Source organism: Solanum dulcamara, chromosome 2 (assembly GCF_947179165.1).
Source record: "Solanum dulcamara chromosome 2, daSolDulc1.2, whole genome shotgun sequence".
Taxonomy (NCBI): domain Eukaryota; kingdom Viridiplantae; phylum Streptophyta; class Magnoliopsida; order Solanales; family Solanaceae; genus Solanum; species Solanum dulcamara.
Genome location: NC_077238.1, coordinates 8,317,688 through 8,389,776, shown reverse-complemented (window position 1 = coordinate 8,389,776; position 72,089 = coordinate 8,317,688). Strand labels below are relative to the sequence as shown.

Here is a 72,089-nt window from a genome sequence, read left to right as displayed (position 1 = left end):
GGCTTATTGATTTTCAATTTTTTATATATACTAAATCAATAACAAAATCAATAAGATATTTTTTATTGATTTTTCGTTTATCAATTTTTGAAATTTAACGGTTCAATTTTCGGTTTAACTTATAAGAAAATGCTCATTAAATAATTGTATAACTTCTCTAATAATTTGGCGCGACTAGACAAAAATGTAAAAATGCTCATAAAATAGAAACATTAGTAACCAACATAAAAAGAACTATACAAGTGCAACTCAAATAAAAGAACTAGGATAATAATGTGACTTAAATAATAAAGGGCAAAGATAGTAATCATTAAGGTACTGATATTAATATTCAATATTTATATAGGGATAAATTAATAAATTACTATAATTTTTAATGGATTATCGATTTATCAAATAATTCAACATTAAAAAACCAATATTAAACAAATAACTCAATAATTTTTTTTATAAAATCACTAAAAATTCGTTAACCCAATAACCAATAATAATATTTTAATTTAATTTATTGATCGATTCAATTTTATCAACCTAAGCATTATTACATGATTGTATCAACTATCTTTGTCACAGTAAATTTATCAAAATTTGCGCACATAATTAATCAAAAGCAATAATCATATATCAAAAACTTTACATCTGTACTAAAACATAATTTGCTAGAATGAAGGAATTTTCCTTCTTATTGTTGAGTATTGAGGTCATGTACACGCCCTACCTTATTCTTTGTATTCTAAACAATTAACTCACCTAGGCAATTATACCAACAAAAAAACACAAACAAAAAAAAAAAATACACCAATCTTTTCTTTTTCCTCTTTGAGAAAAATTATGACCCTTTCTCAATTGTACTTAAATTCCTATTCCAATTTCCAACTACCTATAGTGAAATAGTAATGCACCTATTAAATTCTAAACTACCAATTCCAACACCAAAAATAAATAAAATAAAAATTTGGTTATCAAAATTATTGCATTTTTACCCAAATCGAGTGTCCAGAAACGCCTTTGTGAACCACAAACACCATATAATAACCGGGAGGTGCAATATTACACGATGGAGGCGCAAACACCGTAATTTTTTGGGCGAACGATGACAGTTGTTGAACTTCTACGATGTCCAAAATTAACAATCGTTGATTCATTGCGAACGAGTGTGTGGTAAATGATGGTGCGATCATGGTTACCATGAGCTCGTTCGTAGCCTGAGAAACCCCGAGGGTAAATGTGACGGAGAATTTCTGACCATACGATACGGATCCTTCAACGGTCATGATTGATGGACGGAGATGAGAGTGTTGTGGACTCAAATATGGTGGCATAAATGCTTCTAAGCTTAACTCTGTGGGGTACTTTACGCCTGTGAAGTTGTACCTTATATGTGGATTACTTCCACCCACTAATATCCTGCCATCTGGCAATAACGTCGCTGCTGAGTGGTACATTCTTGGAATACTAGTGGGGTTGAGTACACTGAATCTCTTATTCGGGTCGGATTGATTCGGATTGTATAAAACCGGATTCAATACCGGGTCAATCGCGTTTTCCCACCCGGCTGTCCCTTTTGATGCTCCATTCAATATAATCACATCTCCTGTAGGCAACAACAACATATCAGGCATGACCCGACCCAATGGCATATCCTCCATGACCCATTTAGGATCCGGATCCGTTATTTTAATCCGCCCACATGTTCTCGAAGCAGGCATAAATCCACCCAACTCCGCTTGTAAAAACGCGCCACCATTAGCGCCACCACAAACCATCACCTCCACCAAGGGAGAAAAATCACCAGTGACTAATTTCATTGGTAACATTACCGATGATCCAGTCGCCGGATAACTCCTTTTCTCACCAGGAATTAATGGAAACTCTCTAATAACTCTATTTTTTGCGTAATCCAATACTATCGACCGTTGGTTAGCAAAAATGTACACATTTCCATCGGGTAATAGGTATAAAAACGGATAAAGATTGTTTTCCTCTTTAGGATCAGTTGTTTCCTTCAAAAACGGGAGGTGAAAAACGTCGTTATTATTTGAATTTTGTGGGAAAAACTCGTAGCTATAAGCACTTCTTCCTCCTATGATTATAATACGTCCGTCAGGAAGTATATGATCGGTTGAATACCATCGTTTAACGATGAGATTCTGTGAAATTTCCGTCCAATCACAAATTTCTTCATCAGCACACGGTGAAAATAATCGTATTTTACGTTCACCAGCGTGATATCCACCCGTTTGTATAAGGGTGCCGTTGGAGTTAACGGCACCTGAGGAACACCAAACGTCTGTGTGTACCATGAGTGGACGGTACGTATTGGTGGCGACATTGTAAAGGATAGAATGAGCTGTGCAATCTACTTTGAGGGCTTCGTCATTGTACCTGTTGAAAATATAATTAAGTAAAAATAAATATATGTGTTATTTCTAATCCTTCGCCATTTAGATAAGAAATTCAGCTCAAACGCTATATTTGATTTAAATTTTTTAGTTAATTTGTATAAATAAGTGCTCAAAACTAATAAATTTAAAATTCCGAATTCACCTGTAATTAATTATGAAAGAGTGCTTGAAATGCTTTGAAACTTCAAATTCTTTATTTCACTTTGAAATTGAAATAGTAAACAAAATTGCAAAACAAGCATTGATTTCCAAATAATTACTCCAATTTGTATATATGTTCAAACGCCTTGTTAAGTTTTCAAATGATATGAGATGAGATGATCAGACAATTCAATCGTACCTGCATTTGCCTTGAGGAAGAGAAAGGTTAGAAGAACCGAAATCGGTCCGATCGAAGATGACAACTTTATTATTATGGAGAAGTTGCATGTGCATGGCAGAGACGCCAATGGATTTATGAAGAAGAATCCATTTACCATTTGTATGATCTGAGGTTTTTTGGTCCAATGATGATGATTGTTGTTGAATATTACTAGGAAGTGATGATGAACCATGTTGGTGGTTATGGCTCTTTTTGCTAGTGTCATGTTTTTGTGATGAATAAGATGAACATGAAAGAGGGAAAAGAAGGAAAAGAGAAAAAAGGAAGGGAAAACATACAATATTGAATGCCATAATAACAAGAGGGAGTACTACTTCTTGAAGTCTAAATTTATGTGTGTTTCTTGAGGGGATTTTAGAAAGAAACTAAAAATTGGGGAAGTGGAAAATTAATAAAAGGAATATTATATGCTAGTAGTTTCATAGGTTCTTAAAGGAATGAAATTAATTTAATTAGTGTGAAATCTAAAAGTTTAATTGTGTAAGAAAGTGGAAAGATATAGCATGTCTGGATTCACTTTTGATTTTTGAATTATAATCAAAAGTCACAAATTTTAAATTGGAAGTGAGGGGTGTTTACCATCCGGATTATTGTTAGGACAAAAATAATTAGGTGGCATACACAAGCTAGCAAAACAAACCTCGAAAGACCATGAGTAACAAGATAAACGAGAAATATATCACAAGAGACAAATATTTAGCGTGGTTCGGCAACCAACCTACATTCACAAAAGGAGATGAGCAATTCACTATATAAATTAGGGATGTCAAATGAGCGGGTTGGGTTGGAATTGAGAATATTAAAATGGGTTGAAATAAAAATCGGGTTGGATCATGACCCGCCCAAATTTACTTTGGGCTCAATTGGGCTAAAATTTGGACTGGGTCATGACCCGCCCAATTTGACCCGCTTAATCTCAACAATTTTAACATCTTATTATTTACCTTTTATAATCACAATTTGAATTTCAACTCAAGAAAATAAAAATAAAAATCCACAAATTGATAGATTAATCCTAAAAGATAGAAAATAGATAGTAATTCATATTTTTAATATGAGAATATACGTTACACCAATGCAAATAAAGAGTTTTAAAACGGGTTGAAATTGGAGATTAAGTTGGGCTCAATTGAAGATTTTTTTTTAAATGGTTAAGACTTGAATGGATTGAGATTGAACCAATACAAATTATCTTGAGCCCAACCTATAAAAGTTTGGACGGATTGGGCGGATTACTTATATTTGGGATCATTTTGACACCCTTAATATAAATATGAGAATAAAAATATTGAGAGAAATAACCTCAGACAATTTATTCAGAATAAAAAGAGATTCGCACAAGTATTAACGTAACACTTCTGTCTCACAACAACTCCTTCTTATCTATTATTTTTGATTAATTTTTATCATTTTAGCTTAAAATCAAATACTTATAAATATTTTTATATTTACTCAAATACTACAAAAATATTATAAAATTATTTTAATTTAAAAATACTTAAAATAAGTCGCCTATAAAGAAAGAGGGATCTAGATGGGGAGGGTGGGGGAAATGCATGCACAGATTAGGTGAAAGTAATCAATTAATACTAAATATATGGAGAGACAGAAAGGAAGTTCTTGTATTGGTTTATAATCATTTTGATTTCCACAAATAATTATTACTACTATTTCACTGTTATTTATTTAAAGAATATAAATCCTTTTATCTTTCCTTGAATAGACTTTAGTTAATTTACTTTTATCTACCTCTTTATTTTGCCTTCTTTCTATGTTGTTTTGGCTGAGGAGGACAATGAAACTTGATTCTTTTAACTTTTAGCGGGAGCTTAAGTGCACCGGGCTGTCCTTTTTTTTATAGAAGGTTTGATAACGTTTGTTCGAAAATTTCATGGCTGTATATATATTATTTTTTTGTTTAGATATTCGTATTTGAAATTTACAATATGCATGATGTTAATGATGATTATTATAAATATTTTAGTATTTTATTTTTATACATAATATATTTTTTATTGTAGTTATGCCTCTTTCTTCCCGTACCACTCTACCACGACTTTCCCTTTTGCTAATCCTGTTTTATCTTGTTTTCTATATGTTTGCCCTTATCTGACCTTTTATCTTGTCCTCTCTTAAAGTCGAGGGTCTTTCGGAAATAGCCGCCCTACCTTTCAAGGTGGGGGTTAGGTCTGCGTACACTCTACCCTCCCCAGACCCCACATTATGGGATTATACTGGGTTTGTTGTTGTTGTTGTTGTTGTTGTTGTTGTTGTTGTTGTAATATATTTGAATATGATTATTATAGAGGGGTAATTTTTTTCAAAGAGAGTGACACTATAATGAATGTCCCTGTTATTATAGATAAAATATTGTTATAGAAAAATAAAACATAACATAAAAAATTAGTTTTAAAAAAAATCAGGCCGTTATAATGAATTATTATAACGAAGTTTTAGTATAGTACTTATAAGTTATTACCATTTAATTACTCTAGTTGGTTGTCTCTAATTAATACTGTCAATTTCATTAGGTATTCTTAGATAGTACAATGCGTAGCTGTTTGATTTGGATGAAACAAAGAGAACTTATAGTAGTGGTTTGCTGATTTAACATTTCACCTTCCAAATTAAACTATATATGGGAGTGAGAATATTATGTTAAGATCGATTTGGTCTAATTCAATAATTTTAATTAATTCACACTCTGTAATTGTATTTATAAATTTATTAAATATATATATAAAAATTAAATATAAAATGTATTACTATTATTTGATATTTTATGATAGAAAATTCAAAATCCATAGAGTTTAATAAATCTTGGCTTTGACTCTATCAACAGGTCAACCAAATGTCTTTAGTTTGAGTTTTGGAATGTAGAAATTAATTCTAATAGTAAAAGTGTTTTTCTTAAATAAATCCTACATGATACAATTTGGATCTATCAATTTAGTGAGTTTCAAAAATTAAATGGTTACATAAAGACCGTCATACTTGTTTCTAAAGGTATTTACGATTTCAATAAAAATCGATTCAAATTGAAAAATCGAATCAAATCGATTAAATAAATTGATTTTATTTGTGTTTGGTTTAGTTTGGTCTTAGATTTTTATAAAAAATTGATAGTATTTTTTTTTGATTTGATTTTGTTCGAAAAAAACGAAGAAATAACCGAACCAACCAGCAAATTATATACATAGATTTTATTATTATACATACATAAAATTATTTTTATAAACAATTTTAAAGATCTTATATATGTTTTCATCAAAATTTATTTTTAATCTATTCATGAAAGCAAAATTCTATTTTATGGTTTCGTGTATATGAATTTCTAAGACAATTCTTAGTGGGATTAAAAATGTCATTGTCTCTCCCTTCTAGGCTAAAATGGTGAATTTTGAAGTTTTATTCATAGTAAATTTAGTGATCGAGAGTTATATAATATCAGTCATTCTAATTATTTTTCTTTTCGAATGGATTGTTGTCACTTTTTTCCCAGTTTGATCAAATCATTTTTTTAATAGTTGTTTATGATTAATAACTGTATAACCAAATAAAATCAAACCGAAATCGATAACAATCAAACCCATAAATATATATTATATTTGGTCTGATTTAATTTTTTAAAAACCGATTAAATTGATTTGATTTTAATTTTAACTAATAACCAACCCAAACCAACCGTGAATGCCGCTACTCGTTTCATATAATGACTTTAAGGCTTGCTCATGGTTGATTATATTAAATACTGTCAATATATAGTATATAATTACTGCCACAATTGCCCCATTGGTTTTGGTTTCCTATCGCAGTCTCTATTAACTCCATATATATTTTTGCCCATTAAGCAACATAAAATATCTTATTATAAAGGTAACCATGATGACATCTCTTGTCCATGCTCACACGAGCACGAAAGCTATTTTTAAATGATAATTTCCCCAAGAGTCATAAGTTAAAGTCCTAAAGTTGAGCACCTGTGAACTTTCACAATCAAAAAAGTTTAAAAAGTTTTCGACGAAGGCAAAGGTTCCAAGATTTGAAGTTGATATATTTTATAATGATATTTTTTTTAAAAAAAAAAACATCTTATGACATGACTAAATTCGAAATCATGCTAGAAAGTGACATGTTTTGGAGGTAAAGCTTTTCCTAAAAAAGGGGATTTTATATTAAGATTCAAATTCAAAATTTCTAGTTAAAGATGAAAAAGTAATTATCATTTTACCACAACCTATGTTGATACATCGACATCAAGTTAATATACACATACTAATTGAGTTTAAAATCAAATAATTATAAATATTTAGTAAGTTTCTTAATATGTATGTAAAATTTGAACAAAAACTAATAATTCTCATGAATCCGTAAATTATGATCTAGATCTGTCACTACATGTCATAAGATCAACTTTAATTTCATGAATTTTTTTGGGTTAAATTTCTGAATGCTCGCTTTATTTATATTAATCAATTACCAAGTCACTCAATTTTATTTTATTTTTTTTCAAAAGCATCCCAACTTTTCTTAGTTACTTTTCACCGTCATCCAACTTTGCCTAGATAACTTCCATATAATCATTAATAATGTATTGAAAATTGTAATTTCCGCTAAAATGATCATGAAAGTTAACTAGACAAAATGAATGACCATATAAACTATCCTTTTCATTTTATTTTATTCGGCTCCTAGATATTTCATTTCACTTGTCCATTTTAACAAATTAAGAGAGTTTTATTATTTTTTTCCTCTAAATTACTCTTAGTATTAATTAATTATGTAAAGTAGATGTAGTCAAATATATAATTTTAAAACATTACTAATAAGATTAGTTTAATAAAATACATCTATAATTAAAAAAAAAATACGATGTGTCGGTGTCAAGTGAACAAGCCATTCGACTCTTCTTTGATGACATAACTTTTTCTTCCAGTTTCCTATATGGTGGTACTGTTAGGTATTCATATTGGAGTTGGATTAAATTTGAATTTGCACTAGAAAATTTTAATTTGAGGGAGAAGGATAAAACGCTCTCTAACAAAAACGATTTTATATTTAAAAAAACTTGAACCTAAAACCTTTATTTTAAAATAAAGGAATACTTAACATTCCACGACAACTGATTGATCTTTGATGACATGACTTACCTATGATATTTTGTTACAGTTGTGGAGGTTTAAATAGTTCTAAAAAGTTCAGAAGGGCACGATTAATTAGGAGAGTCTATGTCAACTTGTTGTAATTAATAATTTGGTATAAGGGTCCATAGAAACTTTAATATTTTGTCGGTCAGCATGATTATTAAAATGCTTGAATTAAATGCAAGTATGTAGCTACCTGCAGCCAATTAAACCATCCTAATTTTATTTGTGATCTCAACAATGCATTTTACATATGCGGTTGGTTTTTTCTTCTTTAATTTATTACACAAATAATGTAAAAAAAAAAAAATTGGACATGTTTGGAAATCATAGTAAAATTGTTTAACCTAAAATTCATTTGTTAGGTTAGTTAAAATCGAAGTCACGAGCAAGCCGATTAAAATTGAAGTATTGAAAACACTCCTAAATTCGGCGCGAATTATTAATTTCATTTTTGAACTATAAACAGTCTTAAAAATGTTTTTAAATTTGACTAACTGAACTTAAATACACGCCTAAATTCTTGCAAGTTTAGAGATGTTTTCAACTTTTTTCTCGACTTTAAATTAAAAGTTTCATGCTCCTACAAGAGTTTGAAACCACTTGCTATGTCATGTGGCAGATCAGAGGTGTATCTAAGTTTAGTTAGTCAAATATAGATGTTTTTAAGGCTGTCAATAGTGTTGTATTTGTTTGAATAAAGAAGAAAAATGTCAAAATTGTAGGCATTTGGTTAGTGGAAGTCAACAAAGAAGGTTAATGATTTTCACACATTTTATCAAATATGATGGCATAAATGTGTTCATAAGCACCAACTATGGTTCTAAATTGCCTATAAATAGGCATCTCTACCATGAACACATAACAACAAAAATCTAGAGAAATACATGTGAGATTTAGAGAATTTTCTCTTGGAGATCTCTTGGGTGTAGTCTTTTAGGTATTTGGGTGAGTGAGAAAAATATTGTGTATCATATGGTTGTAACAATTTTCATATAGTGAATATTTTTATGGGTAGTCCGTTGTTTTTTCTCCAATTGGGGAGTTTTCCGCGTTAAATTTTTGTGTTGTTATTCTCTTTAAATTTTTCTGTTATTTTCTGCTTGAAGGCGGTCCGAAAAGGGTGGAAAAACAGTCGGTGCCTTTTTCCCAACAAATAGTTCAAAAATAAAACTAATAATTAAATTAGGGTACTTAATATATAGATAGATAGATAAATATGTGTGTTTATATTGATAAGCACATTTACTTGTCAGTTTTTGATTTAATTCGTGTGGTTTTCTTCTTTTGTGTTTTTTGCCTTCAATAAAATTTTATATTTTTGTGTTAAAGTAATACTATGTTCTAACAGAACTAAAAGAAATTATTAAAAAAATCTTAAGAGATTTAATATATGTATTACAGATGATTTAGATGAACCTCAGGTGCCCAAGGATGGATCTAACTTAAAAGTTATGGGTTCACTAATTATTGCCTAAGCTCTATATTACTATATAAGTGACATATTGTCACGTCCCGGAAGAGTACTTTAGGCGTGGCCGGCACTCAAAAGCCATCGTTGGGTTCCAAGCGAACCACTTGTCCTGATCACACAATTACTCATTCAGCGAAAGACTTAGTTTAAGAGAAAAACAATTCTTAGTGGGCTAACGCAATCAACAATTTCAATCATTCAAATCAGAAACATAGTTTGAAAGGAAACCAATCATGAGTTAAAGACATCAAAACAAATCCATCACTGTCTAGTCTATGAAGTCTCATCTCTACTCTCTAGATAGTGCCAATGACAAGTCCATGGCTATCCAAAAAGGAATATTCGAAAGAAAGATGACAAATCTAGAGTGTCTGCGGATGCAAGGAGGGCTAACCAAATCTGAGAGTAGAAGTGATATTCAACGATGCGCCTGTTGAGGATCTCTAGTACCTGTCTCTGCATCATGAAATGAAGCAGGCCAAATGGCGTTAGTACGTGGAATGTATGAGTACGTAAAATGGCAGAGTGAAACACGCATCAGGGTAGAATCAAAGCAACTCAGAATTCCAACTCAAAAGAAGAAACAATTCAATCAACATATCCTAAGTCTAAACAAGAATATGATTTAGACAAGACCAATCATGTACAATCCAATCCAATCCATTCCAATCCAACTCGGAGTAATATCAAGACATATATAAGAGTTTCTCTTATGCGACAACCATCACTTATGAGCCAGTAATAGTACAACAAGCCAACATTATTGCCAAGTCAGTTCATACCTTGCCAGGGTAGGAACGAATCAACAATCATGGATCCACAATTAATCAAGTCCTATCATGTCAGGACAGTAATTTGGAAAACATCCGACTTTAACGGTTCAATCCTCCCTTATGTTTGGCGACGTAGTTATTGGGTTCGAGTTATTACTTACTCTTACCCAATTCGGTGCTCGATACTCCTCCCAAGACTCAATGCTCATAAAACTCTATCCAATCAGTTCAATCTAGTCATATCGACAAGTCTCATGTGGCCCTTATCAATTTATCAATTTTATTACAATCAAACCTCTCAACCAATCATACTATCCAATCAGTCCCAATTACATCTTTCAAGAGTAGTTAGATATACTTTTATTACAACAATAAGTTATGTTCCTATTTTATGCCATTCACATTCATAGTTATCCCAATTTATGCTTTTCTTTCCAATCAATAGATATGCATAATCGTTTACAATTAATATATGTAGTTATAGTTCATGAAATAGAATATGAAAAGTAATTGTTCAAGAATTCAACTCATGAAGATCATCAATCAATGAATAGTATGTAAAAATATTCTAGGGTTTAGGAAAATTTTAATAAAACGTTCATAGAAGGTTCAAGTCTTTCACAATTCTATCAAACACGTCTATGGGGCACATGGAAGAACACAAATTCATGTTTTAGTTAGCCTTACATACCTGGAAGAATTCGATTCTTGAAAGACTTTGAAAAACTTGACGAATGCTCTAGGAACCATACCTTTCTCTCCTCTTGAATTAACTTAGAACTTGAACTCTAGCCCTCTTTCTCTTCTCTAATCCTTGCTCTCAATGTTCTTGGGCGTTTTTGAAGAGAAAAACTCCTTAGAAACTTATATGGGGCAGAATGGTGATCCCTAATGTAGTGGGTTAGATATAGGATGGGTGGGAAAGGTACAAAATGCCCTTTCCTCAAGCAAAATCTGAAAAACGAGTCCAGGACCCTGCAGGCGTGATTGTGGCGCACCGCTCCATCATCCAAACTACTACAACTAGTTTCGGGCGCACTGCTGGCACGCCGCTCCAAGCCCCAAACTATTGTAGTGATAGAATTTGATAAAATTGTCATAACTTTTTACTCCAAAATGGAAATGAGGCGACTCGGTGACGTTGGAAAGAGGATTCAAAGAAGTTTAATTTGATAGGTCAAGGGACACATAAATCTTAATATTCTAGAAGTTATGGTCGTTTGAAGTTGACCCTTATACAGAACTCATTCGGAAACTTAGTCGATAGAAATTATTTTGATTTGGCTTGGTTTTAGGGGTCCCTTATGACCCTAAGTCACATCTAATACCCTTCAATTACTTACGAATTAATCCTAACTCATGCATGCAATTTGAAGTCGTCAAGTACGATCCAATACATATATGAAGAATAGTCCGAATTTCAGCAAAAAAAATTGGGGTGTTACACATATATAGTATTAAGAAATTTACTAAAATAATTTAACATTTCTTTATATATAAAAATAATAATTTTACTTTGTTTATACAACGTAAATTTTTAATGAAGGGGATTCGATTGAACCTCTTTGGGCCCATGGGTCACTCTAGCTGAGATGATATAGGTTTATGTGAACCAAATAATTTTTGTCTTAATTAAGCATGCGTATAAGAAATTCACTAAATACATATATCATATCTGAATCTGAACTCAATTAATATATATATTAACTTAAGATTAATATAAAAATTTATAAACTTTAAATCTTGAATTCGCCCTCTACTTACGACACTAAAACTTCCCTTGGAATAGAATCGGTTTCCACGGGCTCAAACGATTCTATCATGATGAATACACCATGCAATCATTTGTTTGAAGGATTAACTATATATGAATCATAATGTAGAAATTATAATGAGATAAACTATAATATAAAAATTGATCAATTGTGTTTTATATTTGATCTCGTTTTCACCTTTTCAGTCATTCTCAAAATAATTTTTAAATATTAAATTTTCCATTATTTAGATTTTTTATCTTCGTCATTTATAGTTATTTAGCATTTATTGAATAACTAATAAAAGATTCGCTGATACTAATCTAATCCAATTAAAATGTACGATACTTTGTAGTTGTACATGAGCAAAGTGTTGTTAGTACATGTTTTATATTAAAATGGACAAATGTATCATTAGTTATGCAAATATTAAGTACACTCATGGAGAACTTCCTTTCAAGTACTTAGGTATTTCTTTATTAAAAAAAAAATGATCAAAAGAGTTTCATCATGGAATGCAAAGAAATTTTCATATATTGCAGTGATTTTGCTTCTTTTTTTTTAGATAGCTAGTTGTGAATGACTATGCTATGGAGTTATATTATCGGTGATTAATAACAATTATTAGTTACCGAAAAAATTTAGTAATATGAAGCTTTATATATATATTGCTGACCAAAGTTTGTATTAGGAATATGCAGAATTATGCCAACAAGGGTGTCCATTCCCTCTTAATTAAAGATGTCGTCCGAATCTTGAGTATACAAAAATATCGATGTTAGAAAGCATTTTTCTTTTAAATATGTTTTATACAGTGTGAATTTAAATTAATTGGAGCTTCAACACGAATACTGGACACCAAGGGTGTATTTGGTATTGTCTGATTTTCTCATTTTTTGTTGGTCAAAATATTTTTAACAAGTTTCATAAGTCATTTCCAAATCCATTGTCTCCTTCACGCTCACCCAACGTCTCCACCCCCACTCCCCACTCCATCCCACCCTCATAATAATTGCCATAGATGTATGGTGAACAAGTGTCGGAAGATTTGATTTTGTAACACTTTACAAACTTGTTTTTAGTTTTATGTTCTTTTTACGAGAGATGATCGGTTTTATACCTAAAAGATCTGAAAAGGTCATTTTCTCGAGTGTTGCACTGTCATCCGGATATATGACAAAGAAAAGATCAGATTTAGATTACCATAACATACTGTTTATGTTTTTTGTTTTTGTTTTCTTTCTGGTACCAATGAGCTATAAGAGTACTTTTTTAGCAAAGTCCAATGTGTTTATCAGAACAAAAAAGGAAAGACAAATTTCTTCAAGAACTAGGAGGTGCTTGCACCCATTGACCAGCCTCTAACAGCAACCTTTACAGCAGCGACAACGCTACGCTGCCTCATCTCCGGATTTAGCCCTTGTTTCTCCCGAGCATCGCTACTATCTTCGATCTGAATCCCAACGAAATATGCAACCTATGCAACCAAATGGACAGAACTACAAGAGGTTAGCACAAGTAGGACTAAATTTCTCAACAAGCAGCAGCAGGTAGAAGTAGCCTAAGTTGTGTTGTCACAGAAAAGTACAAACTATGCAGAAAATATCTAATCTGACTTGTCACTGAGCTCCAACAACAAACATCAACAACAACAACAGCAGCAGGACAACTATGCCTCAATCGCAAGCTAGTTGGGGTCGCCTGTGTGAATATCCTCATTGGCCATGTCGCTTCACTCAGAGACCTGTATCAATCCAATATTGAAAAGTGGATTGAGACCGAGCTTCGTTAGGTTGAATGTACTAATTGACTTTGTCCAACACAAACGACAGCTTGATTCCCAACCTAAACAAAGCAATTAACAACTGTTTTCGCTTTGTACTTCCATTTCTTCCCTGTTAGCTTCTTCTAACTACTTTGCCTCTTGCAATTATCTACAAGAGACTGGATAGACATCATAAAATCCTTTTTTCACTGAGTTCTTTGAACATTCTGGCTAGCACTAATCACCACAAACTAGACAAAGGGCACATAACGAAAACCACTTCAACTTTCCCATTTCTTCTTTAGAATATTACAGATTTATTTTTTTGTGTGTGAGCATCACTATTAGTTAAATCTATGGACAAAAACTCTAATCTTTTCGAGCATTGGTTATTCTGGAAGACATTGAACTAATCTCAGATCTACGTCTCCTAACATAAAGCAAAGAAGAATTTAGTCCATCCATCACTCTTGATACCTGAGAACCAACTCACATCTCGAATCTTGATTGAAGCATTAATGTATGCAAAGGTAACCAATAAGTTTCTAATTCATAACCCCATATTTTGTAAAACTGGAAAACTAACAGGCATGTCTAAGAAGATGTTTTCATTCTATTTGGACATGACATTAACCTAAAAGAACCTGTTGAGAAGTGGTTCACATTGAGAAAAATATGTGGATATGTTCTGTTAAAAGACTATATATCACCTTGATAGGTGGGGGGAAGTCATTAGAGCACTATAATCTTGACAAAGACTGCGGTGACGCCACTAATTTATGACACCAGTGAACCTACTATTGGCTTGGAACTCTCAACAAACTCTACTACTGCAACACAGTTTGTCTCCGCTCTTCGGCCAACTTACTCTTGGGACTAAAAGATACATCTGTTAAACATGTACCTACACCAACTATGACTCAATCTCAAACAAATTGGGGTCGCTTTTTTCTTATGATCGTGGTATTTGGGCCAAATTTTGAGCACCTACTAATTCCACGAGATACCTACCACCTCGCACCAGCAACATGTAATAAGTAACTTTGCCCACCAAGGCTAGAACATATGAGAAGAATCACCTAGGACTTGTTTGGAAAGACACCCTGGTAATTGGATTTGGTGTAATTGGATATAGTTACACTATATGGCATGTATGGTTGCCCATGTAATTATTTGGTCAGCTGTTAATTGGGTGTAATTGTCAGGGGTTAATTACACTCTCCAATTCACAGCGGAGCCTGTGAATTGTTGGTAATTACATGGTGTAATTACAAATAGGTTACTTTCTAATTTCTTCCTTTTATTTCTATTTTTATTTTTTCGTTTTAATTTATTCTTTAATTTTTACTATTTTAAATTCTTTTTTATTTTTATTATTCTAATGTTTTCTAAAAATATATATTTTATTTTATATTATTTATATTTCATTTCCTTTTCATTCTCAACCTTTACTTCATATTATTCCATGCAATTTTTCATATATTTTTTATGATTTTTTATCATTAGCATAATTTTGTTAGTATTCTAATTTTTAAATTATAGAATTCAGTGTCGAATAAGTTTATAGACTTACGTTATCCTTTTCTTTTAAATCAAATTTATGTACGTTATGTCGAAATTTGACATAAGAGTATTATGTTAAATTTTTTGTTTTGAATTTATGACTTATATTATATTTTCAGTTTCATTTATTTTAGGAGTATTGGCTCGATATTTTCCATTGCAAGTTATTTCTTTTTAGTTAAGACTTTATAGATTATCTTTTTGTCAAATTTTTTAATAATTTTATGACATTATATTTATAATGTTAATCTTTTTGTCAAACGTGCATTTCATGATGTTTATAGAAATTTTGTACTTTTAGTTTTTATGATTACGTGCATTTCTTGATGTTTATAGAAATTTGTACTTTTAGTTTTTATGATTAATTTAATTAAAATATACTAATTTGAAAAATATAAATCAATTATTTTTTTATAATATTAGTTAAGAACATATGTTTATTAATTAATATATTTTCAAAAGATAATATATATTTTAAATATTTAATTTAATATCATTTATAAAAGCCCTTATTTGTCTAATGTAAATTATGCAACCAAACAATACAATTGTAATTACACTGATTGTGGCAAACAAATAGGTCATCGTAATTATTAGGTTGTGTAATTACTAGGCTGATAATTACTATCCTAGTAATTACACCAATTCCAATTACCAGGTGACTTTCCAAACAGACTCCTAGTGTTTTTTGTCTCTGCTGGGATTTGAACCTAAGACCTCATGACTCTCAACCACTTCATTGATAGCTAGGCCACACCCTTGGGTGCCCATGTTCCCCTTTTAAATTCATCTTAGGCCAACATTATACAAAACAAAAATAAAGGATGGTAAATATGTACCTACAACAACAACAACAACATCATATCCAGATTAATGTCATAAATGGGGTCTAGGGAGGGTGAGATGTACACAGACTTTTTCCCTACCTTTGTTAGGTAGAGAGGTTGTTTCCAATAGACCCTCATCTTAAAAGGGAAGTTATTTATAGAAAGGTTGCAAGAAGAAAAAATGACAAGAAAATTTCAAGATACAAAACAAAATAAAGCAATAGATAGTAGAAATGCATAGAAGAATAAGAAACTACTTGATTACTAAATACTACTACTAATTAGGAGAAAAGGATATGTGGCAAGCACCCTGCCTCTCCCACCTAACGAGCAACCACATTCGACTACCTACTAACTTTCTACCCTAACCATCGATCTCCATACCTTCCTACCAAGGGTTACGTCCTTAGTAAGCTAAAGATATGTCATGTCATTTCTAATCACCTCCCCCCCCCCCCCAGTTTTTTTAAGCTTACATCTACCTCTCCTAAGTCCTGCTATAGTCAACCTCTCACCTCCTAACTAGCGCATCCATGTACCTCCTCTTCACATGCCCAAATCATCTCAGTCTCGCTTCCCTCATCTTGTCCACCATAGAGGCACTCCCACCTTGCTTAGTATAACTTCGTTCCTAATCATATCTCCTAGTATGCCCACACATACATTTGGGCATCCTCATCTTCGCTACATTCATTTTCTGGACGTGGGTAATCAAGAATGGACAACACACTGCCTCATACAACAATGCTGGTAAATATGTACCTATTAGTTAAAAATATTACCTTTCCTGAAGCACTCCGGACCGGTGAAATGTGAAGAAAATTCCAAAATGAGGTTCCATCTTTTCTGAAAGGAAACATGCAGCGACCAAGAGATTGAGCCTAAAGAACAAGGATACAATTCTTATCTGAATGTCAAGCAATGACCTGAACCTACCTGTAATTAAAGATATGTACAGTACACGGTTGTTCATTTTGGATGCATTGTTTTAGCTGCAAAGAGAGAGAAAAGGCAACAAGGATTGAGATCATCTGCTCAACCGCATATCTTCCCTTAGCACTTCCCCCACTTAAAAAAACTTAATCTTACGAAGGGCACCAAATCTCTTATCCCAAGATGGAGCAATTAGCAAATGCAACAAACAAAATTAAGCAAATGAGAGCAGATCTGCAAAAAAAAAACTACCTGAAATTGTGTGCCTTTGTCTGTGTCTTCCCCGCTTAAAAACCGACAATTATGACCCAATACTTCATGTCTCAAGTAGCCTATTGAAGAAAAAGAATGGTTCCTGTTAGCAATATTAGTTAGAGTAAGCCCTCATGCTCTTTCTATGAACACAAGAAATAAAATATGTACGCCCTCGCAAACCCATAAAAAATGAGAACATCCCATTGAATGAACAAAAGTTTTCACTAGTGTAAATTAGCTACAGCTTTAGCACCTGTTAATTTTAGGAAGGCATCACTTGCATAGACAATTGGCATGTCTGGTAAGTGTGCGTCAGTTCTGCACATTATAGGAAGATATTCCAAGAGAAAGTGTTAAGCCCATCCAGAAGCAGATCATATCGGTCATCAAAACAAGAAAATTAGGAATTTCAAAAAAAAACTCACAATACAAAGCTTTGTTTTATTCTACCAAAAGATATATTTAAGGATGCACCGAGCAGACTCGTTCCCGATTGACAGCACCTCCTGTCACTAACCAGTCTGCCATTCAACTCACTGTAGTTTGCCAACACGGACATTATGTTGTTGACAGCAACACTGGCTTTTGTCTTCTCTTGATCACTTGCTTCACAAGGTCCTTCAACATCTACTTCTGTGATAAATAAGCCTTATGAAAGGAATCCTAAGAAATGAACCTCAAGCAACAAGACTAGGAAACTCTACACTAGGATTTAAGAATTAAAATGAAACAGAGATAATCCAAACGCACAAAAATGGGAAACAAAGTCCTTGTGCAGTACAAGTTAGCTGGACAAATTTTTATGATTTAGACATACTGACTAGGATTGCTAATTTGCATGTTGAAACTTCAACACAAAGTGATGGGAAAGGTGTATGCACCCCAAAGCATAACCAAGTCCTAACTCAAGCAACTGACGAAATTGACTCAAAACATGAATTTAAGCTTAAGAGAAAAAAAGGACAGCCCGATGCACAAACCATCCCGCATTAGCAAGATCCAGGGAAGGACCGCAAATCAAGAGGAGTTATGTAGACGGCGGCCTAACCAAATTCAAGCATTAGTGGTTGCTTCCACGGCTTAAACCCGTGACCTATAGGTTACATGGAAACAACTTTACCATTGCTCCAAGGAGTGAAGGAAACCATTAAAAAGTGATGGAAAAGGTGTATGCACCCCAAAGCATAACCAAGTCCAAACTCAAGCAACTGACGAATTGACTCAAAACATGAATTTAAGCTTAAGAGAAAAAAAGAACAGCTCGATGCACAAAGCATCCTGAATTAGCAAGATCCAGGGAAGGGCCGCACATCAAGAGGAGTGATGTAGACGGTCTAACCTAATCCATGGTTTAAACCCGTGACCTATAGGTCACGCAGAAACAACTTTACCGTTGCTTCAAGGAGCGAAGGCAACCATTGGAAAGAAATAAGCACCATAAGTTGAGGACTACAATACTCAAAAGATTGGAGATTAGTGCAACAAATTTCAAAATCATGTAACAACTGTGACAGAAACGAAATCCCAAACATCTTAATGTGCATACTTACTATGAAAATCAAACAATAAGCCCACTACAATAAACAAACAAAAATTGAGAACTTTCAAGAAGCATAATGAATAAACACATACCTGTATGATCCAATCCTGCAACTGAATCAACTGAAAATGCTCTATCCACTTCCATAATCGAATTCGAGCAAACCTCCCTCCTACAACACTTAAAGACATACTCCCTGCAATTACCTCCATCATGACATACTCCTCCATTTCTCCCAATTCTATCACCTAATGAATTTCTCCTCCTCAAAATAGGCACTTGAATTCCCAAAAAATGAACCACCCTCCCATCCTTCTCACTATAAACAGGACACATATGAAACAACATCCAAAAGGGTGTCCCATCCTTCCTATAATTCAACAAACTAATTTGTATACCCCTCTCCTCACGAATCGCCTCTCTAATCGCCATAACTGATCTTCTATTAGTCTTAGGACCTTGAAATACCCTTCCATTCCTCCCTATAACTTCATTCTTGGAATAACCAAAAACTTTCAAGAAACCCCTTGAGGCATAAACAATAGGGTGACCAGAAATAGAGGGATCGGTAATTGTAAAACTATCAGGCAATTCATCAAGAGCTTCTCTAACCCCATCTGAGTATTTAACATTAAATGATTTCTCAATTAAACCCAGTTGTGATTCCATACTGATTCAACTTGTTTTGGCTCAAAGACTGTAACTTTATCCACAAAGATTAACCCCAATCCCATGTGTCAACTTTCAGCTAGTATAATTGAGAACTTCAGCTTCAACCCATGAACAAAACAAACAATAACAAAGAAATCATCAATAAACAAGAAAGACCATAGAAATAGCACATAGAATTGAATAAACCACATATAAAATAAGAAAAGATAGTCCGGTATATGCAGTGATCTAAAATAGACCAAACCACAAGACTGATTAATCGTGACATAATAGTCACGTCACAATAACTAAATCAATTACGCTAAAAATAATATTTTAGTGTAATGAGAAAGAAGAGCTTACATGGAGGAAAATATCTAAATGTATTGAATGAACAAGAAGAACTGGGGGTATGTCCATCAATCGTTTTTGGTGAATGAATTATTATAAGTACGAAGGAATTTAATGTGACTGAAAAAAGAGAATAGGAAACAAAGTCTTGAAATAGTCATTCATGTAGCAGATTTTTATTCAGAGTGTATGGTTACTATTGTGTATTTTTAATTGTGGTTTAGAAATATTAAAAGACTTATTTTTGGACATTAGCCAAATATATGTTCAGATTTACTATTTATTTTTTTTAATTGATATATATAACTTATAGTATATTGATTATATGTTGTAATATACATATTATAAAAGGCTTACGGGATAGGGACATACTCATATAAAAAAAATTCTAACAAAACCAATTGGGTGATAGACCCGCGAAGCAAAAGCTTTTTTCCTAGCATTGAACCATTATCGATTGATTACAGATTTTAAAAATTGCAATTTGAAAATTTGAGTTTTTGAAACTTGAAATTTTATGTAAGTGAAAGTGAAATTTCTCTCAATAATTTGTTCTACTTTAAAATATTTTGAAGTTAGATTTTTATTATCTGGTCGAATTTAATGATTAAAAAGATATTTGAAAATATTTTTTTAAAATTATATTAAAAATATATGATTGAATACTAAATTAAACAATTGAATGAATGGCTAATTAAGTCAAAATTTCTTATTTTGTATTGCCAATTATTGGAATAGCTAAGATAGCAAATACTTCTTATTTTTTATTGCTTCTTGCCTATTCCAATAATTTTCTTGTGTACTTCTGATAATTAATTTCTTATTGATGTTCTTGAAGGATTCTCTTAACATTTTGAGGAAATTTTCTTCTCCTTCTTTTTAACTTCAAAAGTAAATTTATGCTAATAAGTAAGTACACTATTATATTTAGTGATCAATAATATGAGTTGAGCTTTATAAGGTCTCAAATTCAATTCCCATATGTATACATGTTGCTGATGGAAGATAAATAATATCATGTAAAATTAATTAAAATACATAAAAAAAAAAAACTGACTCGAAAAAGTATCTATATTTGATGGTGGAGTTGTGATTGTCAATTTTTAACTTCAACAAATATAGTACAAAAAGAAAGGGACAATCTGTCAAACAATAGATCTGGTTATAGCCAAACCTTTAGTTACTAGCAAAGAGAATTAGTAGTACAAGTTTCATCATTATATATTATATATTTTATATCATATATGCAGCAAAAAGGCAATGACTTCTAACCCTACCAATTTGCATCATTTATGGCAAATTTTAGTAAAGAAATATTATAAAGTTTTAGTACCAATAATTGTTTAATGCCCACTGGCCCTATTCTTTTTTTAATTAATTGTTTTTATTTTGACAAGTTATTGCGAGACAGATGTAATGCATGGGAGGACTAGGAGTGTGATCAACCCAAGTACACATTCTTTCAATTCCTATTTACTTGTCAAATATTTTTTACTATCGGATACACTAAAAATTAAAAGAGATGTGAGGAAGAATAAGAAAGGGGCAAGCGAGATTTGTCTATGCATTTCAGATACATGTGAATCACATCAGATACATATAGCTGATGTGATTCACATGTATCTGAAATACCAGATACATAGAAGAGTGGCGAGCGAAATAGGAGAGAGGCAAGTGAGATTTGTCTATATATCCCAAATACTTGAAAATTTACCTGGATATAATGTATCTAGAGCAAACTACATCTAATTTTGACCTCATGTATCTGGACGCATCAAAATTTGATAAAATTTAATAATATTACAAACTAGCGTATATCTAAGTAATTAGTTCATAAACTAGTAAAAAAAATTATAAGTAATCCAAATATAAACCACAAATTTAATAATAATAATAATAATAATAATAAAGTAATAAATAAATAAAAAGCGGCAATAAGTTTTGAGCTAATATAACAGTCCAAACTTGTCTAGGTGTGGTAGAATAGAATTATCCACCCACCTGAACCACGCCCCACCCCCGGCCTTCTTGTTTTTTTAAAGAATCTGAAGCCGCTACTCCTTGGTGTATTTTAAATAGACAAAATACTTGCGAAGAATGACGTTTTAATAAGATAATAGTATTTTTTTTTTTTTTAGTTTTTTAGGTGTAGTTTTGGAGTATCCAATTTTTTAATTATTGTGACAGAATGTATTTTTGCGTCCATTCTTTTTATTCAATTTAATATTTTCTAAAAATATAAACAAATAGAATGTATTTAAATTGGAAAACAAAAAAAGCGTGGAAGAAAATAAATATATTAACTTGAATAGACATAGTTTATTTTATCGATAACGACATTTATTTATGAGGTTTGACAAAAGAAATATCACACAAAAATACAGAATTTATAATTTATAAGTTATAATTGAAGTGAAGCAATAAATTAAAAATCTAATCAATAAATTGGTTTAGTGACATGAAGGATTAAAAAAAAAGGAAATAATAAATAAAGAAAAATAAGGAAAGGTCATTTTGGGGATCAGTGACCCTTCGAAATAAATTTATTTGTAATTCGAAATATGCAAAATGAACGGTGGCTTATAGCCGCATTTACAAGTATACTTATTTTTGGAATATTCTCTTCTTTTTTTTTGTTTTTTTTTTTGTTTACCACAACAAGAGGTGGTCCAATAATCCTAGTGAATATTCATTTTTTTGTGACATATGAATAATATAAAAAAATATAAATATAAATCAATATGAATTATTCATCTTATATTTGCTACAACAAGATTCAGATATGTGGAATCTAGGCTACAACTTAAAACCTACTATCATTGATTTAACAAAATTTCCCTGATAGTCAAATTAAAATGAAAATTTTAATAATTCAATTGCTGGATTATTTAAACTTTTATTATATTGGTGTGTGTTCAATTTCCTATATTATAATCTTCTCCTCAAATTCTCTTCACCTATCTCATTTATATATATATATTCCAAAAGAAGTCTTTTATCCGATGATTCTTTGTTTGGATGATTATTATGTATCATTTCATTATATACGGTATTATGTTGTATTGCTTGTTTTGATGTTGTATCATTATCTAATAATTCTAGTTTAAAAATAAATAGTCACTTGATCACATCAAATTAATTATTGTATAAAATAAGATTTTGTGTTGTTACATAATTGTGAGAGTAATGATACGATAATATTTAAATAATAATGAAAACAAATAATGTATTTAAATTAAAAACAGACAACAGTACAATAGGTAACAACAATCCAAATAAGTTGTCGAGGGAAAGACTTTTTTTTATTTCTCACTCGGTGTTCGGAGTTTGTAGAGCCCCGATTAAATTCGAATCTCGCACTGCAGGGCCTATTCGGGGTGGCACTCCCAATAAGATTTTTTTCATACCCAGAACTCAAATTCGAAACCTCTAATTAAGGGTGAATCAGTCTCACTACTGCACCACAACTCATATTGGTAAGGAAAAGACTTATTATATTATATTAAATTATATTTTAAAAAATATTTTTCCACCCAATTAAATGTATAGCTGAATTTAGACTTTTTCAAAACTTCCAAAGGGTCGTTTTCCATTTTCAGAGGGATATTTTATTTAAAAGAGTAAATAATTATAAATGCGAAACATAGTTACGTTGTATATTTTAATTATTAAAAAGATTATATTTCCCAGAATATTTGGTAATATTAAGTTATTATGAGGACATTATTTATGTAGGGAACCCGTGTTACTTCTGTTGTATTGTCACGCCAAAAATGTCTATTTTGTGAGATCGTAATGACATTAGGTTCATACAAATTTGTATTTTAAATTTTAACTTAAAAATATTTTAATAGTTAATTCTAAATTTATTCTTATAAAATCTATGTTTTTCTTCTCCTGTTTTAATTTGGAATTTGCCTAAAGTATAATGAATACTTGTTCTTTGTCCTCGCCATGAGCTAGCGCCACACTATCTTATCTTAGTAAAAGATTTAAATTATATAAAAAAAAATCTTTACACTATCAATATAGCTTAAAGGTTATTTGTATATTAATTTTATATTATGAGGTCATTTTTTTTTGTTATATATAATTACATGTAAAGTAATTTAATTATTTAAATATATTTTTACACGGTGGTTTACAGAATACATGTGGGGTGAGACTTAAGTGTCAGTAAAATAGGTCAAAAATTATCATGTCCAAAATTTGGTACACATAATTAATCAGACACTATCATAAAAAATAAAAAAAATATCCTTTAAATAAAAAATAAATTTTAAAAGACAACTAAGTGTGTGACTTGGTGATGACTATTATAGATGTGACATACTTGGGTGGATAAGAATGTTAGCAGACAAATATTAGTATGAGTTGGGCAGCTAACCAAAATAGAATAATATAATTTTCTGGCCAAAATTTGTCAGTTTTGTATTAGTTGTATCTAGGGGAAAGTATAACCAGGGGAAATCATATACAACTTTTTTTCCAGTGAAAAAAATTCTTATTAAAAGCCCCGCTTTACATAAATAAATCATGTAATATGTGAATTTGGATCAAGTCTTAAATATATATAATAGCCACCTATTTTGTGACAACAATTTATTTGAATCAATTAAGGAGCACTACTACTTTGACAAAGAGAACACCATATTTTTACGACAAAATTCATGAACCCAATTTTTTTGGGTTAAATTTTATATTGTACTTAAAAAATTATTAATATGTGAATATAATTTAAAGTGATTTTTTCTATATTCATACCTAAAGGCCCACTTACTGCTCCTTTCGTCTCTTTTTAGTTGTAATGATAAGATTTTATACAATTTTTAAGAAAATATTAATTAAGTATATTATTTGACTAATATAACTCTTATTAATTTTTTAATTTTTATCTATTTAGGTGCCTCTTAATTCTAGAATAATTAATGCTAAGGGCAAAGTTGGAAAAAACTAATTGATTTTTTCTTGATTGTTTAAATTGACAATTATTGTGGAATAAGTATTTTTAATATACATGACAACTAATATTGGACGGAGGAAATATTAATTAGATACTTCATACCCAAAATAATTTCTTTTTACTCCCTCTATTCCATATTAATTAATTTTTTTGAATTTTTTTATAGTTGAAAATAAGTGAATTGTTCAAAATATAAGATAAATATTTGAACTTTTTTCTATTTTTGCCCTTCATTTACATTTTTTTACGTGATAAGTTCAAGAGAGTTAATTGCTCTTATTTATGATTTTACGTTGAATTATTTCTATTTTCAAGAATAGTTTGACAATAACCAAAAGGGTAAAAATGAAAAGTGATGTTTAATTTATGTCCTAAATTTTTTTTCATTTTATCTAGCAAATTCATTTAATATGGAATAAAAAGAGTAAAAAATAAATATTAAATGTGACTATGTGAGTATCCTTCTCACGCTCATATTTCTGATGATTGTTGGTTGTATATATGTTCAAATGCGATGGACCTAACCTTGTTTGGATGGCTGTTAATTATTGTATCATTAGTTTAATATAATATTTATTTTAATTATTATTTAAATTTTTTTATTATTATTGTTATTATATCGTTAAATTCATCGTTATGTAATAATGAAAAAAATAATTTTGTGTAATGACTGATTTGGTATGATCGATTGCCTCATTATCTTTTTTTTCTTCTCATTTTATTTTTACTTATTATTTAATACTTTTATTTCATCCTTTACTCTGCCTTTTTTAATAGTAGCTCTACTCCAGATTCTATTTTTTTTCTTGTAGGTTTATCCTTCAAATTATTGATGTGCGACATTATATAATAATGAAGAATGATATAATTTATCCAAACGTTGTAGTTATTAAAATAATATAGTACAATGCAATACAACACAATCAATATAATACATTATAAAACAACACGGATTGGTAAATATAGTTTTTTGAAAATAAAAAAAGTAACACTTAATGAGTTAAGTTTTTGTAAGTTATCGATTTATAGATGATTATTATTTTTTACATGAGTTAATGGCCAAAAATACATTTGTACTATCATTATTTTTTTGTGAGTTTCACACTTAAACTATTTTTTGTTTTCTTTTCTTACCTAACTATCACCATCTATATTAAAACACGCCTCAATTATCACTTATTAGTCGTCTTTTTCTACATGAATTATCATAATTGTTTATTAAGAGTCTGTCATCAACAATTATAAAAGTTTTATTCTTTGTATGCTGATTGTTTTTTCTTGCGCTGATTGCCTATCGAAAACAACTTCTCTACCTCAAAGGTAGAGGAATAAAGTCTACATACATTTTATCATTTCCAGATCTCATTTCGTGAAATTATATTGAATATATTGTTGTTGTTAAATATTTACTAATCTTCAAAAATATATTATTATTACTAAGAATGAAATGGAAGAAAATAATTAGTTTTGCCTTGATCTTCTAAATGACAAAAAAATGTAAAAACTAAAAATAGAAATCATCACGATAAATAATTAGAGACAAAGAAAGTATGTAACTAAATAAATGTAGGAAAAAATAGGTCAATTTACATAGATAGTGTATTATATAGTTCTATTTATGAGTTATAGCACATCTTTTACTCTTACACATATTAACCTTACTTTCTTACAAAAAAAATAAATTAAATACATATATATAATACATTTCTAAAACAATTTTAATATAGTAACACATAGATTAATTTGAATGATATTTGAATAGTTGAAATTAAGGTATAGTATATTATTTTTAATATCATTAATAAGAGAAAAAAAAATGTAATACATTTTGAACTGAATATATTATACATATTATACGCATGTTTCAATGCACGTAGCGAATATCTAACTAAAACATTTTTCATATAAGTCTATTATAAGTATTATATTTGAACTTCAAACATTTCAGTATTATTTAAATTAGCTTATGTTGTTATAAATGTATTATATTTGTTCTTGAATAACAAGTATCAAATTCATAATAATGTATAACATTAAATACAAATTGTATTACAATTATGTTTATATTTAATTTAATTTTAATACAACTTCTTAAATCTTCACCTCTTCTTCTTCTTCAGTGAAATCACTATCATCAAACCACTACCAGACTACCAGTAACTCCAACCAACCCCAAAACAAACCATTCCTTATCCCCTGATTCTCATTCAATGAGTTTCCTTCACTGCAAAATGAATCCAATGGTTGCTAAATCAAAAAATATGTTGTTCACTAAAGATGAACTAGTGTCGGAGAAAGTTTTTTGGGTCATATCTGAATATGGTATCAAGTAACAATTTTCTGATAATTAATAAGGGAAACTACTAGAAGTTAGTGGCGAAAGTCAATTTTTTCGATTAGATCTTTATTTATGAGAACCGATTCAGAAAAATTTACATGGCGATCACCCAGTCGGCAGATAACAGGTTACAACTAAAACATAAACATGGTTGGCGAGGTTACATGGATGGAGAATGAGAGAGATGAGGAAAGCAATGGGTGATTTTATCTATTAAAGATAAACAGAGACTATAAACTGTGATTAAAAAAAATACCAAAAAAAGAGTAATAATTAATCCAAAAGAAACCACTTACGTAAAAATTTCCGAAATAAAGTGCCACTACATACTTATTAGACTTGGGCCCGAGTTATGACAGATGTTTGTTACTTGCAATCTTGCCCAATAATCAAGAGCCCATCTTGAGCCTGTTATCTACAATCTGGCCTACCATGCCGAGCCCATTTTAGTCTGCTATCTACAATCTGGCCCAACATTGTAGTAAGGGACTTACGAGGGCCCTTGTTTTAAAGTATAGCATTGTCACTTTTTTTAAGTTTAGCCCAGTATCAACTTTATTTTATTTTTGGTTTTCATTTGGTGTTTGATATTTGCATTAGAGCCTTATTAAATTTGATTTTGCTCAGAAAATTTCCACATTGAGTGAGGTAAAACATTTCCTAACAAAGGCAATTTCATATCCAGGGAGATTCAAATCCGAGACCTCTAATTTAGGATGAAGGAGTACTGCAATGCAAAAATCCGCGTCTGAAGTTATGAATGTTGGTCGAGCATATTGGCTTATGCAAACAAACTCAAACACCTTTTTTTTTTTTTTTTACATAATTGGGAAACAAGCAAACTTTAAATATTTAAATTGGACAATAATTTATGCTTAATCCAGTTAAAAAGATGTTTCTAAAGAAAAAAAAAATACCTTTTTAAACCTTTAAAATACAACTTGCAACACTAATCTATACTATAGTAAAAGCATGAAGACCTTTAAAATGTTGATCGAATTTTTTGCCCTTCATTAAAATACTCCGCTTTAGATAAAATTATTTTTTCACCATCTTCCTTCAACTATTATACCATTATTTTAAGATATTAAATATTGTTCATAATAAACTTAATAAAAATTAAATGGAGAAGATTTTCTTATTATGATTAAATTCGTACATAGAGAATCTTTTTTCAACTAAAATACACTTGATCAACAAAGAAAAGTAAAAAAAAACTTTCAAAATAATTACCAAAAAAATTAAAAATACGTTCGAGAAATAGGCAAAAAGATTCCACAAAATAGGTCCAAAAATACAAAAAAAAGCGTCCAAAAATAAGCAAAAAAGTTCCCAAAAAATAGGCTGAAAGAAAGCTTTTTCAAAAAAGTCCAAAACTAGGCAAAAAAAAAAGTAAAAAAGAAAACGTCCAAAAATATATGTAGAAAAATAAGCAAAAAAGGTCCAAAAAAAAAGTATAGCCAAAAAAGTAAAAAAAAAGACAAAATTTCTACTAACACTTGAATTTTTAAATTTATGGGATACTTATGCAATTCCTACAATAATTTTAATGAACTTATAAATCCATTTAAATATTACCGTGTATAATTATTTATTTGAAAGATACAATTTCTATAATAATTTTAGCGAGTGAATTTATAAAATTAACTCATGTTCTATATCTATACTATATTAAAAGTATGAAAGTCTTTAGAAATATTGATTAATTTTTCTGTTCTTCATTGAAAGACTTTATAATAGACAAAATTGTTATTTATTATTCTTCTCAAATAATTATCATTTAGTTATTATCCTAATATTTAGGATTTTGAAATTAATTAAAGTTACAATTATTAAATTTTTACTTATTTGTAAGTATTATTTAGTAAAAAAATCAAAAAACAATTCTCATGGCTTAGGAACGCAAAAAAAAGGTCCAAAGAAGAAAAAATCTGCGCACTTAAAACTTCTTTTAGATTTAAGAGTTATTATTATTTTACCATAAAATTTAAGCATTAATTTTATTTTTTAAAAAATAATAAATCTTTTACTTAGTTGAATAATATTCTAACTCCATATATTTAGGAATCCACCAATGAAATTTTCAGATTTTGAAACAGGAAACAAATTTAGTAAAGAACACTATGTACTATTTCTTATTAGAGTATAAAGAGGACTCAACTTTTCTTTACGATTGTTTTTGGTAATTCTAATTATAATCTACGTATTAATTTTGACTAAATTTATTTATCTAAATTTAAAAAGGTATAGTAGTAATTACATAAATTTTTTATCATGTTTAACTTGGAAAATTATGTGATGTTGTAAAAAAAAAAAAGATACAATGTCACGACTTAACCCACCGGGCCGTGCGGGCACTTACTCTATGACCTAAGCAGGAGAATCCTTAACCTCTTATATAAAAATATTGCGAATTTAAATCAACAACCTGAGTAATTAAGCTAAAGGTTTATAAAAATCTGAAGTAATACACTTGTATAAGAATAATACATAAAAATCCCCATTGATACTAGTCTAAAATAGGTACAAAAGTTGTTAAGAGTAGAAATAAACTAAAAGACCAATGACCTAGCTTCCACCAAGAGGAAGGAAAAATAGAAGCTGTTGGAGAATCGTCTTCGTCTTCACCTAAGAGATATAACTGACCCTGCAATCAGACTATGACAAACAAGAGTAGTATCAGTACAAACAACACATACTGGTAGGCATCATCGTTCAATGTGATACCCTCCGCATAATATATGAATAGAAAAATAAGAGATATCATAATAATTAACTTTATCACTTTATCCACCCTAACCAAATAAGTACACTCCTTACTCCCACCTAAGATGTTCACCACTCAAAATTTCAGAGCTCCACTACCACCCTAGTTATAACTTAAGACCTATGAGTTATGATCCCTACCTTACTATTGCTCAATCAAGTAACAGTCTCCACCTAGCAACCTTAGCCACTCAATGGTTCTACCTATCCATCACTGGTCTTAGACCAACTGTCCCACGACACAGGGCCTAGCCCTCCCACACCCACACTTTTTACTCAACCCAGTTTTAGGTAACCATTACTACGTCCTCAGCTACTCGTTGAAGTCTAAATGATAAGACTCCCGATCAACAAGAACCTCAACCTCTAAGCCTATAAATATAGAATGCGTTTATAACATATATGTCACATCAAGACCCAGTACAACTCATACTCTTACCCATCAATAAGTTGTTCGAGCTCACAATTCTTTATAACCAACACCTCAACTCAAGAGTTCGTTTATAGGTTCTTAATCCATGGCGCACTTGGCACTAACCTTTTATTACATGGAATTACAGATATCATCAGGTCCTCTCATGGGACCATTCACACATACACATACTTGGCCCTCTCATGGGACCCAATTCAGTCATATTTGTGTCAGAACGTGACACCCGATACAAAAATTATGTCGGAACGTGACACCCAATTCATATGTGTGTCAAAATGTGACACCCGATCCAGTTATACAAACCAACCATAAAATACCAACAATATATCACATTACATCAACAGAATAGGTTCATCACAAATAAGCCAGCAAATAATCATTTATATAAGAACTAACTTGTTTTCCCTATCGGTACACATTTAGCCATGTCATAAGCAATACAATTACACACATTAAGACAACTCGGGAATCAAACCAGCACCCACACTACCAAACTCTTAGGGTCTATCATCAATCTCTACTTAGTTTTATATCCCTGTACACAATACTATGCTCATTATAAAATAACCGTCTGTATGCAATAATATCACACCCAACACACTTTCCAAATCATTACAACTCCTTTTTACCTAGTCACATTTAAATTAGACCCTAACACAACCGAAATTTCTACCCGTGACCCCAACTTAATTATACGATTTCTCATTACGTTTCCTTCTATACTACACATTAGGTATAGATTTACTACTCAGAAAAGAGAAGCCTAGCCTATCTAGTCGCCAAGCAACCGTGGGGAGATAATGCTGCTGAATTCATTGGTTTCAGCTGTTCTATGGGCAAGACCAATTGAATTCCACCGGTTGAAGCTTTCCAAATGCTAAGATTCCCTCCCCTATTCTCCGCAGATCAATATCAGCCTTTTTGGAGGGTTTTGCAGAAACCTTCGCCTCTAACTTCCACTTAGGAGAAGTGGGAGAAATAAGAAATTCGCGACTTAAGTTTTGTCCTACGACATTCCGCTCTGACGCCGCCGCTGAGGCGGGGCCATCCCGCTCTGACGGGATGGTGGGACACAATCAAGCCAAATTCTTGTAATTTCTTTTTAATTGTAATTAACGACTGTTCCGATCATTACATATAGTAACTGTGCAAATCATATTATTTATAATATTAATAAATAATTTATTTTCGTAAGACAATTAGTGGGAAGTATAAAATTTTATATTAAAATTGTAAATACGTTTGAATGTATTTAATTAAACGAGGATAATTTATCAAGTTATCAATTGCTTTGCTTTTGGTGACTTAAAATTGATTTGATTTCTCGATCGGCTTGATACTAAACACTATAAAAACAAATTAAAATTGATCATGTAATTTTTTATTTTACTGCAATTTGTGTGGTTTTCTAAGTTTGATGATATCTGTTGGTATTACTCAATATTTTGTTTGGTGGATATCATTCTTAATTTTTTTGCATTGTGTTTCTAACTCATATGTATTTTTTATTTCTTGATTTGGGAATATTAACTTGAAAATTTTGCATCTCTTAATTGTTGCTTTAAGTCTTTTATTTCTTGAAATAGTGCTTTTTTAAATTTGAAAAATGATAATATCCATCGCTAAATTAAATTACGTGATTTTGATCCAGTGGAATATGAATATTAGTTGTTTGAATATGTGAAATTTTTTTATAAGTTTTTGCATTTTTGTTTTTTGGCATAAGGCCTTTGATTCTGTCTTAATCGTTTGTTGCAAAGGACTCATATTTTACCGAACAAAAGAAAATAATTAGTGGAACTCATGGTGATAATTGAATAAAATCAATCTATACAAAATATTGATGGCAAGGTTGAGAATGTTTCATTTTATGTATTCGCGTCAGAAAGTTTCACATTGGGGTAAATCAGTTTCTATCAAAGACGACTCCGTACCCAAGGAGACTCGAACCCGAGACCTCTTGATTAAGGACGAAGGAGTACTTATCACTCCACCACAATTCTTGTTGGTACTTTAAAATTCTCCTCTTTATTTTACAATCCTTGTTGGTACTTTAAAATTCTCCTTTTTTTTAAATGATTTATAACCATACAAATATCTAAGGATTGTTTTAGACCGTAATTTTTAAAAGTCTTCCTTTTGTTTCTTAAATATCGTACCAAGTCAAATGATGTCACATTAAATGAGACGGAGGAAGTATTAGTTATTGTGACATTTTTCACATGATATCAATAAAAAAAATAACATGAAAAATATGAAAATAAAGCATGAGAGACATATGTATAACAGTAAGGAGAAGTGAAAAGATTGGATATAATGGATATGAGGAAAAATATGTAAATCGAATTAGTATTTGAAAGAGGTATTTAAATAGGACATGACACAACTTCAGGTTATCCCAAACATGATTTTAGATAGAAGGGTGTGGAGCTCGCGAATTAGGTTTAGATGGTTGAAATTTTACTCACTTTTTGGTGGGATTCGGCTTAGTGGGGTCCAAGAGCACCATATTTATTGTAGTATTAGTCTTATACATGATTTTTTTTTTTTGAATAATTTATTCTTTTTATTTGTATTAGTGCTAATTAATTGACACAACATATACGTATAATAATAATAAAAAAAAAACATATACGTATAATAACACATGTATACTAAAACTAGAAAAACATATATTTTTTTATTTAAATAAATATATTATTGCATATATTGTAATTTCATTTAAATAAATATATTATTGCATCTATAATAATCTATTTCTTATTATTTTTATATGCAATCTTTTATATTATCGTGACATACACGTGTATCACATGTACTTTATACTAATATTTTTCTTAAAAAGATTGACCAAACATTTTAATTTTTAAAATAAATATCTTTTATATATATATAAAAAAATCACTTTTATTTTCGAAGCTTGATCAAAACAGGCTATTAGACAAAAATCTTTAATCAAAGTGTATATTTGTGCTAAAATCGCAAGGGATCACTTATGAGTAAGAGCCCGTTTGGATGAAGCAACTTATAAGCCCCTTTTAACTTATTGTGGTGTATGACTATCAACTTAAAATGTTAAATTTAAGCCATAAAGTTTTTAAAGTCACCCAAAAATAAAAAGTTGGAAATTCTAACTTTTTTTTTGGAGGGCTTAAAGCCATTTTCGTTGACCATGAAAATTACTTTTATATCCCTTATATTTTATTTTAATTCTCAAAGTACCCTCTCAGCTAAAACTCTAAAATTCATATCTGTTCCTTATTTCTTCAGCAACAACGGAGCAGCAGAATGTGAATAATGGTGAAGATAGAACAATCCTTTTTCAAGAAATTAACACCAACAAATTTGAAGAACAGTACATGAAGGAGATTGAAATTAAGAAGACGACGAAGAAGAAAGAACCAGAGGTAGGAACTTTTCATTCTATTACGGCACGGACACCGACGCCGGCGTCTGTCCCACCACCTCCTCCGGTGGTTATAGAGAAAGGGTTGATTTTGCAAAGACTAGTGGATCTATGGCTAGCAATGTAATGCAAATACAAATGGATGGTGGTCCAAGACCTGAATTTGGGTTAGTGGAAACAAGACCACCTTTGAATGCAAAAATGGGGTATTGGGATAGAGATAAGACTGCTAGTACTTATGATTTAGTGGAGCACATGCATTTTTTGTATATTAATATTGTCAAAGTGAGGGATCTTCCCGTTATATACTCAAGTGCTTATTTATAAAATAACTTTAATTACTTAAAATTTCTAAAAACAAGTCATTTTTTAAAGCCAATCCGTTTGCTCTAAATCTAACATTTCAATAAAATTGAACTCAAAACTGAAGCTCTGACACAGATCCCAAAGCCTATCACCCAGCACCGATTTCTCCCGGTCCGACCCACCACCGGTCCACCGCCGTGTTCCCGATCGCCCAACCGTTCTGACTCTCTTCTACGGCGACTTCTCCGATCAGGTATTTTTCCGATTTCATTTCCTCCTTCTCTTTCTCCATTACCGATCCAATACCTCAAAAAGCCTGGATCCCTATCACTTCACAATTTTCCTATTTCTCTTGATTTTTGGAGTTATTATTTTCTCATTCTACAGTTTTTGCTGTCTTCGAATTCATCTGTATTACATTTACTAATGATTGTCGTATTTATTGAATGTAGTTGTTTCTTCGAAGCACTACTCCGTTTTTTTTTTTCTTTTCTTTCAAATTATTACAATTTAATGAGTTGATTACAAGCATATGGTCATAATTTAGTAGAAAATGCAATGCTTTGAGCGGAGGTAGATCCAGCATTCGTCCATCCAATGCCTTACTAAAACTCTATTTTGTGTGGATAGAAAATTAACACACAGTATATTTAGGTTTGTGTCTTCGGTTTTGAGGATTAAGTTTGGATAGTGAAAGTTATGATTTTATCGTATTAGGGAGTTACAGGGGAAATCATGAACTTCCTGATGCTGAGGTCTAATCAGACTGCAGCTTCCGAGCACTCACCTGCTCGGGGAGTTCAATCGGTGCCAAATCATGCTGCCAAACCAAGTACTACTTTAGAGGGCCTTATTGCTGAAGAACCTTATACAGAGAGTGAGAAACGCGACGGTGAGGGTGATGAATTTGGCAATGAGGATGAAGTTATTGCGGACACAAATGAGAAAACCAACTCTCAGTTTGTTGCCAACCACATTGATGTTAAAGAGGACGAAGGATGGATAACTATTCCAAAGGGTAACCTTTGCCTTTTCTTTTCTCCTTTGCTCTGAAAGTTGTATTTTTTTAATTTTTGTTTTCTGCCTTGTTCTTGATGTTTGATATCTGTATCTGTATGCTTATTACCGATAAGATGCGCTGCATCACATGTCTTGGTATGATACGCCATATGCATTAGTTGTCAGAAAGGGAGAGTAGCCTGAATTGGTTTCCTATGAAGTGGGAGTTTGTTCAGCATCTGTAGGAAATTTTTATTTCCTTAACTGTGTGGACTCCTATTACTCTCTGCCTGGATGAGTTGAGTCTCTCTGGAGTCATTCATCTATAACCAGAGAAATTTTATTGCCTAAAAATCTCCAGTACAGATTGGAATAGTAGATTTTTGCCTAATTTCATAATGTCATTCTACCTCAAGTTGTGTGAAAGAATTTTGTTAGGAGTTTAATCTACAATCCTGTTGTCTAAATCTTTCTTACACACATACTATTGGCTCAATATCTATTTTAAACTTTAGATTACCATAGATATTATGGAAAGATTATCCATTCTTTGAAGGAGAAAAAGGGAAACTTGTAAAGATATTCCTGTCTCGGTGGAAAATTGGTTAATACAACTCTTATCTTCACGGAAGATTGGGAGCTTTTCTAAGAAGGAGGCAGATGCTCATCATTTATACCTGATGATGGCCTGCCTTTGGGCTATTTGCTATAGGTTCCATTTAGTGAGTTACTTGTAGAAGTCTGATTCTAGTGCTTGGAAATGTTAGCATCTTTCGTCCTCCTTGTCTAAATTGATGACTATCATTTATAATTTTTTTTGTGGATAGTTCTGATAAGAATGCAGGGTAGGGTACCTTCTTTTATTCTGAAGTCCCAACAATATCATAATTTGTAGTTTCGGTTCATACTTGCTGTAAGTATTCTGGAATATTTTTACGGATCAAACTTTTTATTATACGGAAGTCTGTTTATTCCTAGCAGTGGTTTGCATTTGGCAATGATGTTTTAGCTGTGGATTAAAACATTGGTCGAGGATCTCAAATTTTTATTTTCCTTTTTCTTTAATATTCAGGAACAACGCTGAAAAGTTGCATCATGAAGAGTACTTCTGTTGTCTTCTATTTCATCTCTACTTTTTCTGTAAGCACTGATAATTTTCAAACTTGGGTGTGCAGAAGGAAAGAGTCTATATCTTTTTTCACATAATATCGTTATTCTCTTCATCTTCTGAATGCTAATATAGTTATGGAATACGTTGTTAAGTCTTGGATGAAATCTTAGTTGTGTGCTTGGTTTCTCTCTCAGCTGCTTTTTTGCTTCAAAGATAGTGTTTGATGTTCAACATGTTTGTCCAGTAATTCCAAACTCATATCTCAAGAACTAATTACCAAGTCTTGACATGCCTTTCCAGATAAACTTCCTGATAACTGGAGCGAGGCACCTGATATATCTTCCATATGCTCACTGGACCGCTTCTTTGTTATACCTGGTAGCTACTGTTGCTAATGTCTTTTCTTCTTGTCTGCTTCTCTTCCCCTCTTTTTCTATCATCTTCCACCTCTTTTCAGGTTTCGTCATTTCTTTCTTTCTAAATTTTTCATCAATTGTAGGTGAACAGGTCCATTTACTTGCATGTCTCTCAGCCTGTAAGCAGGATACAGAAATTATTACACCTTTTAAAGTTGCGGCCGTCATGAAACAAAATGGTAACACAGGGATTAATTCCGGGTCTGTTTCCCCTGGAGAAGCAGTGGATGATAGTAGTGTGAATGAGAATGGTAATGCAAATGTTGACCCCGAAAAGGAGGTTTCTGCTGGTGAAAATCTGTTGAGATTGGAAGATTACAAAAGACAAACTGAATCACTTGTACAAAGGTTTAACGGTTCTCACTTTTTCGCTCGAATTGCCGAGTCAGATGAGCCTCTATGGTCAAAAAGAAAAGCTATGGAGGAGGTATCTGATATGATTGGAGCAGATGGCTCAGAAACGGTGAAGACACGTAAAAAGAATCTATCTTTGAGTGCTTCCACTGATAAGGGAAACTTTGATGCTAGAACCTCTGGTGGAGTGGCAAGAAATGCTGTCAAGTGTTGCGCCCTTCCAAATGGAGATGTAGTGGTATGTTCCGCAAAATTTGTAGTGTCAGCAATTACACCCATTCTATAGTGAAAATGTATACAGACCAACGTACATGCCATCACCTTTTACTCAAATTGTACAAAGGCATTCTGTTTGTTTCATATTGTTGACTTTGGTATCTGCTGTTGTGTTTCTGTTTTTTTATGGAACTTATGCCTGCATGAACCTGTTTCCAGTTACTTAGCATATAGTTAGCAGATCCAAAAGAAACATAGTTTCTTGATTGTGCGAAATGTCCATTGTGACAGAGAATTGATGCGGTTGAAAGAAACATATTCAGTTCGAATTTTTAAATGTGGCAAAAATTTGTTGTTGGCCTGTCAAAACAATAGTTTAGATGTGGAGATGGTGTTCAGATGTCATACATCAGCTTCTCCGCAGGGATGGAGGTTGTTTGAAAGGGGTTCTTGAGTAATACTGGATCTGGAGTTTTTTTTCTTGAGAGAGCTGTATCAGGTCCAGGAGAAGGTTGTTGTGGTGCTGAATGGTATGGCTAGCAAAATTCAGGTTTTTCTCCAGGCAATAATGGGTTCTTTAGTGTTATTTCTAGAAGTATGATCTCACTGTATAATGTAGTGCAGGGTGACAAGTGGATTCTACAGATGTCTTCCCGTTTTATTTTCTCCTTATTCGATCTCTATGACTTCTATTGAAGGCAATGCGAACATGTAAATTAGAGTACGGTAGGGTTAAGGCTGCATACACACTACCTTCCACAGACCCCACTTGTGGGACTACATTGGGTATGTTGTTGTTGTTGAACATTTAAATTAGAGTATGAAATCATTACCTCTTTTCCTGCCCTTTCTGATGCTTATAGACTCTTAATTGTATTACTTATTAGTTGTATTTTAGTTTTTCCTGGAGAACAACTGATGTAGATACAATTTTCTTGTCTGGAAGGATGCAGGTACTTTTACAAGTAAATGTCGGTATTGAGTTTGTGAGAGATCCCGTCCTTGAAATTCTTCAATTTGAGAAGTATCAAGAAAGAAGTTTGTCATCTTTGAATGAGGAGAATATGACTTATGCAAAGCAGGATCCCTGTGGTGAACTTTTGAAATGGCTACTTCCTATAGATAATTCTATTCCTCCTTCCGCACGACCTTTATCCCCGCCTCAATTAAGTTCCAGTGCGAGCATTCGTAGCACATCCACAAAGCCCATCGTATCTGGATCTTCTGGATCACAACTCTTTTCTTTCGGTAACTTTAGAAGTTACTCCATGTCTTCACTTCCACCAAATAGTGCACCACCTCCATCTGTTACAATCTCCACTACTGGACCAAGTTTTAATCCAGAAGATTGGGAAGGCTTTTCATTTCAAAGGTCAGTGAAGAGTGAAAAGACCGGGAGTGAAGGACTTTTATCTTTTAGAGGTGTATCTCTTGAGCCAGAAAGATTTTCGGTTCGTTGTGGTTTAGAAGGTATTTTCATCCCTGGAAGGAGATGGAGGAGGAAAATTGAAATAATTCAACCAGTAGAAATTACTTCTTTTGCTGCTGACTGCAATACAGATGATCTCCTTTGTGTCCAGATCAAGGTGGGTTTTATTCATTAGCCTGAGTAACTTCATCAACTCCTTGTTATAGTTTATGGTATTGAAACCTGTTATTGGATATATGTATGTAGCTAGGAATTTAATGTACCTTATGGCTTGGGCATGTCTAGACGATTAACATGAAATCAGCATTCTTTTGCAGAATGTCTGTCCAACACATGCACCGGATATTGTTGTCTACATAGATGCTGTAACAATCATTTTTGAAGAAGCTTCAAACAGTGGGCAGCCTTTATCTTTACCAATTGCATGTATTGAAGCTGGTGAAGACTATAGTTTGCCGAATTTGGCCCTCAGGTTTAATTCAGTTTAGCTTCTTATCTTTATTTAATAAGTGGATTATCTTCTTTATCTAATCATTATGAATAGTGCTAGTGTGCTGACTCACAATAGACATCATTTTTGGGGCCTGGTGTATGTAAATTTGTATTTAATGATCTGCTTTTCTTTTAGTGTTTGTTCTTCTTTTAATCAAGAGAATGAAATATATATTGACCATCAGCAGAAACAGAATCATTCCCTCCATTGGGGCAGGACTTATTAATAAGATATCTGCAAGATTTCATTAGAAAGTAGAGTTTACTTGCTGTTATTGCGGCAAGTACCAGTGATCAAGCTAAATAATTTTGAGATTCTGAGGAAATTTTGAATATTTTACTACTTTTTTCCAAGTATGTTTTAAGGAAGGGCTACTGATCACCAGTTAGGTGCTCCTAAATTAATAGCCTGTTTGACCTAGCTTCTAGGCTAAGAACACTTCTTTGAGATTTGAGGTGCTTGACCAACAAAAGAAGGTGCTTTTACTTGGTCAACTAAAAAAAGTGCTTTTGAGCAACAACTTAACCAACTTTTCTACTGTTGGGATAGTTTTGTTTGTTGTTGGGAAGAAGCTACAAATTTCAGTTTTTTCCAAGAAGCTAAAGTAGTAAGCACCCAAGGGTGTGTCAATGAAGTGGGTTGATAACCATGAGGTCTCAGTTCAAATCTGAACAAAGACAAAAAACACTTAGTGATTTCTTCCCATTTGTCCTAGCCTTGATGGTCAGAGTAACCTGGTACCTGTTGCCGGTGGCAGGTAGCAGCTTAGTAAGTATCCCGTGGAATTAGTCGAGATGCGTGAAAGCTGGTCCGGACACCATGATTTATAAAAAAGAAGAAGGAAACTAAAGTAGAAAATAAATTATTTCAAAGAAAAAATATCATTAACTATGCTTCAATCCCAAACAAGTTGGTCGGCTATATGAATTTGCATATGTTCATTTAAGCTCAAATCATACTACATAGAATAAAAGTGAAAAAAGCTTACAATATATATAAATATTATTATTATTATCATCATCATCATTATTATTATTATTATTAGAAGTTTTCTAACAAATCTAATAAGTATCTTCAACTAGTAGCTCTATCACCAATATGGAGCTTTTTCTTACCTTGTGCCTTATCTTTAGCTAAGTTGGCATTGATACCAAACATTTATAGGTCTTTGGAGATAGCTTTCTTGCATGTAATTTTAGGTCTATCTTGTCCCCTTTTAACACCTTCACTTACCATAGTTTTACACCTTTGACTGGTGCATCTGTAGGTCAACGCAATATACCCAAATATCTCAAGCGACCTTCTCGCATTTTGTCCTTAATGTGTGCTACTTGCACCTTCTGGCAAATGTGGTCATTCTAGTCTTATCTAATCTGACATGGCCACGTATCCATCTTAGCATCTGTTTCTCTGCAACACTCATCTTGTGGATATGTTGGATTTTAGCCGCCCAACATTCACTACCATATAACATTGCTGGCCGGCTATATATTATGGGGATTCATCAAGAATTGGTTGACTGTCATCCTACCACAACCCTCGTCCTTTATTCGGGCTTGGGACCAACAATGTAGGCAAGCTCACACTGGACGTTTATCAAGGAAAAATATCCTTCTTATAAATTTGTATTTACCAAACTATCCCTCATTAATTTAACACATCTATCTTCCAAAAAAATACAAAAGCTTTTCTCCTTTTTTGGTTTCTTCCATGTCCTTTTTGTTTTCCTTATCTCTCCTCCTCTTCCTCTATGGAATAGTCTATCATCTATACATATGAGTTATTTCTCTCTTTATTAATTAAATAAAAATCTAAACTTAATTTAAGTCTTCCTTAATAAATAATTAAAATAATTTCTCTGTTTAAGTAATCCTAATTGTAAAATGAACCTTGCTACTCTTTTTTTTGACACTCAAAAACACTTAAAAAATATTGGCTAAACACAAAATGCTTAACAAATACTGGAAAAAAAAAACTTTTCAGACGAATTGGTCAAACACAAACAATTTTTTCCAAAAATAGTTCTTTGAAAAGCTATTTTGACAAAAGTGCTAAAAATAAGCAGTTTTCAGCAGCTTGGCCATACAGGCTTTAAGGCTATTATTTTTATTGCTAGTTTCAAAACCAGTGTAGGCTAACCTTTTGTTGTAATTGTTATAATTTCTGGATTGCAAGTGCGAAGTAATTAACTACAATATACCCTTTGCAGGAGAGGTGAAGAACATTCTTTCATTCTCAGACCAGTCAATCCCATCTTGAAGAGTTCCAACGGTCATAGTGGAAAAACTCTTCAATCTTCACGAGTACATTCTAGAAGTGCATCATCAACATGGAACCATCTTCCCAATATTGAGGAAAGAAATATTGGGTCACCTACTGATAAATATGCAGTTCTGGTATCATGTCGATGCAATTACACAGGTAGGTACTGTTTAAAACGGAATTCCTTCTAGGTACATGTATCTGAAAACTCTTTATGGGGTCTTACACTTTTTAAGTTCTCGGATCTTCTGTGGATGCTTGTAGAGTCAAAGTTATTCTTCAAGCAGCCAACAAGCTGGAGACCACGAATTTCTAGGGACCTTATGATCTCTGTTGCTTCTGAAATGACAAAACAAACCCTTGGATCTTTTGAAGGAGGTGCTCAGCTTCCAGTACAGGTTGTACATGATATGAGAATAATTTTTACTTATCAAGGTGAAGGTTTAAACATCTTGACTGCTTATCTTATGTTCAATCTGTCAGGTCTTAACTCTTCAGGCATCAAACCTGACTCCACAAGATCTGACAATGACAGTGCTTGCTCCTGCTTCCTTTACTTCCCCGCCTTCTGTGGTGTCATTGAGTACTTCACCGGTATCACCAATGAGTCCCTTCATTGGTTCTTCTGATTTTACGGAGAGAGTGAATATTGATAAGCAAATTAGTGCTGCTCAGAGCAATAGCTTGGTATCAGTAAATCAAGTACCGGAAGGGAAAAATCTTTCTCAATCAGTTCCATTTAGTGAGAGGGCCACTCCCATGCCTGATGTGCTTCCAAGTGGCGATTTAGGTTGTACACATCTATGGTTGCAGAGCAGAGTTCCCTTAGGGTAATCATGTATTTGTAACTTATCTTTATTTCACATTTCGGGTTTAATCTTACACCCCTTCTTGGTGGTTTCAGATGTGTGCCCGCTCAATCTACAGCAACCATCAAACTTGAAGTACTTCCCCTGACGGATGGTATAATCACACTTGATTCTTTACAGATTGATGTTAAGGAGAAAGGTATTAGCAGAGCTAAAATTGTTAAACTTGTTTCTGCCACTTTCATTATTTATATCTCCACATTGAGATGGCGGCAAGGATTTGACATCAACACCTGCCTATATTTGAGTATCCTTCAAAATAAATGCATCGAAGGGTGGAGAGGGTTTTTTAATGCCTAACCTCCTCAATACCTTGTGAATTATGAATTCACAGGTCCTTCCTGGTAATGCTGGTTTTTGCAAAAAGTTTGGTAATGGATTAGTTTTTTCTTAAGCATTTGAACTTGAATATTAGAAATACCAGAAAGTTTGATAAATATCATAGTATTAATCTTGGTGTTCTTTTCCCACTCGCGAATTATTATTCAAAAATTAGCGCTAGGTATGAATTACGCACCTTGACAAATGACAATTGTGTTGGGTTTATTTGGATTGAAAGAACAGACATGAGATCAGTTAAGAGGAAAATAAAGTAGGGAAAGAAAGGAGAAGAGTTCTTTCCATATATAGTTTTGTGATGGGCAAACAGAGGATTGGATGATATGTCGGTAAATCAAAATGGAAAAAGATCCTATTTGATAGGATTATAATTGTAACTTATCGAGCTACGGTTTTGCTCCAATTCCTGGTGGGGAAAAAATAATTAAATTTCTGTGGCTTCATTAATTATCTCAATCTTTCTCTTTCAATCTTCTTCTATTTACACCCTTTCTGTTGGGTAGACTGCAAAAACCAGAGTAAGCCCTTGATGTAATTAGAATTGATGCAGTTTGTGTTTATCTTTTATGAACTACGGTGCATTTGTGAACTAATTGAGTAATTTATGAGCAGAGTATGAGTGAACCTTTCCTATGGTGCACATGTCATCTATAGCTTTTCAAAACATACTGCGAAAATGTTCTTTTGTATGTGCTACTATCTGTTTGTTCATCTTGTAGATGATATTGCTTGTTGATTTTCTTTATGGTGATCATATGAGTCCAGAACAAGTTGAAAGTCAATGTAAGAAGAACGAATTAACTGAGACAAATACTCTTCATTGGCAGGTGTGACATATGTTCCTGAGCATTCTCTGAAGATTAATGCAACTTCAAGCATTTCCACCGGAATTATCTGAGGTAACTATTTACAGGTTTCGAACAATTGTAAGTGGACAGAAAGATACTCAATAGTGCTAGTGTCATACGTAGATGATACGCCCGTCGGATGTAAATTTGAGGAGTTCCTTTGGTGTGATGATTTTGTGTAGATTTATAATATGCTAGCCTTTAGGAATGGCAGGAGAGAATGGATTATGTGAAGGGATTGTGACTCTACCTTATTGTAGATGATGTTATGTTCAATTTGAAGTACCCACCAGGGGGAAAAGTGAAAAGCAAATGGAAGACTATTTTGTTTGTGTATAATTAATTGTTATTGTTTCTGAAGGTCTCTTTTCCAATAAATTTTTATCTGTGGCAGTGGGTTCAGATATTTACCAAACTTAACAGTTAAATTATATCAGAACTATGAAACAAATATTTAACAGGAAGTCACATATGGAATTGGAAGTATAAATTATTCGACAATTAAACACGTCTTTTAGAAGAACATTCCACACGTCAATTCTTGATCTCATTTTGTAATACTAACAAATTCTGGATACAACTGTTTGTTGAATTGAAAAAAGTAATTATATAGTATTATTTTTCAGTGGAAAGTGTTGACTGTCTGCATAATAGATATTTAAAACTTATTTCTACTTAATTTATGTAATGACTCGATAATGTTTTTACCCATTTTTTAAGCTTTTTTTTTTTGGATTTTTCACCAAATGTCTGGAGTCCGTGGAGTCCCGATTAAATTCGGATCGTGCACTGCATGCTCATTTGGAGGTGACGCTCTTAACAAAATTTTTAGCAATTCCACCCCACCACAATCCATTGGTGCCATCTTTTAAGCTTGCATCTACACAATAGTAAATTCAAGTTAATGGATTCCATCTCATATAATCACAATCAAATTAAGTAAACTTACCACTTAGTTGGTCCTTTAAGTACAATATAATAGAATATAGCATGTTAATTAATTTAGAGGTACATTTTCTTAGTACATATTTAGCAATAACCAATTACACCTTTACTAGTAAATTCAAATTCTTATAGTCTTGTTTTACCGAACTACAAAGAAAAAAAAGTTACACATTAATTATTTAATTATATAACATACGTATAAGGAATTAATATGGTTAAAAAATTACTATTCAAGAATGGAAAAATTATGCGAATAAGCAAATATATACTAGTTAATTAGTTAACATAGTTATAGTTTAGCTAATTTATAATTCACCACTAATGTTTTATGTTAATTAAAGTTCTAATTTGTACAATTCGCACATTTGTATAATTCAAAATTTGTATAACTTTTGTTTAATGGTTTTGTATAATATAATTTGTATAACTATTTTAAAGTTCAGATGTTTGTGTTTGTATAAATTCGTTATTTCGAGTTTATACAAAAATAACTCAATTATACAAACGTACCTGCGAATTCTACGAACGAACTAACTTAAACTATAGCTATAACTCGTAAATATGCAAACTATAACTAAGGAGCCTAATTTAATTTAGGAAAACTTACATAAATATACTCTATTAAGAAAATATTTACCATTTATAGAAATAATATTATTTTTTCATTGGACACTTATAATACAGTTTTAATACATATTAGTGAGAATAATTTATAAAACTCATATAATACAAGTTTTATTCATGGATAATATATTTATCACATACTTTAATACACTTATAATACATTGTGTCAATTTCTTGCCAAACAAGTATAATATATTTTAAAATACTTATAATACATTTATATTGTATGTATAATTCACTTTTAATACATGACAGACATATCATAATATTACTATGTATTGCTATAGATGGTAATAAATAAAAAGTATCGCTAAAATCAGTAATTATTTATTAAAAAATACTCACTCAAGCAATTTTTTCTTAAATTTATTATAGTGATTATTTGCGAAATTTCCCGGATAGAAAAGAATTAACATCATCCTTAAATTTTTTCATTCAAAATTCAATGTAAATAGTTCTTTCCATATGATCCACTTCACCACCCAAACAACAATAACATATCCAATATAGTCGAACAAAATGAGATTTTAGGAGGATAGAGTGTACGCAGATTTTGTGATCTGTACCTCAGAGATAAAAATGTTATTTCTGATATACCCTCAAATCAATAAAAAAAACAGACTAGAAAAAAAAATAATGGAAATATAAAAAACAACATAGAACAATACTACAACAAAACAATACGATAGTCGAAGTACAAGAAACAACAGATAGTAATAAAAATCGAAAGAGAAGAAACTATAAATTAAAGTAATACTACGACTACTAGTGTGAACGGACAACCAGATACGACATTCCTACCCACTTAAACCGCCCCCCACGCCTCCAAAAAAAAAAAAACATTTTAATTACTTCCCATGCACATTATTTCATGCACTATAGTCTATATATACCCCCACGCAATTATTCAAAAACATAAACCCTAGAAGATCTCAAGAAAACATTCCCAATGGCTTATTCTTCTACTAATTATTCTTCGTGGAAATTCATGTGCTTGATTCTCACTGTATCTCTTGTTCTTAGCTATGCTTCTGCAGTGAAAATATCATCGGCGACGATGGTGAATTCGAATAAGGAAGAAGCTTTTGGAACCTTCTCAGAACCAGCTTCGAGAAACTACAATGATAAAAAAGAGTTTGTGAATGATAATTTGTTTGATCATATGCTACCAAAAGGGACTCCTGTTCCTCCTTCTGTACCATCACCTAGGCATAATGGAGATGATAACGACTTCTCTTATTATCCTTAAAAGTGAATTAATTGCTTAATAATAAAGAATTATGTTATAATAATCATATATAGTTTGATTTGGATGGTATTTCATATCATGATATATAATACTATTATTATGGACTCATTGATTGAAGAGCCTATGTGATATAATTATATATAGTTAATATTGAACAAATTAAGAAGCTTATCGATCTTGGTACAATTACAATTATGTTGTGTTTATATGCATATATATGAAAATTCAAATTAATATGAAAGCGTTATTCCCCTTTCCCCTACCCATGGTAGTGCCATCCTCCTTGCTGGCTGTACGAATGGGTTACTTGTGCTATGTTCTTTTAAGTTGTGGATTAAAAGAACAAATATAGTTAACAAAATAGAAGGTGGGTTACACGCTCCACTATGCCAAAATGTGAGGGGCGATTTTTTTTTTTAATAATCATGTATATTTCTAAAAGAAATATTGAATTCATGGGGAAACTAAATTATAGTTTTTTTTTGAAATAATAATAATAATAATACAGAATTGTTGGTGAAATTATACTTGAAAAATAAAATGAAGAAAATAAAAATCTTTTCTAGATGAGACGCGGATATCTTGCTCTATTTAAGTAGATCCAAGCCTACTGCAACAAATCTTTTCGCCTGTCCAGCAATAATCTTCTTGACTTGTTGTCTTCAGGATACAACAACCAATTCATAAAGTATAACTTAACAAACTCTAGGCAAGAGTTGAGTCTAAAGCTCCACAAAAAGAACATCTCCATCAACTAATAAGAACTCTCTATTTTTCTTATACTCAAAATAAAGGAAGACCATTTCTATTTATGTGAGGAATTCTTCCTTGCAATGGATAGGAAGATAATGGAGTAGTAAATTCATCAATTTTTACCTTTTTTATTATTATTATTAATTTGAGTAAATTTTCAAACTAGGAAAATCTATGTTTTTTTTGCTTTGTGGGCAAATAAACTTAACTTAATTAATTAAGTTGTTTAGGACCTGTGGGTACGATAAATATTATTTATCCATATCCAATATTTACAATAATTAATAAAAGTAAAAATATGCGTAAATTAACCATGATTAAGTAAAGTATGTATAAATTATATAATAATTGATAAAAGTAAAATATTCTACTCAATTGTACTAAGAGTGTATAAAATTAAATATACACTCATAATAACTAATTAAAGCTTAACGTCTATAAATCATATAACTTATCGTTGAAGTATGCACCTGATCAGTCTTCGCCTAAAATGGCTCCAGTGTCATGACCCCAACACGCCGTGACTAACACCCACTCCAACTCTCTGGTGGGAGAACCATTCAAACAGCTCAATAATAAAAATCAAAATATGTACACAAACTTAGATATGCGGAAGCAGGATATAAACTAGAATAATGACTGAGTCTCCATAAATTCAACAAAAAGGATCAAATATCAAGAAGTGCGAAAACACCCTAGGAAACTGAAAGTCATCCGTACCAAAACTCTAACAATGTCTGAAAAGGAAAGGGAAACACTCCCACAAGAAAACATAATTAATAAAACAGTGACTAAAGTCTTAGTCCTAGAAAAGGGACTAGAACATGAAAGAGTCCATGGCAGCTTGAAACAAACAACTTACCCTTGAACTCGAATAAGCTTAATCTTCTAACTGAGGTCTCTCCGCAGTCGGCTGACTATGCCCTGTACTCAACAAAAAGGCAGAGCAAGAATAGTATCAGTACACAAAAACAACGGTGTATTGGTAGGATCACGCGGTTAGCCAGTAAGCAGATTATAAACAAGTAAATTTAACACAGTAGGCATATGCATATACATAATAAGTCAACAACATCTCAATATCACAACTCAATGTCTTCCATGTGCTATAATTTTACACAAGGGTCCTCTCAAGAGACCTACAAACAATCAACTTTGTGCCAGAACGTGACACCCAATCCCAAGATATCACAATCACAAGAACATTCAATGTTTACGACATTTATACCACCAAGAACAGGTTCATCACAATAACAGGCCAACAAGTGATCATTTCACACATAATCTAGTATGTTTCCCTATTCATATACACACATACATATCATGAAGCAATTTAACAAGTATATGAAACACATACGGGAAACTAGACCATCACATACCTCAAATTCAAGCTTTCACAACCGTACAATGCAAGAGCCTTCCCTTTCCGGGTATGTTCTTCTTATTCTTGGTCTAGAAAACATTAAATACATATCAATGATCAATACAATGGCCTGACTATCAGGAAATATAACACAATTTCACTCTCTAGGCCAAACCCATGATCCTAACCTTACCCTAGGACTATTTACACCATAGATTTTCAGTTCAAACCCTCCCCCAATGATTATCACCCATACTTCTAGTTTCTAAGAATCAAAGTATGAATCTAGGGAGTAAAAACCTTACCTTAAGTGTGGAAATCCGTGGAAAATCAATGAAAATCGCCCTAGCTCGCCTCTTGGGTTTTAGAAACTGATTATTGCAGAAAAGACCGTATCTGGTCTTTTTCACGACTTAAGTTGCGACTGTCCCGCTCTGGCGGGACAGATCCCGTTCTAACGGCCCCGCTCTGGCGGGATATGCGGAAATAGTGCTCGGAGTTTGTGCTTCAAGCCCCCATTTCTCAACACACCCCTCCAAAGATGCATTAAATTTATACCTTTCACGTCAAATTCGATTTCGAGAGTTTTACTCGCCCGAATGCGATTCCACGAGGCCGTAAATGCTCCGTATCATTTTGGCTATCATCTTGTCCAATCAAATTATAGATTTGACCTCCAATCATTCACGTGATCACCCTAGACTTCACCTGACTCAGAATTCGTCCAAGTCTGGCCTAGGCTCAAATTTTTCGAAGTTACTACCCGAAGTTTTCTGGTCGTTACATCCAGACATATCATCACCAGAGGCGGAGCCACATTGTGGCCAGGGGTTCATCCATACCCCTTTCGACGAAAAATTATACTATTTATACATGATTAAAATATTTTTACATGTATAAATAGTAGATGTCGAACCCATTTCGACCAGTTCGTATGTCTACTTCTTCAAATTCTAAACCCCTTATTAAAAATTGTAGCTCAGCCACTGATCATCACCCCATATTTCATTGTCATGTTGCAAAAAAAGAATTGCTGGTAACATTCATAGCTCCCAGCAGCCAATTACAAGTTCCTAATTTTGAAACTCATTAGTATTAGCAATGACAAGCACATTGACAAATAAAACGCATTTGTAGAATGCGGTTTATCTATCTGTTATTTTGAATACTGTTTGTGTAGAAATACATTATTATCTATGGATTTTTTTATTTTGTGTATTTTTTGTTTGTTTCATATTATGAAATTGGTGATTTAAATTAGATATTATTGGAGAAATTAGTATTTTTTCTTAATTTATAAAAAAGTGATCTCACATGTGTTAAATGAACAGTGTTTATGATTGACAAAAGAGTGTTGTCCGGCTGGTAAGCACCTCCACCTTCAATTTTAAGAATTCTTATTAGACATTGAGTTAGTGTAGTGAAAGAGAAAGTTTAGATAGAGAAAAATATTTAAGTCTTCAATTAATTCATTATAGGGAAAAAGCTAAAATATGCCATCAAATTTTGAGAAAAGACTCATTTATGTCATCAGTTAAAAGTTTTGCTCATCTATGTCATTGATGTTTGAGAAAATGATCATCTATGCCATTATTTTTTAACTCCAATTTTGCAAAATCACCCAAATAATTTTTAACACTTTCAATTGGAGTTTTGAATCAAATGTACTCTTTTTGCTCCTTCTTCAAGAACACCAACAATTCCAAATTTTTAACTTCTTCATTTTTTCACGAAATCACTTCAAATTTTAATAGTAGCATCCCTCCGAGGTAGATATCAAAATTCAATATCTTCTAAGCTCGAATTCAACCTAACCTAACAAGACACATTTAAAATTTCTTCAAAGTTTCAAAACTTCAACCTCCTTTAATGGTGAAATTTTCGCCACAACTCCAAATTACTTGAAATTTTGAACATAGATTCAAAAAACACTATGTTAAAGTTTACAATGTCTGTGTTCAAAATTTTAAGTAATTTGGAGTTGTGGAGAAAATTCTACCATTGAAGGAGGTTAAAGTTTTGAAACTTTGAAAAAAAATTAAGTGTGTCTTGTTAGGTTAGGTTGAGTTCGAACTTAAAAAATATTGAGTTTTGATATCTAGCTCGGAGGGATGCTACTATTAAAATATGAAGTGATTTCGTGAAAAATTGAAGAAATTAAAATTTTAAAATTATTGGTAATATAAAGGAAAAATGCTCAAATATACTATCGAACTTTGATAAATGAACAGTGTTTATAATTGACAAAAGAGTGTTGCCCGATTGGTAAGCACCCTTTATCTCCAATCTTAGATTACTTATTAGCCATTGTAAGTTCCAATTACCTTCCTTCAGATTAAGAAATGACCGATAATAAAGAACTTTTGATATATAGTAATATTTGTTTCTTAAATTAATTCATGTTTACATGGTTTTAGAAATAGTAGGGGAGTTCTAGAATGACGATATTAATTTTATTTACACGTGACAAATAATTATAAGTTTGAGTTGTGCAATCTATCACTAATATTTCCGATTGTTTCTTCTAGTGTTAGACAAATGGCAACTCCTTCAATAAGATCTTGTTATGACAAAGTTAACTTTTTTGTTAGTTAAATTTGTATAGTTCAGCTAGGTAATAAGAGTTTAATTCCCTGTTTTAGCTTTTTTGGAGAAATAGAATAAAATCAATCTCATGATGTATTTTGGAGGTAAGGCTCGATCCTCGTGTCATACCTTTCTCATGAAATACAACACATTTAGGTGATAGTTTATTAATAAACAATAAAAGAATCTATCACTGATATTTTTGTTAGGATAGGCTCTTTACATTTAGTTTTCTTTTAACGTCTGATTTAAGGACCAAAATCATTGTTGAAGAACTCTTGCTCCCTGCTTATTTTTTGGTGTGCAACTACAATCTATTACTTATTTTTTATTTGTTCTTTGATATATACGTTTTTTTTCCGCCGGTTCAACTATATATCAAGTAAGTGACATTCATTTACACGACTAATTTGAACTCTAGATATATATGTTGTATGGAGCAAAGTTTTGACTGATCAAAATATTGTATGTCTAGTAGATGAAAGTAGCGAAAATGGGGATGTCTAGATAGATGTGTGGGCATATTAGGAGAGATAGGGTTAGGAACGAAGATATTTGGGATAAGATGGTAGTGGCCTCTGACCTCTGTGGTGGATAAGATGAGGGAGGCGAGATTGAAATTTTTCGGACATGTAAAGAGAAGATGCACAAATGTCTCACATGCCTCAGTGAGGAGGTATGAGAGGTAGGTTGGTCGCAGTAGGTACGATGGGAAGTAAAGGTAGGTTGAACAATTATTGTGAGAGGTGATTAGATAGAATATGACACACCTTGTCATGCCTCGGGAGGGTACCCTAGGCGTGACCGGCACTCAGAAACTATTGTTAGTCCCTAAGCGAACCACTTGTCCTGTTCACACAATCATTCAATCAACTCTCTATTAGCGGAAAACTTAACTCATCAAGATGATCAAATAGATACTTATAGAATAAGGCCAAAGGCCGACAATCTGTCTAATCCAATCAACAAGACTAGTACGAATGAAACTAGACAAAGGACAATTCAAATCAATAAGTCAACAATCTAGTCTATGAAGCCTCTATCAGTACTATCTAAATGGTGCCAATGACAGGTTCATGGCTACCTCAATTCAAATAAAGAAAACTAAACTCAAAGGTTAGAAAGATAAATGTGCATCTACGGAAGCAGGGAGGACTCACCAATCAGCTGAATACGAATAGATCCTCAACGATGCGCCTGTTGATGACTTTCAGTACATGTGCATCATGAAATGATGCAGGCCCAAAGGGACGTTAGTATGTGTAATGTACAAGTATGTAATATAGCTGAATGAAACATGTTTAAGGTAGAATACTATCAACTCAGATAACTCAAATCAAGAAGTAAGAAGCTCGATCAAGATGTCATAAGTTTAAAGCAAGAGTAAGGTTTAGACATAGACCAATCATATACAATTCAATCCAATCCAATCAAATCAAAGTACTATCAAGACCTATATGGGTGTTTCTCTTATTCGACAACAATCACTTATGAGCTAGTGATCGTGCAACAAGCTCGTTCCTGTTGTCATAATCGTCCAATACCTTGTCAGGGTAAAGGACAAATCTACCAATCTAGATCCAACAATCAATCAAGTCCTATCTTTTCAGAATAATAAAATAAGGAAACATCCGACTTTAATGGTTCAATCCTCTTCTATATTTGGCGGCGTAGTTATTGAGTTCGAGTTATTACTTACTCTTACCCAATTCAGAGCTCGATACTCCTCCCATGACTCAATGCTCATAAGACAATTAAGCCCAATCAACCAATGAACAAGCCTCATATGGACTTTTATCAGTTCATCGATTCTATCCAATCAATCTTTTCGGACAATCATCCAATCATTCCCAAATCTTTCATTTATGAGTAGTTGGGACAATCATTTATGACAATATTTAGTTGAGATCATTCAATTTAGTTCAATAATGAAGATGCAAAGACTATCAAGTTTCATCAATACCATCATCATGCTCACATTCCAATCACAATCATACATTCATAAATCCAAGGCTCTAAACTCAATCCTTAATCATATTCATCCATTGTTAGTCAAAATATCATGAGGGTTTATGAAGTAAATAGTCAAAAATCATTTGTTCAAGAACAAGCTCATAGAAATCATCAATTACGCAATATTATGTAAAAATATGTTAAGTTTAAAGAAAATTCTCAAGAAACACAATCATGTGACTCAATTCATTCACAATTCAACCTATCACAATCGTGGGGACTCAATTCATTCACAAATCAACCTATCGCAATCATGGGGTAAATGGAAGAACAAAGTTCATGCTTTAGTTTAGCCTTACATACCTTAAAATCTCCACAAATCTTGATGAAAAATGTTAACTTGAAGAAGAACAATCAAGATATCCTTTCTTGAAATTCTTGGATTTATTTTCTTGAAAACCCTATGGTTAGGATTTAAGATTTCTCTTAGCGATTTATGAATAGATGAAGAAGTTTGGTTTGGAAAGCTTGAAATCTATGAAGAAGGACTTACCTTGATGAAGAACCTTGAAAGAGAACCCTAACTTTATGTTTTTCTTGAAAATTCTTGAGCGTTAAAGTTTAGGAGTGAATAGGAGAGTTTTTAATGAGGAAAATTGATTTCTACTCGTTTAGAGATATTAAAATAACTTCCCAAAGGGTTATAGGACAAACATACCCTTAAAAAAAATAAAAGGTGCAGTGTTTGGCTTAGGCAGTGGAGTCCGCGTCGCAGAGCCATCGCGGACTTCTGCCAGAATGGAGCGTCTCTAGTAAAACGGTCATAACTTTTTACTCCAAACTCCAAATGAGGCAAACTTAGTGGCGTTGGAAAGAGGACACGTAGATATTTAATTTTATAGGTCATAAGTCACCTAAATCTTAATATCTGATAGATATGGTCATTTAAATTTGACCCTTATAAGATCTTATATGAAAACTTAATCGGTAAATGATCTTTCAACTCAACTTAGTACTAGAGGTTCCTTATGACCATAATTCACCTCTAATACACTTCAAATACTTAGAAATTGATTCTAACTCATATATAGAATTAGAATTCATCGAGTTCAAGTCTATACGCATATGAATAATGGTTCGAGTCTTGACAAAAAAATTTGGGGTGTTACACACCTGCAGTTTACTGAGTACATAATCCTAGATAGGAAGATTTGGAGGTCAATGATTAAGATAGAAGTTTAGCAGATAATTGAATGTTGCCTCATTTTGTATCAGTATCGTTTGTTACTCTCGTATAATCTTATTCTTCGATTTTATTGTTTTATTGATTTCGGTTATCGTATATCATTGTTGTTACTATTCTTCTTTATTGTTTCAATATGGATTCTTCACTATTATAATTATTTTACATACATAATTTTTGTGATTTTATTTGAACTAAGGGTCTATTAGAACTAACTTGTCTACCTTCTCAAGATAGACATAAAAGATTGTATAGAGCATACCCACTACACACCACAATCACTAAATCTCTTTAATGAAATTACATTGAGAATACTCCCGGCAAGCATTTGATGGACAATATGAAAAGAGAGGAATTCTTGGTTTTTTGAGAGCATAGAAAATAGTATGCAACAAATTAAGCTTAATTGCATGTAGCTATCGTGTTTTTGGTGTAACTAGTTACTTTCTTATATCCTATTTCTATTGTTGATGTTTTAGACTCATTATAGACATATGATCATAGATGTAGGTAGTACTTTGTAAATATGGGAGGTACTACAACTCTTGTAAGATTTTAATTCTAGCATAAATATATAAAGTTATCAGTTTCAAAAAATAAAATAAAATACATTGAGTATATTATTATTGTTATTATTAGTTAATCTGAACTCTTGTCCATAGCCGATTGTTCACTGTAGAGCTAACTAAAACGTTCTTTATCGAAAGGTTTTTTATTTTGAAATTCAAACCTAAAATTTATAATTAAAATTGGAGATACTTTAATCATCATACCACACTTTTTTTTTTTGCTTTAATGAAATATCATCGAAGGGACTTAAGTTGGGTTTTTTGACTGTTGAATAATTTTAAGCATTTCATGGTGGCAACCCCGCTATGCACACATACCAAACACAAGAAAAGTAGTAAAACATCTTTTTTTTTCTTTTCTTAAATAATGTTGAAATACAAGCTTTCTACGAAAACACGTAAAGCCTCATAAATTTAGGGGACATTCTCTTATACCACTTTCACTAGAGGCGGATCAAGAATATTGAGGTTTTAGGTGTCACAATATTTTGAGCTTCAATTTAATCTATTTTGAGTTTGTTTGGATTATTCATCTTTTATATATATATATATATATATATATATGTTAATCAAATAAAATAATTTAATAATGAGGAAATTTCACAAATAGCTACTACAATTACGTTTCATAGCTATAATTTTTGTTTGTTATGGGTATTTTCGTTTGTATAATTTGCTGCCAGCCTGCCAATATACAAACAGGCAAATTTTGTATTTATACATTCAGGAATTTTCAAAACTTATACAAATCATATGTATCAACATGATAATTATATACAAGCTAGGGTAAGCATATACGAATTCTGGATTTATACAATTAGGAAAATTCTAAATTTATACAATTAGGAACCGAATTATACAAATTTTGAATTTATACAATTGAGAACCGAATTATACAAATTCTGAATATGTGCCACCTAATTATGATTGTAAATTAGTGGTGAATGGTAATTTAATTAAACTCTAGTTATGTTAACTAATTAAATAGTATATATTTGCTTATTCACATAATTTTTCTTTTAATAATTTTGTTAATTTTGAACAGAGCATAAAACTTCAATAGTATCACTAATATCAACCAAACTATATTATTTATAACTATACTCGACAAATTTTCATATTCTGACTCAACTCTCAAAAATAGATGATTAGAACTAAAACACACTATAAATATATATATATTTAGATACTCAAAGCAAAACTCAATCAAAAGAAGGTAAAGAAAACAAGGAAAAAAGAATCTAAGACAAATAAAAGTAAAAAAAAAAACAAGGGAAAAAAAAGGAAAAAGAAAAACAAAGGAAAAAAAAGAGAGGAGCAAATTGAACGAGAAAAAGAAAAGAAGAAGGAATCTCTTGTAATCTTATTAAATGCAGAAAAGAAAATAGTTTCATCAAGTGGTACTGGATAGACTTTTTTTTTCTTCCTCATATTCATATCTATATCCTCTATAATAATTATTAACTTTAACATCTTATACTTCCATAGTTTCAAACCTATTAACTAATACTTCGTAGATCGATACAAAATATGACTAAACCATCACAAATATAAAACTATCTTGTGCTATTTGTTTTTCGAAAAAAATAAAACTTAGGTACGTACTTTTGAAATATGTTTTTTTTTAAAAAAAACATATTTCATCTTATCTAAGTCAAACATTGACAATAAAAAAATGTTCCATTTTAATTTCATGAGACTACCCCATTTCCCTTTCTAGAGCGAACATTTTTATTTTACCATTTACTAAAGTTGTCTAATTTCTTTCCTTTTTTTTTTCTTGGCAATCCAAGGAAACACATCGTCCTTATTCACATTGGATAAATTTATTTTTGTGTAATAACTCACAAATCATAAAAAATATAAATTGTATTAGACAAATTCAGTGCGACGATTAAAAAAATTTAAATAAAGGACACATATTTTTTAAAATAGCGCACTCACTGCAGCAAAAAGGATAAATTTTGACCTATGCATTAGAAGAAGAGCTAATTGGGCCATAAGTAGAGTGGTAGATAATCACTTGACCTACTTAAGTCATGTCTGAACCAGGTGATTTTCCATAAAAGGCTGCTCGAGCCACATATTATGTGTGTGACAGAAACAAACAGCCTTTGAATTTGCATGGTTATGATGTAGTGATGAAACTACTTCATTCTTAATTAAAAGTTTCGAATTGAGTTTTGAGTATGGAGAAAATTTTATTGAGAGCGTCAATCCGAATGTGCCCTGCAATGCGCAATTCGAATTTAATCAAAACTCCAATGCAGGCTCCAGCCACTGGGTGAAAAATCAAAGAAAATAAACTTTGAATTTGCAATAAAAAATCAAGGTTTTTTTTATTGTTCCTTGACCAAATTAATATTGTAAATTTAGCCACGTTTCGACTATAATATCCTCTATTTATAATCTCATGCTATTCATTTTACGTAATAAGAAGAATCAACGTTTTAAATGATAAAGTTGAGATATGTGTACATTTTCGATTAAATTGGACAACTAATTTTTCCCAAAAATTTTAATAGTTAATAACCCAATATCCAATCAAGTGCATAATTTAGCTGGCTTGTAATATGAGCACCGACAAATTAATATTGTATTAATTCTAAAAAATATATACATAAAATATATTATTTTACGGAAAAATCACATATTCACGTACCTCATATTTTAGCCTATAAGTTCACCTGAGGCCATTCCCCTCTCCCCTATATATATATAGTAAACAAAAAGAACCTAGTTTTTCTTGCATTTCTTCTTTTTGAAATTTATACCATCTTTAACAAATAATCTATAATCTTTTTCACATATTAATAACTTTTTATAATTAATAGTTAACTTTTAATTTTTTTTAAAAATACATGAAATTTTCGTCTCATGCTTCATATGCAATGCCGCTACGCTCCGTAGGTAAACTATGATAAAGAAATAAATTTTTTTAAATATTAATTCATGTAGAAAAAATTGTCCAAGATTGTATAAAGAATATGTTTGATGTTCCCATCCCTTAATTAGCCGCTAAGGTACATTAACAAACTAGTCTAAATTTGTCCTTTGCCTTGTAGAACATTGCATTTAATCTAGATAATTAATTAATTAATTGAACGAAAAGCCTTTATTAGTGGGCACTAAAAATAATAGTGATATATAACACAGTTGCAAATTATGGATTCTAACTTCATTTCTGACTAAACATTGTTGTAGATATATCATATATATCCATGAAAAATTACACTAAACTATTGCATATATATATATATATATATATATATATATATATATATATATATATATATATATATATATATATCCATGAAGCATTAATTTCTTATGTTGTTGACAACTAGAAGGACAGATCATCATATATTAGTACTAAGTTTTCAATGATGTTAGGTTATTGTTGAAGATTATTACTGTTTGAAACTAAGACAAAAGTAATGGGAACATAAAAGAGTTGACAATTAGCCACACCATTAAAAGTATATGTGTGTCATGTGTCACATAATTAACAAAACAACTAAGAATTTTAAGTGGCCATATATGTCACACATATTAAAATAAAATAAAAAGGTCTTCTTGTTTTGATATTTGCTTCTCATTAGTTTTCTCACACACTTTAGGATAACTTTCTTAATTCTTTTCTTAAATTATTCTTATTTGTAGACACCCTTTAGGTACTATTGACCTAATTAAAGATCATATACATGTATATATATATTTGCTTGAATTAAGTCACCAAGACGAATTGAAGAGAAGATATTTCGATAAATAAGAAATATTGTTAATATAAAATGATATAGTCAAAAATATGAAGCTTTTGCTCATGATAGATATCAGTAATGTTGCTTATGAATGGGTGTAATTTTTAATATTTTTCATTGTACTAAGAAAAAAAAAACAATATTGACCTAATTTATAAGCTTATCAAGTATTGTACAATTAATGATTTTATATTCTAGAATCTTGACTACTTAGCTAATGGTTTGAATTTGTTGAAAGATGAGTTATTTGGTAGGTCTTTAGATGCGTATTTGAGTTGATGATATTAAGAAAATTATGGTAGATATTATTCGGGGAGTTTCTACGAAATTGTTATTTAATATTTATCATTATTTTTGTATTTCTTACCAAAATAAGTATTTAATTTGTTATTACGAGCAAGATAAATAATCTATATTTTTTCCCCTGGAAATATAAGTAGATTCGTTTCATGATTATGATCGTTATGATATGATTTAAGAGTTATAAAATAGAACACTTAGGGTCATTTGGTTTGGATAAATTTAAATACCAACACCAAAGTATTCCTTTTGTGCTAACTATCCAAAATTATTTTAAGTAAGAAGTGGAAAAATTGTATATATAGATGCTGATAAAGATTTGTTTGAACGTGAGCTTTTCTTTGAGATTATTATAATTGTTATTATTATTTTGTGAAAGCTACATATTAGAGTAGAAATAATATTTTAGTTAAAATATACTTTCAGATTAGTATTTTCAATATTTCACTTCAAGATTAAATACTGAAAATTACAAATTTGCTAATATTTTAAAATAATAATCTATTCCAAACCATCCGTAAATTTATATAATTAAATCCCAACTTTTAATACAAAATCATAGACAATACTAGTGTTGTCAAATGAATGGGTCAAATTCAATTTGAGCATGTCAAAATGAGCTGAGTTAATAAATAAACAGTTATTGACCAGATCAAAAGTTATTTCGGCTGAATGCACAGGAAAAATGAGTCAAACTAAATCCTTCCAATTTTTACTAAATTTAAATTGTATCTATTTTTTTGATAATTGTTTAATATTTAATAAACTATATTTTTAGTATGACTATATATAACATATCAAATAAAAATATACTTTTTATTTAATAAGATTTCTCATGGATTAATTTAGGCTATATATTAGTATATTTTCTTTTATGAATCAAAATAAATTAAGCTAATAAATAATGAATCAATAACCAACCAAGTTAAACTTAAACGGATTGATCGAGTTATGATTAATTTTACCTCCTTTGTATAATACTAAGGTTTGATGAGTTGGATATTTTATCCAACTCATAGTACCTTTGGAATTTGGTTAAATTTCTTCATATCTCTTTATCCCCTTTTTGCGCACAATTAGCCACTTATTTTGAATATGAATTGTCCTTTAAATAAAATATTTTCAATTAAAATAGTAGTGTTTTTGTAGTTATTCATAAATTTATTTTTAGTTATATATTATTTCTATAAGAGATTTTTTAATTTTGATATATAAGAAATCAAGAAAATTATTTTCTTTCGGTCATAAGAGATCACTTCCTCGGGAGTTATATACTAAACAACAATAACATATACTTTGTGTGTCCCTTCGGGAAGATCCAATAAAATTGGAATGATACAGAGAAGATTAGCATGGCCATGCGCAAGAATGGCACGCACAAATTGAGAAATAGTCCAAATTTTTAGTTTACCGAAAAAAACATATACTTTGTGTATTCCCAAAATGGTATCTACATAAAGTGGTGTATATTGTATTATATGTAAATTTTACTTTTTTTTAAAAAAGATAAACAAGTTGTTTTCGAAGAAAAAATTCATATATAACAATAGGATCCGTAACAATTATCAATAATACACTTCAACTACAATCCAAACCAATAAGGTTCTGCTATATAAATTCCAATATCCAATTCATTGAAGCCCTTTCATTCAAATATTTGTTACAAAATGGTATTTGGACGACACTCGAAAGGAAATGAATGGTCAATGAAGTATATAAGCTAAATATTTATGAGGTTTTAGATTTAATTTTAATGAAAACAAAAATATTAAGTGATGCTTTGATTGATATTAGAAGTCTATGTGTGTATGTTAGTCGCTAAAATCATATCATATTCATAAAAATTATTTTTTGTTTTTGATGATTTATATTCACAACTTTAAATTCTAAAGATCAAAAGATAGAAGATGTTTACGATCTGAGCAACTTATTTAGATTTGATTTGCTTGGAAGACGATAAGATTTTAAAATGTAACCTACTTCATCCTTTATCTTTTTATAACGGATAAGTGACCTTATAATAATACTATGCCTTCTTATAATAATATATAAGAATGATATTTGCAAGCTAAGAATTGGTTAAATTATATAAGTCATTAGCTTACTCAAACACGATGTGTGATTAGCTTACTCAAACACGATGTGTGATTAGCTTACTCAAACACGATGTGTGATTAAGAGAATCATTGATTTAATCAAAGGATCAATTAAATAAGATGAAATAATCCAAATTAAAAAAGATCACGATATTATGTGAGCTAATGCAATAGGCTTGGTAATACAACTGACTAATATAGAGAAAGTTGGACAGGTATAATATCTTTTAGAAATCAACTATGCTTATATTACTATTTGTTATTCATTATTATATTTTGGTGTATTAAAAATAACGCGCAATATATAATATTTAGAAAAAAAATGTTTTTATTTATAAAAATATCTTTAGTCTTGTATACTTTTAAGAGACTTTAAGCTGAATTTTATTATTAATTATGTTTATTCATGTATTACTAACTTTAATATTAAAACAACCATTGTTTGTTAAGTATAAAAATAATACTCCCACTATTCCATATTAACTAAATTTCTAAGGTAATATACACGTATTAAGAAAAGTATCAAAAGAAAAAATTTGAACCATATTTTTCTGTACTATCTTTTTGTTTAATCAACCTCGTAAAGATTATTAAATGTGAAATTATACATACAAATGGTTTCTTATTGAAGTATAACTTTATAAGTAGTGTAGTTTAACTTCTAGAAAATTATAAAACTTCATTACCGCAAAGGGTAAAATGAAAAAAGAATACACATTATTTTCACTAAACAAAAAGAATAAGAAAAGAAATAACACTCTATGACACAAATTTAAATTAATCGAATTTCAATATAAATATGAGATAGAAGAAGAAAAACAAAAAATAAGCACCTTCAGCTGGCTTGACATGTCAACAAATGGGTCCCGCACAGTCACATTCTCTCTCCTGCCCCTACTTTTAGCTGCCTAACATTTCCACACTCTACTTCTTGAACAGACATGCGAAATACCTAAATTACCACTCGGATCACCTTTATTTTCAACTTGCCTTTTTTTGTATTTGTTTTTTTTTTAAATAGGGGAAATAATTGTTTTTTTTTTGATATCGCCTTTGGTATCCAATATTTGTTTGGAATCCAATAAATTTGAATTTAAGTATTATTAGGCTTACTTTTTGTGATAACATTCCTAATAAAAAGATTTACATTTCAATAAGCTTGAACTCCAGATTATTAAAATGTAGGTTTTTTTTTAAGGAAAAAGGTTTAAATATAACATCAATTTTGAGAAAAGACTCATTTATGTCATCCGTTAAAAGTTTGGCTCATCTATGTCATTGCCGTTTGAGAAAAGGCTCATCTATACCATTTAATTTTTAACCCCGATTTTGTAAAACCACTTAAACAACTTTTAACACTTTTCTATCGGAGTTGTGAATCAAATGTATTTTTTTTTTGCTTCTTCTTCTTCAAGAACACACGAAGAACACCAAAAATCCTAATTTTCAACTTCTTCAACCTTGCACGAAATCACCTCAAATTTCAATAGTAACATCCCATAGAGTTATATATCAAAATTTAATATATTTTAAGCTTAAATTCAACCTAATCCAAAAGACACACTTAAAATTTCTTTAAAATTTTAACCTCCCTTAATAGTGGAATTTTCGCCACAATTCTAAATTACTTGAAATTTTGAACATAGACCCAAAAAATACTATTTTAAAGTTCATTATGTTTGTGTTTATAATTTCAAGTGATTTGGAATTGTGGCAAAAATTCCACCATTAAAGGAGGTTAACGTTTTAAATTTTTGAAGAAATTTTAAGTGTGTCTTGTTGGGTTAGGTTGAATTCTTAAAAGATATTGTGTTTCAATATCTAGCTCGGATGGATGCTACTATTGAAATTTGAGGTGATTTCGTGAAAAATTGAAGAAGTTAAAATTTGGATTTTGGGTGTTCTTCATGTGTTCTTGATATTTTTGAAGAAGAAGAAGCAAAAAAATTACATTTAATTCAAAACTCCAATAGAAAAGTGTTAAAAGTTGTTTAGGTGGTTTTGCAAAACCAGAGTTAAAAAATGATGACATAAATGAGTCTTTTCTCAAACGGCAGCATAGATGTGCCAAACTTTTAATGGATGACATAAATGAGTCTTTTCCCTTTTTTTAACGAACAAAAGTCATTTGTGCGTGAAGATATCATAATTTCTATTCCCACTATTACTTTAGCATTATTGCTAATTTAAAAGTCTAACAATAAAAACATATTCTGTGTAATTTTACTAATAGGGGGTAGAGTTCTTATAGTGTATACATATTTTACTTTTATCTAAAGTGTTAGAAATGTTGTTTTCGTTAGATTCTCGTCATAAAAAAATATATTTTAAAGCATGTCATAAAAAAAAATATCAAAAGTGAAGAAGCCATGACAAAATATTATAAAAAACATGTGTAAGCATTCTGGAGGAAAAAATCCGTAAGATGATAGAAGTGCAAAATATAACATTTAGTACATGCATGAAAGGACAAAAACTATAGGAGTAATACTTCCACTACTAGTATGGAATGATTAGCAAGATAACACAATACTATCTATTAATCTATCACTATAATTTGTGTCCTCCACAATTTTTTATTTAAGATCATGTCCTTGATAAGTTGATCAAATTATTTCATATCTTGTCTAATCAACTCTCATTAATATTTTTTTGATCTACCTCTACCTCTCCTTAATCATTTATAGCCAACCTCTCACGTTTTCGCACTGGAATATTTGTGTATTTTCTCTTCACTAAAGTCACTCCACCTTATTTTGAATATCTTCATTTTTAATTTTATCTCTCTTAATAATATGACCACATATTCATCACAAACATCTTCATTTCCGCACTTTCATCTTTTGACACATGCATTTTATATATGGTTTATTACTAAACCCGACAATCAATTACTATTTATTTTTATCATAATTTATTGCTTATTAATCATGAAAAATTAATATAATTACATGTACTCAATTGAATTTAAGTAAATTTATTTTTTTGAAAATTTTAACAGCATAATTGATTAATTATCTGAACTTTACCTAATTGATAAAGATCCAATTCTCTATCTTATATCCTTTTCCCCATATTTTTTTAAAAAGAAAGTAAGTTTGCTTCTCAATCTTTATACATCAGTTTTCATATGATAAAACTATTATCCCTCCTATCTCAATTTATATCATATTTTTTTAGTCAATTTTTAAAAGATGTCATATTTTATAATTTAAAAGTAAGTTAGTTAAAAAAAATTGACTTTCAATAAGATAATTTATTTTAAATTATAAATTTAATATATTTATTTTCGTAAATTTAATATCCGATTAAGTACCATCATATAAATTAGAACGTAGTAAGACATATGTTACACGTCTTTAGCTCCTATCAATTACTAAATAATCAAAGAAATATTTTTATATGATAAGATGCTTTTCATGGTAAAACAAAATATATTTTTTATTAAATAAATATTTTATCTCATTCCAAAGTACTCCTTAAATACCGTCAACTTCCACATGGGCATTTCGGGCAGCTCAACATTCCTGACCGTATTTTCCGGTCAGCTCTCAGATTTTGCTTTTCTCGGTCTTCGATTCTATTGCAAGAAAAAGGCAAAGAGCGCCGATAATTCATAAGTTTTGTTTTATTTTATTTATAATTTCACTTTTTCAATTATTCCTTTTGACATTATAAATACTACTGTATAAAGTTTTAAATAAACTATTTCATTGTTAATTTTGATATTGACGAGTACACATATGAATTTAGAGTGTATAAGAAAGCTAAAAGGATAAACTAATAAAATTATCATGTTTTATTTTGTAATTTCTTAAAAAGCGTGTGTAAAAAAAATGGATAAATAATATAACACGGAAAGAGTAAGAGCCTGTTTGAATGTAGTTATTTTAAGTAACTTATAAATTGAAAATTGCTTATAAGTTAAAAAAAGAGTATGTGCAATTCAATTTATTTTTTTTTGACTTATAAACTGTTTTTAAGCTGCTTAAAATAAATCTATTCAAACAAATTTAATTATTTATTTAGGCTTATTTTAAGTATAAAATGACTTTTGATCAGTCAAATACTCAAAAAGTTGAAAACAAGTTATAAGTAACTTATAAGACAATTCAAACGGCACTAATAATAATCTGCTTTTATTATAATACCCCACACAAACATATATTCCATATTAGATATTCATATATATACTGTGGTGAAATATTGGAGATACTAATATAAATATAAAAGATCATTTCTTTTGTATTTTTCTTTTTTCCTTTTTTACTTTTTCCTATTGTTAGAAGCCAAGAACTGGTCAGCACTCAGAATATTTGAGTCTTTTGTTGAGATTTCAATATCTTTGAGGGAGCAGACATTTTTGGGGGTTGCACTTTTTTGAAGTGGGATTATCTGATTCCAGCTTTGCTTCCACAGTGTTTGGTGCTTCCAACTTCTTTGTTTTGTAAGGTCAAGACAACAAAGCATGTGATCTGAATCAAAGTTACCTCTTTTTTTGGTTTTTTTGAGACTTTGAATGTCTTATTTTCTTGATTTTTTTCAGTTGGGTTTGAGCTATTTCATCTGTTTTTTGCTTTTATTCTTCTGGGGTTCTTGAAAAATTGAGTCTTGGAGAAGTGGGGTAGATATTTTTGGAAATTTCTTTTGCCCCTTTGTGTATTTCCTTCTTTTGAGTGATCTAGGAAACTTGGGGTTTTGATTACTTGTTTGATTTTTAGGGGGTTTTGGTGATTTTAAGGTGAAGGGTAGAGAAAAGTTGACATTTTTTGGAGTTGAGGGGGTTGATGAAGGTGGGTGGGAGGGAGGTGGGGTTGAAAGTTGGGTTCTTGGTGGGGTTTTCATGATATTTGAGTTTGATTATAGGTATTGCAAAATATGGGATTAGGTGGTGATGGTGTAAAGGGGGAGTCTTGGGATGTAGAGAAATCCAAGGGGAAGAAGAAGAAAGAGGTTTCTGAAGAGGAGACTGGATGTTGGACTAAGTTGTGGTTTATTGGTAGCTGTATTTCTTCAAGATCTAAAGTTGATAGCTCCATCAGTGGCATCAGCACTCACTGTGGTAACTCTTTGCTCACTTTGAATCAAAGTTGCATGAAAAATATTATGATTTGAAAGTCTAATTGCCTTCTGTTCTTTGGATTCTTTGTAGAAATTTGTCTTATAGGCATGGTCCAATTAGTCCAATATGTCTAGTGTTTTGGTTATTGAAGTGTTAGTCTCATGCTTTTATCTACTGAAATTCCTTTTGAGATTGGTCAGTTGTTATGCAATCACTTGTTGATAAATAGAGGTGGAATGGCTTGCACAAATTTCTTGTACGGATAGTAGTTGACGATGTTAACTCAAAGGGGTAATAATGGGGGCAGTCTAAAAGAATTCAAGATGGAGGCTGAATTTGGAAAATTGCTAGAGGCCTTTCCCGAGTAAAACTCGGAAACTTTTCTTAAACATCCATTTGCAAAGGCACATTTTTGTTAGGGTGATAATGTCAGTATTCACATCAAAATGTTGGTGCAACTAAGCAGCTAATTCCTGTCGCTGTGGTTGGGTTTTCTTTACTTATATGTTTGCATGTGGATGGCCTAATTCGATAGCCAAATAATAAGAATTATCTTGTATAATGTGAAGCTGAAAGAGCCACTTAATTTGCGATCACCTAAACAATACTAGGTTCTCTTATATACCATCCCCATCCTTATTCTTTGTGAGCATGACTCTCTGGCATGGGTAGCAATTATCTGACAAATGAGAGAACTTCCAGCTGATTTTAGGGTTGATTAGCAACCCTCTAGTCTTAGTCCTTGGGTTCCTGTCTTTTGGTGTTCATGCGTGTCTTTCCAAGTCTAGTTGAAGAATCATACGAAGAGCGAGAAGTTGATTGCAAACGCTAGTTCACTGTATGAGGACAGTATTTTTGATTGCAATAAGAGGTTAATATCTCCCCTTTTTAGGTTGCTTTTTTCAGTAATGCAGATCAGAAAAATTTTAGCATAAAAAAATGCAAATCTGTTTGTGGATGTTAGGTTGTTGAAATGTTTTCTTCTTATAATTATCATCTTATTTGCTTACTTTCGAGTTTGAGTTAGGTTCAACGTCTGTTTTCTTATCAGCATCAGCGCCAATTCCTTCACCGTCGTCGTGTTTTCCAATGTTGGGCACCCATGTTATGCCATGCTTCAAATGTCCAGTTCTTGGCATGAGGGGGTTGTTGTCTCTTTCTATGGTCTTAGATAATATTCACCGTATGAGCTAGCTTTTAAAGTTGAGTTAGGTTCAATGTCTTTTTTTTATCACATGACTTATCTACTGTTGACAGGAGAATCAATCAAATATTTACAAAATAACTATGCAGTTGAAGCATAGATCTCTTGACATGACAATAACATATCAATAAATTATTGATGATACTGTGGGCTTATTTTCTGCTGGAATACTTGTGCACTTGTAGCTCTTATTATGCCAATACTAGCATCGTGTATGCATTTTGCTTGATTGCTTGGAGTTGTTTAAACCCCTTTCTTTTTGTAACTAACATTTTATTAATCATCAAGGATAAAAATTACAAAGCCATAGCAAAGCTATTACAATTTGCTATATTATTGAAACTCAGAAGCAAGTCAAGCAACTAACAGAATAAAGCAATAAGCTATTAGAACACAAACTGTTGAATTTTTCCCCTGTTTAAACGCTTTGTTTTAGGCAAACCAGTTTTAACTTCTTATCTTTTCATTAAGATAAATCTACCTATGTTCTAACTTCTTGCATTGCTTTAGCAGAAAGTAAATCTACAAATGACACAAGCAGAGACCAACCTGTTGCGCCAATTATCTCATCTACGACTACCAGCAATGCAGAAAGTAATTCATCCACCTCCAAACTTGAAGAGGAGCTTAAAGTTTCTTCCCGGCTTCGTAAGTTTGCATTTAACGATTTGAAGTTGGCAACAAGAAACTTCAGACCAGAGTCCCTTCTTGGTGAAGGGGGTTTTGGATGCGTCTTCAAGGGGTGGATCGAAGAGAATGGCACAGCACCTGTTAAACCAGGGACGGGGCTTACTGTTGCTGTGAAAACTTTAAATCATGATGGACTTCAGGGTCACAAAGAATGGCTGGTTTGCTGCTCTCTTATTTTATTTATAAAACCTTAATTCTCTATTTTTTAAATTTTTTTACCTTTATTTTTGGTTTTGTATTAAGTTTTGTCCATTTGGCAGGCTGAAGTGAATTTCCTGGGTGATCTTGTTCATCCTAATTTGGTTAAACTGATTGGTTACTGCATTGAAGATGATCAGAGACTGTTAGTTTATGAATTTATGCCTCGAGGAAGCTTGGAAAATCATCTGTTCAGGAGTATGTAACTGACTCTTCATTTTTGTATTCTTGAATATATTTTCTGGTGATCAATCTTTGAAAAAAGAAAAAAACATTGATAGTACATCTACGAGCAATATGTGTTGTACATATTCTTGAGCATCTTAATGCACTAGCTAATCTTGCAAGGGTGAGTGGAAATACTAACTATTAACGTGCATATTGCTGGTATCATCGGTTAGCATTGCTTTAGTTCCATAAGGTTTCTTCCTGTGGAATAGAACTTGAATTCTCTTTAAGCTCTATGCCCCTATAGCTATTGAAGCATGTGATAAATTTATTTCTTTAATAGAAGAATTACTATGATGTAATGCAACTAAGCCTTGTAAATTTTGAAATCCAAATGGTATATGGGATCTCCACATTAGCAAGGCAACCATTGATGTGGAAATCAGATCACTATTCATTGTTTGTTCCCAGATTGAAGTGATGCAGGATTTGCATATAAGTTTTAGTTGCGTTGTCAGATTTTCTTGCACATGTTAATGCCAGATTAAAGCCAGGGGTAGCTCAAGGACCTATGGGATATATGGTTTTAAGGAAGAAACTTTATAGTTTGCCTTTGTTATTTGCTTCTGGAAGCTTATCAGTTCTGTTAGTCCTACATTACAAATTATAGGTTTAAATACCACTTTTTCAAGACAGGAAGAAAATATCTCTCGGTTGATTTGGAAGGATATAGAAGCTTGATTGAAATTTTTTCATATTCTATTGTTTGGTCCCATAAAATGGTATAATTTTCTTTTTACTGGGATTTATGTGTTGCACTTTCTGTTAGATCACCTATTTGGATTTGGAGCATATTTTTTTGCTATTTTGGACATGTCATGGACAATGTCCCATTCCATTTTGGATTTCTTACATAGTTAGAGAAGAGATGGTCTAAATAGGAAGACTAACAAGCTTTGGAATACGGTTCCCATCGTCATTTGGTGGACAATTTGGATGGAAAGAAACAACAGAATTTTTGAAGGCAAACATAGCATCATACATAACCTCAAACAAAATTGTATCTCCTTGCTAGCTTTTTGGTGTAACATGGCCAATGTAAAGAAGTAGATTCATTGCTCGATATGATTAGGCCTTGCACACTTTGTAATCTTTGGAAAACCACCTTACTGATGTTTTTACATTTATATAATTTCATTACTTATAAAAAATAATCAAAGGTATAGGACTGTCATCTGATGCTATTATCAATTGTCTCAGTAATGTCATCGACTCCTATGATAACCTTCAAACAGGTAACAGCCCATAAATCTAGTCATATGCCCATAAGAGGTGTTTTTCAATGTAATTATAATATACTAATATATCTGGTTATTCACATCTCTAACTTATTTTGTACACCTGACCCCCCAAAGAGATCTATTATTTTTTTTAGTTAGTGGGTGTATCCTGCCTTCAGGGAGGATGTATATAGTTGTTTCACGTACAAGCTCTTGATGATGGCCATCCCTCTAATGTTAATTGACCCAAGGTAGCACGGTATTCAATTTGGGGATGTGATCCTAAACCCTCAGTGGAGTAGGTGGTTTGAAGTGATTGTGCTGCTCTTACTTTTCTTTTTCCCATGTGTCAAGAAAAATGTGGTGTTTTAGAGTATTAACTGCCTGCAAACCAAGTATAAATAATGCTTAAATAGTGAGACACACTTGAGGTTCCTTCTCTGAAATATGTTTCAATTCTACAGTAAATATTAAGCAATAATCTTGGGAAGTGAGGATGCTTGCTGTATATCACTGAGCCCACAAGTTCAGGTCAACTTCTGTTTGTTTGGGAGATTGTAATATTTGAACTCGGCCCTGATCCCAGACATCAAGATTCTATGCTACACACAATATATAATGCGCTGACTTCAATTCCTACGTAGCCATCAATTTAATTGTGCTGGAAAGAAAAAGTGAAATTGTAGGGAGGGGATGGTGTTTCATGGTAAAGATCAATGATATCATACTTATATTTCCTGGTTTCTGTTTGAGCATATGCTCATTAGAATAACCAAAAGATGAAGGATTTTGTAAGTTTACCTTCCCCCCTTAAGATGTTTTCTGAATCAAGATCAGACTTCATGTGCTCTCATGGTGGACTATGGCGATTAAACTAAAGAACCTCCCAAATGAATGATGAAAGATGAATACAATAAAGGTCAACCTAAGTGTAGTGATAGTGCACTAGTCTTGTGAAATTTTAGTGCAAATCTTTGTGTTAATATATTGTACTTTCTTCAGAAAATCTTTATGTTCATCATATTCTCTGCTAATAAAGCTTTTATGTGCAGGATCCATGCCTCTTCCTTGGTCTATCCGCATGAAGATAGCTCTGGGTGCTGCAAAAGGTCTTGCTTTTCTTCATGAGGAAGCAGAAAGACCAGTAATATACCGTGATTTTAAAACATCCAACATTCTACTTGATGCGGTATGTTTCAGTTCATTGGAAACAAGAAAGACGTTTCTCCTTTTTATATTTTTCTAATTACTCTTCTCTCAGGATTACAATGCCAAACTTTCTGATTTTGGCCTTGCTAAAGATGGTCCTGAGGGTGACAAGACACATGTTTCCACTCGTGTCATGGGAACGTATGGTTATGCAGCTCCTGAGTATGTGATGACAGGTAGGGTTTAGATCTTTGTTCTCGTAATTCCTACAATAATTACCCTTATGGTTGACTCAATTTTATCAATTTTTATGTGTCACTTCAAGTCTAACTTAATTGGAGACTGTTCTGCTCGAAACACCAAACTTGCTTTGAATTCCTCTGTACAACTCCATAACCTGAATCACAGTTGAAGAATTTTCAATGCGTTTGATGCTTTGTTGACTAAAGCTTCCATAGGATAGCTGATAAGTACCTCTTACTGATTGTCATTTGTCTTGTTCATTTGTCTCAGGGCATCTAACGTCAAAGAGTGACGTCTACAGTTTTGGTGTAGTTCTACTTGAAATGATAACAGGTAGGAGATCGATGGACAAGAACCGACCAAATGGGGAACACAACCTTGTTGAATGGGCACGGCCTCATCTTGGTGAAAGAAGAAGGTTTTACAGACTGGTAGATCCTAGACTTGAAGGCCATTTCTCTATAAAAGGTGCTCAGAAAGCTGCACAGTTGGCTGCTCGCTGCCTTAGCCGTGATCCCAAAGCTAGGCCTATGATGAGTGAAGTTGTTGAAGCCTTGAAGCCATTACCAAATCTTAAAGACATGGCCAGCTCATCCTACTACTTCCAGACAATGCAAGCAGACCGCGTTGGATCAAGTCCCAGTACCAAAAATGGTGTTAGAACACAGGGATCGTTCTCGAGGAATGGACAACAACATCCTAGAAGTCTTTCAATCCCAAACGGTTCTCATGGTTCTCCATACCATCATCAGTTTCCTCAGAATTCACCAAAACCAAACGGCAAAACTTAGTATTATTGGATTGACAAGTTATCTGTTTCTACCATTCTTTTCGTTCTCTCTCCAGCTATGAATATATTTTGTTGGCCGCCTCCCATTTTGTCGTTGGATGAACTGGCAAAAGGGGAAGTAGTGCACAATTAACTAAAGTTGTGATCTTTGAAAATGCTGAACTCCCACTTGAAAAGAATGTATTGTAAGCGGAGCTCAAAGTCCATGGAGTAAATATTGTGTCAAATGTACCTCTCCCTCGGCTGATTTTCGCGAATATTCCTATTTTGGGCCCTATATTTTGATCTTGTACCTCTTTTTAGTTGTGCAAATATAACCATTATGAAATTATCCTCCTCCACAACGTTAAATTCGAGTTTAATGTTTGCTCATATTTTTCAACCTTATAGATCAGTATTAGACTGTTGTCATATGTTTGGTATAACTTACATAATTTTGAATTGTAGTTTTAGCATTTTCTCATTAGAAGATCATGATTTCAAAGGTCCTTAAGTTTC

General features: G+C 31.6%; 4 protein-coding genes and 1 non-coding gene across 7 annotated transcripts; 3 read left to right on the top strand and 2 right to left on the bottom strand.

Annotated features, from left to right (window-relative positions):
- Positions 1–600: 600 nt before the first annotated feature.
- LOC129875090 (aldehyde oxidase GLOX-like) lies at positions 601–3,144 on the bottom strand. The gene is made up of 2 exons (XM_055950526.1): positions 2,746–3,144; positions 601–2,385 (listed from the first exon to the last, which is right to left on the bottom strand). The coding sequence occupies exons 1-2, from the start codon at positions 3,078–3,080 to the stop codon at positions 969–971; spliced, it is 1,752 nt and encodes a 583-aa protein (XP_055806501.1). The 5' UTR covers positions 3,081–3,144; the 3' UTR covers positions 601–968.
- A 9,962-nt stretch (positions 3,145–13,106) lies between these two features.
- On the bottom strand, positions 13,107–19,944 carry LOC129880215 (protein TWIN LOV 1). 2 transcript variants are annotated; one of them, XM_055954153.1, is made up of 8 exons: positions 19,830–19,943; positions 18,908–19,585; positions 17,701–17,908; positions 17,529–17,593; positions 17,273–17,352; positions 17,024–17,079; positions 16,870–16,933; positions 13,107–13,409 (listed from the first exon to the last, which is right to left on the bottom strand). In XM_055954153.1, the coding sequence occupies exons 2-8, from the start codon at positions 19,482–19,484 to the stop codon at positions 13,263–13,265; spliced, it is 1,197 nt and encodes a 398-aa protein (XP_055810128.1). In that variant the 5' UTR covers positions 19,485–19,585; positions 19,830–19,943; the 3' UTR covers positions 13,107–13,262. The 2 variants fall into 2 exon arrangements, with proteins under 2 accessions (XP_055810128.1, XP_055810129.1); XM_055954154.1 differs by lacking the exon at positions 17,024–17,079 and having other exon boundaries at positions 16,870–16,968; positions 19,830–19,944.
- Positions 19,945–34,112: 14,168 nt separating this feature from the next.
- Positions 34,113–43,719, top strand: LOC129880214 (uncharacterized). The gene is made up of 11 exons (XM_055954152.1): positions 34,113–34,282; positions 34,747–35,047; positions 36,440–36,517; positions 36,639–37,147; positions 38,079–38,711; positions 38,872–39,026; positions 41,257–41,468; positions 41,574–41,707; positions 41,793–42,139; positions 42,214–42,317; positions 43,345–43,719. Exons 2-11 carry the CDS (start codon positions 34,765–34,767, stop codon positions 43,413–43,415), a joined length of 2,526 nt encoding a protein of 841 aa, XP_055810127.1. The 5' UTR covers positions 34,113–34,282; positions 34,747–34,764; the 3' UTR covers positions 43,416–43,719.
- Positions 43,720–60,012: 16,293 nt separating this feature from the next.
- LOC129881325 (U6 spliceosomal RNA) lies at positions 60,013–60,115 on the top strand. Its single transcript, XR_008765552.1, has one exon. It is a non-coding gene; the product is annotated as a U6 spliceosomal RNA (small nuclear RNA).
- Positions 60,116–65,075: 4,960 nt separating this feature from the next.
- On the top strand, positions 65,076–71,868 carry LOC129880213 (serine/threonine-protein kinase PBL34-like). Of its 2 annotated transcripts, none has more exons than XM_055954149.1 (6): positions 65,076–65,869; positions 67,584–67,921; positions 68,024–68,159; positions 70,462–70,598; positions 70,671–70,794; positions 71,072–71,868. In XM_055954149.1, the coding sequence occupies exons 1-6, from the start codon at positions 65,686–65,688 to the stop codon at positions 71,590–71,592; spliced, it is 1,440 nt and encodes a 479-aa protein (XP_055810124.1). In that variant the 5' UTR covers positions 65,076–65,685; the 3' UTR covers positions 71,593–71,868. The 2 variants fall into 2 exon arrangements, with proteins under 2 accessions (XP_055810124.1, XP_055810126.1); XM_055954151.1 differs by having other exon boundaries at positions 65,078–65,869; positions 67,587–67,921.
- Positions 71,869–72,089: the final 221 nt, after the last annotated feature.

Bases quoted from the DNA above. Each gene is read 5' to 3' on its own strand.
- LOC129880214 (XM_055954152.1), top strand. From the start codon at position 34,765: ATGAACTTCCTGATGCTGAGGTCTAATCAGACTGCAGCTTCCGAGCAC. The intron at 35,048-36,439 runs GTAACCTTTGCC...ATGCCTTTCCAG, and splicing joins ATGGATAACTATTCCAAAGG to ATAAACTTCCTGATAACTGG. The intron at 41,469-41,573 runs GTAGGTACTGTT...GGATGCTTGTAG, and splicing joins ATGTCGATGCAATTACACAG to AGTCAAAGTTATTCTTCAAG.
- LOC129880215 (XM_055954153.1), bottom strand. From the start codon at position 19,484: ATGGAATCACAACTGGGTTTAATTGAGAAATCATTTAATGTTAAATAC. The intron at 17,909-18,907 runs GTATGTGTTTAT...TATTTATCACAG, and splicing joins TGCAGGATTGGATCATACAG to AAGTAGATGTTGAAGGACCT. The intron at 17,353-17,528 runs GTGCTAAAGCTG...TTTCTTCAATAG, and splicing joins TGCCTTCCTAAAATTAACAG to GCTACTTGAGACATGAAGTA.
- LOC129875090 (XM_055950526.1), bottom strand. From the start codon at position 3,080: ATGGCATTCAATATTGTATGTTTTCCCTTCCTTTTTTCTCTTTTCCTT. The intron at 2,386-2,745 runs GTACGATTGAAT...TATTTTCAACAG, and splicing joins CTTCCTCAAGGCAAATGCAG to GTACAATGACGAAGCCCTCA.
- LOC129880213 (XM_055954149.1), top strand. From the start codon at position 65,686: ATGGGATTAGGTGGTGATGGTGTAAAGGGGGAGTCTTGGGATGTAGAG. The intron at 65,870-67,583 runs GTAACTCTTTGC...GCATTGCTTTAG, and splicing joins TGGCATCAGCACTCACTGTG to CAGAAAGTAAATCTACAAAT. The intron at 67,922-68,023 runs GTTTGCTGCTCT...TCCATTTGGCAG, and splicing joins AGGGTCACAAAGAATGGCTG to GCTGAAGTGAATTTCCTGGG.